Source organism: Myotis yumanensis, unplaced genomic scaffold (assembly GCF_028538775.1).
Source record: "Myotis yumanensis isolate MYYU_CA2020_CCGP unplaced genomic scaffold, mMyoYum1.0.hap1 SCAF_2, whole genome shotgun sequence".
NCBI classification, from domain to species: domain Eukaryota; kingdom Metazoa; phylum Chordata; class Mammalia; order Chiroptera; family Vespertilionidae; genus Myotis; species Myotis yumanensis.
Window position 1 is genome coordinate 169158985 of NW_027223753.1, and position 72089 is coordinate 169231073.

A 72089-nucleotide genomic window follows, 5' to 3' on the forward strand; every position below is an offset into this window, starting at 1 on the left:
TCCGACCAGTAGCTATGACGCACAATGACCACCAGGGGACAGATGCTCAATGCAGGAGCTGCAGAGTGACAGAAACTTTGCAGAGTGTCCTCTCACACTCCAGGACCCCTCGGGGGTTGTCAGACTGCAGTTTTCGACCCGATCCCCACAGGCCAGGCCAAGGGACCCTACCTGCCGGAGGGACCCCACTCACTCTGTAGACGCCTTTCGAGCCCCGGTGCTACCCCAGGTGTGGCTGGCCAGGGAGGGACCACAGGAGGTTGGCTCCAGGGCGTGTCCAGTCCGTCTCGCCTAGTCCCGCCCTGCTGGCTACCTTCTAATTAATTTCCTTTCAATGTGCATGAATTCGTGGACCGGGCCTCTAGTAAATATAATAATCAGCATACAAGTATGACTTCACAGGAGTACAGATGGATGGGCTTGCAGGTGACCTAGGACAAACTGAGTCATAGGACGTTATGAATAGGAAAGTCCCTAAAGTACATTTATTTCAGCCTCTGCCTGCATTTCATTTAGTCAGAATGAGTAACCAGAAGCCCAGGGGTGTGAAGCATTTACTCAAAGTTGAACAGCCATCAATGGTCAAACTGCAACCAGAATTCCTTTTCCTCTTCAGAGTCATTCAACAACATTATGTGGCATACACTAAAGAGAAGTGGAGCCTGGACCTGTAATAAATAAATAAATAAGCCATGTCTGTGTATCTCAGTAGGTTGGAATGTCGTCCTGTACACCAAAAGGTTTTTGGTTACATTCCTGGTCAGGGCACATGCCTAGGTTGCAGGTTTGATCTCTGGTTGGGAGAGTGCAGGAAGCAATTGAACTGTTTCTCTCTCTCCCTTCCCCTCTTCCTAAAATCAATACATACAAACACATCCTCCAGTGAAGATTTAAAATAAAATAAAATAAAAATAAATGAATAAGAGATAGATACAGCTGAAGGAGTAAACCTGGGTAAACACCAGCTTTATTCACAGAGGACAAAAATAATAATGAGATGAGAGTATGTTTAAATGACTCCAGGATTGCCAAATATGGTGATTCAGAACTGATAGGAAGTAACTCAAATTCCTTAAGTGCAGTGAGAGAATGTGTAACTAAGGGAGGAGAAATTAAATTCCTGAAGTGCAGTGAGAGTGTGATCGGGGAGGAGAAGAGAAATTCCCTAAATTGAGATAAAGCTCAGAAGGAACAAAGAACATTATGAAAGACCTGTTATCTGGTAGTATCCATCCGAGCCAAAATCCTGCCCACCTACTTGCTCCTAAAAACTTGCCTGCTATCTCCCTGGTTGCCATCAGAGTTGGTACGGTAACAAGAACCAGGAACTAACAATGCAGTTTAACACAGATAACATGGCAGTACTGTGTTATCAGGGTTGGGCAGGTGTCTTTATTCAGATTCCTTTACCCCCTAAATCCACAAATTCCAATGACAACACTGATGTTAGGTTAACTCTTCCATTGTCCCAGAATTCTGCCTATTTGTCCTGTACATTTTTGCTTTTAGTAAAAGCCCAGCCTTCCTATTACCTCTACTTACACTTCTGAGTATGGGCATACCTCGCTTTATTGTACTTCTCTTTATTGTGCTTCACAGAGGTTGTGCTGTTTACAAATTGAAGGTAAGACATTCCACCAGAGAAAAGACTATGACTTGCTTTATTGCGACACTTGCTTTATTATGGTAGTCTGAAATGGAGCCTGGAATACCTTAGATGTATGCCTATAAATAGAATTATCCATTCTATCAATCAATCTCACCCTCCTCTGTCAATACCCAATCAGTCCCTAAATCCCAACCATTCTGAGCATGGACAAGAAGACCCTTCACAATTTGGCTTCTGCTAACTTTTACAACACTCTTTCCAGACATATATACCCTATATTTTAGCCACCCTGTTCTCTGAAATCTTTAGGTATTTTTTACATTTTCATTTTTTTGCTTATTATTATTATTTTATTCATTTCTGGAATAGTGAGTGATAACTTAGTAATTTAATTCTGAATGTTTTCACCAAAAGAAAAACTTGGGTTATAATTATATATTCATGTACTATTATTTTAATATATTTAATATGTATAAATATTAATATGTAATAAAGTATGCAGCATATACAATTATAAAGCCTACATAAAAACATACACACTATTTATTACTCCACTATACTTTTATAAATTTTAGAGTTAGCAATTTATATGCACATTGAAACCATCAAATGTTAATTATTGTTTAAATAATATTTAATAATAACTTCTTTGTAACTTCTAATAACAGTAGCAAATATGATTAAACGTAATTAAACATAGCCCCTGGGAGATGAATGCCTAAAAATCCATGTATGACTTTTTGGGGGGAATTTTTAGTAGTTACTCAGGATGTTTGTGTAATATAGCAATTTCATTGAAGACATGTGTTTGGTCATAAAAAACGGGCAATTCTGTGCTTTATAACTATAGAGTTATGACATTATTATGTACTTTCACTGTCTTTTGCTTATAACTCTAGTATAACATTTACTTTGTTTTGCCCTTTAAAACAACTATCCAAATAAGCATGGTGATCCATTAAGACTACAGTTTGTAGAGCGTAAGTGTAAATTTATTATGTATAAATATGTAATGGGAACATAATCATTGTTTAATGGAGTCATAAGATAATATTTGTGGTTCTCTCAGAAACATAGGACACTTTAACCCTTAAATCAATGATGCTGCATACCTCGCTCTCAAATTTACCCCCAAAAGGCTGTCTCCATGGGTTTTGAAGTTGCGACTATTCCATTATTTTCTGGATTATTGCAATAAGGTATTAAATGATCTCTTTGCAGCTGGACTTGTCTTTCTTACAATCGCTCCTTTACACTGATGTCAAATTGATCATTCTAATGTAAATCTGATCAGATCATTCCCTGCTTGTTCCTACTTCATTAGCCAGGATTGTGACAGAAAATCAATGTCACACAAAAAATGGAGAGTTGAGAAGAGGTAAATAAAGGGGCTGTTTTCAAAAAACAGCAAGACTCAAGGAATGGTAACCTAGCACCATCAACAGGAGAAAGCCACCACCACAAGGTGTCCTGAAAGGGAAAGGGGAGAGAGCCTTTACAGAGCTGTAGCTACAGAACATGACCACCAGAGGAGACTATGGTCCTCAGTAGAGGAATGCCCAATTGACTTAGATCTGGTGACCTAGAAGCAGAGCAGACAAGAAAGTCTTGCGCCACATGAGTAATGAAGGAGTACTCAACTGCTATCTGTAAGAGAGAAAAAGAGTGAAAAAGGCAAAGGATGGAGTTAGACAAAAATATGATTTCAGGAGAGGTTTAGACTCAGTCTAATTCCCTAGAATGCTCTAGAACATAAACAGTCGCCAGAGATTTTTCTACTCAGAGAAAAGAGGGCTGGAGTGTCATGTCTGTACATTAGTTAGTCATTGGCTATTGGCTTACTTCTGGGGAGAAGACAGCTTAAGTTCTCAGAAATCTCTGGTTGTGGCAGCTTCAATCAGCCTAGAGCAGGTGTGGGCAAACTTTTTGACTCGAGGGCCACAATGGGTTCTTAAACTGGACTGGAGGGCCAGTGCTGGGAGCCGGTCCATCCTTGCTGCTTGACACAGTCGCTGCAGAGAAGAAACGTCTGCACAGCATATGTTTCAAGGGACCTGGCATATATAGCATATTGTTCTTAATATGTTTGCTCTCCTTAGTGCCATGTGTTTTAACCAAGGTCACCTCTCCGAGAAAGGTTGTTTCCCCAGTTGGGGATTTTTCCCTGAGGTTAGGGAGGGGATACAACCCCTTAATTAAGTGCCAGGCGGGTAGTTAAGCTACATAATCTTTACTCCCTGGAATGGAGATAAGAAACGCCCTAACCTTTGTAATAGAAATTGACAGGATTAAAATCGGCTGGTATAAATACGGATGTAACAAGACAATAATCATCAGATCCTAACCAGAACCTAGCCAGAGAACATGGCAAAAGATCCTGGACAGAACCTGGCTACAGAACTTCACTGGAGAACCTAGACAGAACATGGCAAAAGAACCTGGATAGAACCTGGCTAAAGAACCTGGTGACTGAACCTGGCTGGAGAACCTGGAGAAGCTGGATGGAGAACCTAGCAAGAGAACATGGCTACAGAACCTGGCTGGAGATCCTGACCAGAACTTGGCTGGATTCTAACCAGAACTTCGCTGGAGACCAGAACTTTGCTGGAGATCCTGACCAGAACTCGGCTGGAGTTCCTGGCTTGAGATCCTGGAGGGAGAACCTCGCTATGCTGATCAACTGAACGCTGACCCCATGCCATTCCTTCTTCGCCGACTCCGTCCACACCTTTGGGGACCCCTGGACCCACTGGGGTTGGACCCCAGCAGGCCAGAACAAAAGCATGGATGGAGTGTTTGTGTGAACTAATACAAATTCAAAGTAAACATCATTACATAAAAGGGTATGGTCTTTTTTTTTTTTTTTTTTTTTTTTAGTTTTATTCATTTCAAACGGGCCGGATCCAGCCATGGGCCGTAGTTTGCCCACGGCTGGCCTAGAGCAATCTACCAGGGAAATATGTCTGTTTGAATAGTTATCAGCCTTGTCCTGCAGCCAGCAGGGATGGGTACACCAGTCCAGCAAAGGGGATCTGGAGAGGTCCCCATAGCTTTTGCCACAGTCCACCACTTGCATTTCTCAGATCCATTTGCTTTCATAATAAGTTCTTCCCATCTGTTCTCAGCTTATTCTGAATGTGGGTTGATCTCAATTTCTGGGAAAACTTGTAAGAGGAGCATTAGCAGGATAAATTAAAGTCTTCTTTGCTGCAATTGATTTTAAGTTTGTAAGTGATACTCATCATCTCCTTCTCCTACCCTTCAACATTCCCTTTATTCTTACCTAGAACTTCAGATGGCCTAGGTAGCTTGTTTGGTGAGATGACTCAGACTATCACTCCTGAGAAACTTGATACTCTGATTACCATATCCTTCCAGGCAATGATTACTGTACTTGTTCATTTATAAAGTAGGGCATGAAAGTACCAAGAGATACCTATAGTTCATTTGAACTATGTTTCAATATAAAACTATTTAGTATTTTTTCTCCATGTTCCTATTTAGCAACCCTACTTCCTTAGGATAATCAGGTTAAAATACCCCAGTGTATATAGTTGTGTCAGTATGGTAACTCCTTTCTTTATATGCTTGCTGAAGAACTGTAAGTGATCAGATGTCAGCCATGGTTTAAGTTTAGTGGGACTCTTGCTGTGTCTCTGAATGGAGGCATCCCTTGTCCGGCAAATAGGAGCTCTAGACATATAGGGTTTCCTTAAAGGAGGTATCATATCAGGGGCTCAGCATTAAAATTTGTTTCTGTGTAGTTTGGACATTTAGCTGTGGAATTAGCTAGATCAGTTTCAGTGAGAGGGAGCCTATGCTATTGGGTCCATAGCTAGTCTCCACCTCTGTCACCATGGCTACTCCATTCATGAGTCCATTGAGCAAGCACAGAGGTTGACTGATCCTCTGCTGGATTATCACCCACACCTGGTTGTTTTGCATGTCTTGACAGTGGGTGCTCTCTGATGAGAGCCAGTATTAGATGGTAAATTCCTCTTATTTTGTTCCCATTAACATATGTCCATCCACATTCTTATTCCCTGGACCTCCTTGTCCTGAGTCTATCAATTTTGCTCTTTGCAGGGCTCTAACCAATGAACCAAGACATTCACCACTACCTACACCTTCATGTATATCCTTATTTTGAGTCAAAATTAAGTAATGAGTAATATTGACCAAAGCCCTATCTACTGTTTAGATTTTCTCATTACTACTGTCTTTCAAGGCTGCCCCTGAATGGAGCTGTATTAACAGCCCATTTTTAGCCCCTGAATCAAGAATGAGTTGTTTTTGTCCTCTAGTAAGCTAGTCATAAGGAGTTTCCCAAGAGCCTACAGTGTGAGATGTTGAGACTGTATTGTGTGACATGGAAGTCTGGAATCATTCATTCAGCTTACATATGACCTTAGGACCTACTTAAGGTTGATTGGCATGTAACCCTTCCATTTTATAAATAATTGCTGCTGGTACTGCTAACATTTATGACTTGGTGAGTTTGATAGTAACCAGTTCACAATAAGCAGCTCTGGTCTCATGGTTGCTTGATGTCACTTGATCAGATGTTTACCCTTTCTGTGATCCTGGCTACAAAGGGGAAATTAGACTACTACTCCACAATGAATATAAGGAAGAATATGTCTGAAATACAGGAGATCTTTTAGGACACCTCTTAGTATCACCATGCCCTGTAATTAAGGTCAATGAAAAATTACAGCCCAATCCAAACAGGACCACTCATGGACCAGCCCCTTTAGGACTGAAGGTGTGTGTCATCCAACCGGGTGAAGAACCATGGCCAGCTGAGGTGTTTGCTGAAGGCAAAGGGGAAAGAGAGTGGGTAGTGGCAGGTAGTTATAGATATCACTTATGATCATGTAATCAGTTATAAACACAAGGACTGTAATTGTCATGAGTTTTTCCTCCTAATTTTGTTGGGAATAAGTTTGTGTGTATATACACATATGGTAAGCATATATATTTGTTTTCTTTACTCTCTTATTCCTTATCATATAACATAAGATATAGTGACTTTATATCAGTATTTAAGTGTTAATTTTGCATCATAGTATTTAAGTTATGGAATATTAGGAGAAGCGTAAACATCATTCAAAAACATTATGCTTCTTTAGTCGTACACCAGGATAGTTGATTCATGTAAGGTGGAATTATGACCTTGTTATTGTCTTTATTTGGAGGTTAAGAATGGGTTAAGAAGATGCATATAGATGCCAAGTTGACAAGGGATGGAATTTGATGGTTGACTTTATGTTTAATTTAACTGAGCTAAGAGATATCCAGAGAACTGTACATATGGGTGTGCCTGTGAGGATGTCTTATGAAGAAACTAGAGGCCCAGTGCACAAAATTCGTGCATGGGAGGGAGGATCCCTCAGCCTGGCCTGCACCCTCTCCAATCCGGGTCCTCTTGGGGGATGTTTGACTGAATTAGGTCCGATCCCGCAGGGGACCTCTAGATGGACATCCGGCAGATGGACATCCCTCTCGCAATCCGGGACCACTGGCTCCAAACTGCTCACCTGCCTGCCTGCCTGATCTCCCCTAACCACTCTGCCTGCCTGCCTGCCTGATTGCCCCTAACCACTCTGCCTGCCTGCCTGATTCCCCTAACTGCTCTCCCCTGCCGGCCTGATCACCTCTAACTGCTCTCCCTTGCTGACCTGATCACTCCCTAACTGCTCCCCTGCCTGCCTGATCACCCCTAACCACCTCTGCCTCAGCCCCTGCCACCATGGCTTTGTCTGGAAGGATGTCTGGAAGGACGTCCAGAAGATGTCCAGTGTAATTAGCATATTACCCTTTTATTAGTATAGATTAGTGTTTGAATCAGTGAACTGAGTAAAGAAGAGCTCTTTTACCAATTCAGGTGAGTATCATCAAATCCATTGAGGGCTTAACTAAACAAAAAGGCAGGAGAAGAGTGAATTTGCTCTCTGCCTCAGTTGAGACATTCATTTTCCCTTGCCCTCAGACATTGATGCTCCTGGTTCTCCAGCCCTTGGATATGAACTGAATTCTACCAATGATTTTCCTGGATCTCCAGCTTGCAGACAGCAGATCATGGAACTTCTTAGCCTCCATAACTGTGCGAGTCAATTCCCATAATAAATAACTTGATATATATTTATAGTTTATATATTAAATACATTTTACATTATGTATATTTATGTACATTAATATAACATTATGATTTACTTGTATTTATATTTTATATAATGTATACACCTATATACTTATATTACATATATATAATTATTTCTGTTCCTCTGGAGAGCCCTGACCAATAGAATATACCATGCCAGGTGGCATTCCAGCAGCTGCATTTTGAATGGTGTTCTCTACTATAGGTGTCAAGATCCTGCTCCAGAACCTCAGTTGTCTGCTTTGAAACTCTTCTGTTGGGACTTGTCAGAGACTCCACATGTATCTTTATCTCCTACAGATAACTCTTGCACCATTAACTCAAGTTGTAGGACTGTTTGTACTAAAGCCTGGACGTGCCCTCTCTTGCTCAAGGCCCTCACTGAAAACTGGCAGCTTCCCACATAACTTGCTAAATCACTCAGTGTAGTATTTGCAAGTGTGATATGTGCTGTACTTTGCTTCTTTTTTAGTGATAGGATACACAAGGTGCAATACTTTCCACTTTACTTTGGAGGGAATAGCCCAGTATGCCTCAGACCACTGAGTCCCTAAAAGTATCACAGATATAATAAGCCAATGAACTTTTGTATGGCTTCTTTTCTATTCTCTGAAGCACATATCTTATTATGGCATCCGAATTGTACCTGGGCTGTAAATTCAGCCTTCTCTGAAGTTCTGCTTTTTTAACTAATGACTGTTCAGCAGCTCAGTATGCCCTATAGCTACAGGTGACAAAGATCTCTCTAAAACCTCAAGGAGGGCCTCTGACTTTCACACACAGCTTTAAATTGATGATCAATCATTTTCTCTTCTGAATGCTTTAACAGGCACACATATCTGGCCACCCAATTCCACATTCCTTACTTTTATTATTTACCCTGTTTCTCTCAAATGTCAGAGATACTTTAGGAGGTTATGTATCACCATTGCCTTAGCAACTGTACTGCTATGACATACAAGAAACTATCAACACTCTACTTAGCACAAGAAACCGGGTCTTCATTGTTATCCAGCTGGTATATGATTCAATTCCAGAATTAAATCTTCAGAGTTTACTTTACAGGACCATTTCTAGTACCAACTATCTTAAATCAGCTTCCCTAGAAGATAAGTCTGGGCATAGAATCTTATGCAAATGATTTACTCAGGGAGTGCTATTAGGATAGACCTTTAAAGGGCTAGAGGAAGCAGGATAGGACTAGGGGAGAAGCTAAACAAAGATGTGGTTTCAGAAGAATTTCATCCTCAGCCCAAACACATGAGGAGCTCTGGAGTCTCAATTGTTTTCAGAGGTTGTATTGTCTAGATTCAAGAGGCCAAGAGGACTGGCCAGTTACACCCTTGCATTGGTCAACCACTGATAAATTGGAGGGTTGAATAACTTCCTGGGCATCTCCTGGTAAGATGGCTCTCATGAGCCAAGGGTTCTTGTTGCTGCTAGAATATAACTAGTTAGAAACAACCTGCAGCTCCTGTACAATGAGTGTACCATCTTGACAAAAAAGATAGGGTAGAACACAAATAGCACCTGCCACATTGCTCTCCTCCAGCCCTCTGATTTCCTGAAGGTGCTTCTCTTTGGTCAAAGTCAGAGGGCAAGAGAGACCCCAGATGCAACTATAAAGATTCACCTCCTGGAACACAGAGCAGATTGGGGAATATTGCAGAATGGATGTAGAGGGGCACACAGAAAATATCCAGTGCTCCTACATAAAAGCATTCAGGGCTTCCAAATCTTACCCAAAAGATAAAGCCCACAGTCCTCAACATGGAGGGCTCTTCAGAGCCTCTCTTCCTTGTGTGCCTTGAGGCTTCATATTTCATGGCTCCCTAACAGATATAACATATACTCACACTAAAATTTCTCAGACTTTCATTTTAGAAATACTTTTCTTCCTCTCAGGTGTTGCCCTTACCACTCTCAGTACCTCCTTCTGCCACCTTACCACAACTTCTCCCTAGTGTGCTCAGCATGCACAGTTTTATCCTAACAACAACCACTCTGTACTCCAGTTCTTTACAGGTCTATTGCTCAAATAGATTTTTAATTACTTGAGAAAAGGGATGGCTTTGTTCTTGCATTGCTTTGGCACAGAGTAGCAATAAGTGAATGAATGGATGAAAAAATAATAATTTATTCATATTCTTCAAGATTCAATTTTAAGTAACATCTTTTTATACCAGTTCTGGCTTTTCCTTCCTGTCTCAAAATGTAGGTGCTCCTCCCTCTGTTTCCTTAACCCTTTACCTACATTCTTCATAGAACTTACCCTAAGCATTACAATGGTGTGTTCAGGTACCTGTCACCCCCAGTGGAATATGTAACTTTCATTATTGTATATCCAGTGCCTGGGAAATAATAGGTCTTTTAAGAATATGAAAGATGAATAAATGATTGACTGAACTACTGTGAGTAATAGACAGTGAAAACCCATATAATCTCCAGGAGAGAGAGCATACTTTTCATTCACAGAATAAGAAGAAGAATTTGAAATTAGAATGGAATTTTAATGTGTGGCATGTTCAGTGTGCAGCAAAATAGTTAACAGCATATTATAAACAAGCAGATGATAGATAGGTAAGTAGATAGGTAATACAGATAGAGATCTAGTAGTTTTATCTAATTAATTCTCAATCTCTATATAGGAAAATATATGTAATTTTATCTATAGTTTTTGTGTAAGCATACATTTAAGTTATGGTGTTTTAAGGCACTCATCACTGATAATCTGTTAATGTATTTAGAATATCATTGGCACAAAGAGTTCTAAGAATCTCTGATTTCTAGAATAATGCCCTTTAGACAAAATAATTTTAAGACACCTTGATCTGAAAGCTTTGGCTTTTTAGAGTTCTCATATCTAAGGGTTATTTCATTCAAAAAGCTCCTGCTTGCAGAATTTAAGGAGAAAAAGCCTTGATTTTATTCCTTGGGATGAGCTTTCAGTGAGCTCCTGCATGACACACACATTGATGCCACAGCAAAAAGTCTTGGTTATTTATGAACTTTGTTGAGTATAAAGGTTTATATGCAAAAAGTCAAATAGTTTTTGAAAAAAAAATTGTAGCCCTTCTAATGGCAATAATAATCCTGTGTTTTTCTAAGTACCTGGTTAAAATAAATCAGGGAGATGAAAAGTTGTTTAAACATGTTTTTTACTAATAATTACTCTCAGTCTAACCCAACTGGAAATACAAGTGTTCTCTGGGCATTCCTCCTCCTCTACTCTTGATTCTTAATAAAGCAATGGTATGTAATCATAGTTGCCAGGCTATTTTTACCCTTCCCCTCCCCCCCCCCTTTTTTTTTTTACCTCTTCAGTCATAGTGTCTCTTAATTTGTAACAAAAATAAAACCATGCTTTTCCATCTCTGATTAGGTCATCTCTCTTTGGTCTTCCTGTACCTACTGTTTTGTTTCATTTGGATGTAATATGGAATAATGCTATCCTGCTCAATATTGGGCTTTAAAAGAATCTTATCTCTTCTTCTACCTCAATTCATTAAATAAATAAATAAATAAATAAATAAATAAATAAATAAATAAATAAGAGTGTGAAGGGACCATGGAGATAATTTTATCTGCTCTCCTTTTATCTATGTAAAAAAAAAAAAAAATACCAAAAAACACGTAATTTAGAGAAATTTCATAGGTGAGTAGATGTCTATATTAGAAAGAGAACCCCACTTTTCTAATTAATATTCCCTACATACCCTTCATTTATTCCACACTACTACTTACTTAAAGTGCTGTTAATGTCTCTAGTCACTCACTCATTTGTGATTTCAGACATGGAAACTCTTAGAATCTTAGACCTCAGTGTCTGGTGCATATTAAGTATGAGCTATTATTATCTTTCTATTGGCCCAGTGCACATATTTGTGCACATTAAAAGGAAATTAATTAGAAGAAATATTTTAATATCGCTATTTGCCCTTTCTCTATAATAGAAGTGTCAGAGATGAAAGAAAATTAGTAAAATGTATATGAAAATAATATATAAATTGATTGATAAATAATAACAACATGATATAAAAACAACATTGATAAAAACAATCACTGATAAATTGATTAAACTTATTCTAATATCTCCCTATATGCCACATTAAGAGTAAAAACACTTTCAGAGTGCTTGACTAATTTCCCTTGTGATGAAGTATTTACAACTTTAACATTAATGTCACATGCTCTTCAAACTCGAGAGAAAGCAACATATAACTGACCATGTCCAAAAACAGGTTCAGGTAGGAATATTCCTACTCTGTCTAGAGTTTGTCCTTGTGATTTATTAATATTCATCGCAAATGCTGGCATCACGGGAAACTGCCTCAATCTGGCCCTGGGAGGCTGGGCAACTGCCATCTGAGGCTTACCTGCGCCTTAGTCCAGCCCTGGGTGACTGGGGTGCTGAGGAGACTGGGGGACTCCGGAGGCAGGCACGCCACAAGGCTAGGCCCACCCGGGGCAGGCCCGGCCTTGCCGCATGCCTGCTGCCACAGCAGGGCTGAGGTGACTGGGTGCCACCATCTTGTGGCTGTGGGCGCCATCATCTTTGAAGGCATGGCAGTTAATTAGCATATTCCCTACTTATTGGCTGTGGGTGCCACCATTTTTGAGGGCGGGGCAGTCAATTAGCATATTCCCTCTTTATTGGCTGTGGGCACCACCATCTTTGAGGGTGGGGCAGTCAATTAGCATATTCCCTCCTTATTGGCTGTAGGTGCTGCCATATTTGTGATGGTGTGAGGGTCAATTAGCATATTCCCTCTTTATTGGATAGAATATAGATTTCCAGTACGCATCATATGTACCATCCAGTTGATCGGTTGGATGGTCGGATGGATGGTCCACTTAGCCTTTTATATATATAGATTGTCCTTATAATTAGCTGATTTAAATTACTTCATAATGTGTAGTCAAATTTTTTTGTTAAATCAGAAACATACGAGTAATTATCTGTAATATACTTCTTGGCATCCCTTTTTAAGGAAAATCATTGTCCTTTATAAAACATTTACTTATTAAGGTAGGTAGGATAATAGCTCCACCACCCAAAAACATCTGTGTCTTAGTTCCACAACCCTAGGAATATGTTACATTTTGTGATAAAGGAAGAACAAAGTTACAGATGGAATTGACATTGCTAATCAACTGACCTTGAGATGTGGAGACTATTTTGGATTATCCCAGTAGGCCAAATAGTATTACAAGGGTCCTTATAAGTGGAAGAGGGAGGCAGAACAGAGAGAACCAAAGAGATGGAAAGAAGAAAAGGACTTAGCCCAAAGTTGTTGACTGAAAGTGGAGGAAGAGACTCAATACTAGTGGCCTGTAGAATCTGCAAGGACAAGGAACAGAGCCTCCAGATAGGTACTGAGTTCTGCTAATAACCTAATATTAGCCTAGTAAAACCCATTTTGTTCTTCCAAACTACAGAACTGTAAGATAATAAATTTGATGTTTTAAGTCACTAAATTTGTAGTAATTTGTTATTGTATGGATAGGAAAATAATACACTCATTTTTAGAAAGATAGAAAAGTTCAAAAGATATAGAACCTGCGTATTTTGTCAAATCTATTGTAGAACCATGACCAGGACATTCTCAGACAGTGCTGACCACAGGGAGAATTTGAGACGCTAGGGGCTGTACATCTGCATTGTCCAGAATGAAGCCCTCACACTATGGGTCCCTTGAAATGTGGCAAGAACAATGGAGGAACTGAATTTGTAATTTTATTTAATTAAAATTTAAATAGTCGCATGTGATGAGGGGCTACCAAATTGGACAGCACAGTTAACATTTGGATTATAATTAAATGCTTCTCCCCCATATCCTACTTAGGAATTGAAAGACAATTCTCATAAAATGATAATGTAGCAAATTAGAAACAAGTGTTTGCATGTTCTAAGTACTAGCGTCATGTTTAGTAAACTGCATACTTAGTAAATATTTAATGAAGCTTGTGGGAATGTGGTGATAGCCACCACTAACATGAAAGAGGTAGAGTAAGACAGTTACTGGGGGGAGATAACTTTGTGCAGCCAAATGGGAGCTGGCTTGACCTCTGCCCTGGTGAAGCCAGAGGTATCCAACCAGCAAATCGCTGGCATCTAGTGTCCCTGACTCACAAATGTGTGGTATTACAGGTCAGAGTAATAGAAAATCAGTTTTAACTTCACTCCTAACTGTGGGAATTTTGCAATGTTGTGTTCTTTGTCCTTTCTAATTTCCCATGTTTACTAATTGATTCTGATTCTACCTGCTATAACCTCTATCTTATGCAACTTTCATAGAAAAGTAGTCTTTTCTAAGATTTTCTCAAGAAGGTGAGATAGGATGGAAGAGAGGCAGATCTTATTCTGAGACTTCAGTTTTTAATTTGAAGGTAAAAAGTACATATGCACACATGCCTTTGGAAAGTTCATTTTAATTAGTTTTGATTAGTTTTCTATGGGTTATGGGATTTAACTTGTTTTCTTATATTCCATTTTACACCATGATAAGATAGCTTCTCCCAACACAAAATCTCTTACCTCCACCCCATTTTCCATCCTTACTGTTACATACTAATTTGATCCTCACTGTCTTCCCCCTACACCAGTTATTGTAAGAGATAGGACTTTTTGAGCAGTTAATATGTGCTAGGCCTTCTTCTAAATGATTTATGCAATAGCTCTCTCCTTACCACCACCCAAAGATGGTAGGAATATTAGTGTCCCTGTTTTGTAGAGGAAGAAATGAGGGATTGGAAGGATAATTAGTAACTAATGCTGCCTACTGTTATACAGCCAACAATCGGCCAAACCAAGACTGCAGTGCAAGAAACCTGGGGCTACAACCTCTGCTGTTAGCCATTTTGCCACAGTGACTTCAGCAGCTTCTTTATGACACACAGACAGTGAACATTAGTTAGATGAATCATAATTAATTTGTTAATATTATAAAATAGTGTAGTTAATCTAGTAGTTTAACAGCTAGTTTATTCCTTAGAGCCAACATTTGGCAATGAAATAATACTTTTTCAGTAAAATAGAGGGAAATTGAGTTTATGTTTCTAATAGTCTCAGGCTGAGGACCTAAAAGAGTGAGCATACAGTTAGAACTCAAATACGATTCAGTATCATATTCTTGAATTGGAAAATATTTGTGGCTAGTACAGCTGGAACTGCATATAATTAGGCAGTTGACTGATGGGATCGGGCCTAAACCAGCCCGATCCTTGTGGGATCGGGCCTAAACCGGCAGTCAGACATCCCTTTCACAATCCGGGACTGCTGGTTCCCAACTGCTCGCCTGCTTGCCTGCCTGATTGCCCCTAACTGCTTCTGCCTGCCAGCCTGATCACCCCCTAACCACTCCCCTGCCAGCCTGATCAATGCCTAACTGCTCCCCTGCTGGTCCAATTGACCCCAATTGCCCTCCCTTGCCAGCTCGATCACCCTCAACTAACCTCCCCTGCCTACCCAGTTGCCCCAGACTGCCCTCCCCTGCCAGCCTGGTCTCCCCCAACTGCCCTCCCCTGCCGGCCATCTTGTGGCGGCCATCTTTTACCACATGGGGGCGGCTATCTTGTGTGAAGGTGTGATGGTCAATTTGCATATTACCTCTTTATTTTATAGGATATTTTTTATTGATTTCAGAGAGGAAAGGAGAAAGAGAAAGAGAGAGAGAAAGAGAGAGAGAGAGAGAGAGAGAGAGAGAGAAACATCAATGATGAGAGAGAATCATTGTCATTGATCGGTTGCCTCCAGCATACCCCACACTGGGGATCGAGCCCACAACCTGGGCATATGCCTTGACCAGGAATCAAACCGTGACCTCCTGGTTCAGCAGTCAATGCTAAAATGGCATTAAAGCAGACAAAATTCATCTTCACTATCTCAGACAGGTGCACTCTTCTTTGTGTTCTAATGCCTCTGCCTTCAATATCAGTCAAAACCACTCACCTACCCATTTCTGCATGATTTCCACAGCCTTTCCATTAAACTGACTTCTGTCTCTGCCTCCTGCAGCCCCCAAAATCTTTCTAAAACACAAGTCTGCTCAATTTTCTGTTAAAAATCCTGTGATCCACTCCTTATTGCCAAGTTCATGATAAATTTCACACTCCTGATCATGGCATACAAATCTGGTCAACTCAACTACTAACTACATGCACTTTCTATGCACAGGCTGACACCAAAAAGCCTATAGGATCCAGAGAAGTGACATCAATGAATAAAGTAGAAACACGCAGACACTGGGAAAATGGGAAACAAGAGAATCCATCTAGAGATGCACAGTGTGGCCACCTCTTCTTTTTTTTTTATCAGAATCTACATTTTCAGGTGGAATCACATAGTTTTATAAAGTTAAAGGTAATTTACTTTTTGAAAATTACTGGGAAGTTAAAATTTGCATATTCAGGTCATTTCTAAGTACAGTTCACTCATCTGTAACTACCCCACATTTTAGTATAAAGTTTTTCCTTTACCTGGGTGTTTAGTTCAAATATTTACAGAACTTCAACATGATGAAATCACAGCCTGCCTAACACCCTTTGCTCTATGGCCTTGGGACACTCACCCATTCCTTACAGTACAGCTATCATTTATCAAGCACTCTCCATGTCCCCTGTACAGGGCTCAGCATTTTATCCATGTGTTTACTTCTCACAGCACTGTGAGTTACATATATTTATTTTATTTTACAGATGGGGAAAAGAGACATGGATAGATTAATTAACTTGTCTAGCATAATTTCTAATGCTGAGAGAAAGCATTGCCATATCTTTAATTCTGTCTTATCCCAAAGACCAAGTATTAAAAATTGTAATCTTTGTTACATTGCCACCTCTTTTTGTTTTTATCTCCCCCAACTCACTACCACCTAAAACAGGATCTCTTCAGCAATGTGTTTGAATGTCTCAGATTCCTCACCTCAAAGACTGGAGATCCATTCTCCACTGGTCCATCCATCTGTTCATTCATCCACTTAATTACCCAGCACTTTCTGAGCACCAACTACTCAAGCTGATATGACTCTGATCTGGGGACTTGTTGAGGCTCAGCTTGTGGATATTACTGTTCTGGGTGGTTTGGAGAGTCAGAAAGGAGGAGGAACATGGGCCTGGGCTTCAGATTAGTACAAGGCCCTCCTTAAAGTTCTCTGCCTCAAGAGTCAGATCTACTCAATTTGGACGCCAACTCTGTCCTTTACCCATTATGTACCTTGGAGCAAACTACTTATTTGGTCCTCGGTTTCCTCATCTGTACTAATTGTTGTTAACTCAATGGCTTTTTTGAGAATTGAGTTCATTTAAATAAATCCCTTAGGCTCTAAATAACCGTAAGCATTAGTTAGTTTGATGATTAATTTTATGTCTCCACATGGCTAGACTATGGTGGCCAGTTGTTTGGTCAGGCACCAGTCTAGATGTTGTTGTGAGGATATTTTTTATATACAATTAACATTTAAATCAGCAGACTTTAGTATGCAGATTAACCTCCATAATATGGGTGGGCATTATCCAATCAGTTGAAGGCTTTATGAGCAAAGACTTCTGGGGTGGGGAGAAAAAGAAATTCTCCTTAAAGCTAAAAGATTTGTGGTTCAAGACAGCAACATTAACTCTCACCTGAGAATCCAGCCTGCTGACCTGCTCTACAAATTTCAGACTTGGTAGCTCCCACATTACTTGAGCCAGTTCCTTAAAATCTCTCTCTCTCTCTCTCTCTCTCTCTCTCTCTCTCTCTTCATATAACATCATGTCTAGTGCATGGGTCTATCTATTATATATCATCTATCTATTTAATCTCCTATTAGTTCTGTTTCTCTGGAGAATACTGACTAATACAGTTAGTGTTCCATTAAAAAGATCAAAAGTAAAATATCTTAGTAATTTGACCTTGATTCTTGATAATCAAATTAGTGGGGTGTTTCTAGCATCCTAATAATTAAAAAGAAAACCTGTCCCCAAATAGAACACAGGCAAAGATATAAGGTAAGGAAGAGTATTAAAAATTGTGATCTTCATCAGCTTATTTCAAAGTAGATTTTTATAACTTAAAAAGTAGATTTTTTATGGTTGAAATTATGCTACTTTTCCCCCTTTGTTTCTAAAGAGATAGATCTGCTAGGCTAGGAGTTGAGGGTGAGTGTCCAAGGGCCTTTACAAAGTCCACCTGATTATAAGGCAAATACTTAACAAAAATCTTACACTAAGGCCTAGCCAGGATGGCTCAGTGTTGAGCATTGACCTATGAACCAAGAGGTCACAGTTTGATTCCTGGTTAGGGCACATGCCCAGGATACAGGATTGATCCCAAGTGTGGGGTGTGTGGGAGGCAGCCGATCAATGATTCTCTCTTATTCTCTCTCTCTCACTCTCTCGCTCTCTCTCTCTCCCTTCCTTCCTCCCTCCCTCTCCTTTACTCTCTGAACCATATATATTATTTTAAATCTTACACTAAGGATTTTTCCCCTTGACCCTCTGAAGAGCATCACTGATATGCAGAGAGGATAATTTGGTACCATATCTCCATCCTTCCTATGTTCTTGGTCCACCCCATCTCAAAAAGAGCCTTAAATCCTAGCCATGGAAACTACACAGGACTTGAAGGAGACACCTATTTAGGATCTGGAGAAGGGGCCTAGAAATCTCATCTAAATTCCCTATCCCTTTCATCGATGCCTTTTATATTTCTGAACACAAAATTGTACCTCCTTGTTAGAAATTCTGCATATTCTGCCACCCTGAATTAACTATGACATTCAGTGGGATTGTAATAGAATCAAGGCAAGGAAGAGTCTTTCTGAACAAACGGGAGGATCATTTGTAAATGGCAAGGTTAGAAAGCTAAATGCATATGTTTTGCTTGAAACAATAACTATCATTCCATGTGCTTGCAAGCTAACTACTGTTCTAAGTTATATACAGGTATCAACTTGCTTAATGATCACAATACTATGAAGTAGAGTTTTACTCACCTGAAATAGGAACAGTCAAAGGCACAGGACATTGTATAAATTTTGCAAAGTTATTCTACTAGCAAGTGATAGGACTAGGTTTCAAAATGTTTGTACTTGTAACTACTTATACCTCACTCCCCTCTCAAAAACTCCAAAGAATCAAAGGACTGTTCAAGTAGGTATGACCAATGGTTTTGAGTATTAGTAACCCTCACATTAGTAACCCTGAAATCCATCTTAAATTTTCACATTTGCACTTTCATCCCTCTTTCAAGCCCTAAATAATTACATGGCAGATTGCAGACAGTTTACTAGGAAATGTGCCCATCCATTCTGCTTTTAACACCTGAGAAGCCCTGAAAAGTCAGTGCTAACATGCATTGTCACTAAGTGAACAATTGACATCCCAAAGGCTTTCTTACTATTTAACCATACCTGAGAATCTGCCAAGCTGGCTCTTGGGATTGTATTTCTTTGTCCACACTCTCTTCTAGCACCCTGAGTCTCACCTGTACTTTCATGTATTTGGGTGTCTCTTCTACTTTTTCCTGGTTCTCAGGATCATAGCTGAGCCCAAGCATCAGTCACATATGGACATAGGGTAAGCCAGTGGCAATGTGCTGTTCTCACCCAGACTTCTCTCCTGGGCAGCAGCACTCCCTCATGTGATCTGGATCCTCCTGGTGTAGAGTCGTAGTGGGCAGCAGCAGACATTGAGAAGTGACTGGAAGGAGCAGAAGGACAGTTACAGAGTGGACCATCTCACCACTGTCTGGAGGAAGAAACACATGATACAGTTGGCTAAACCCTAAAAGTCAATGGTTCTTCGATTTGGTTCACACAGGAAACTAATGTAGGGCAGTACTTAAAAGCATGGGCACCAGGATCAATGGCTGCAGTTTGGAATCCCAGGGTTGCCAATTGCCAAATATGACCCTGGGTATGTGATCTGACTTCTAGGTGTCCCTGTCACCTTCACACAGGAGATAGTGCATATAAAACTCATAGCTCAACACTGGGTGAGGACAGCAGGTTACTCACAAGTGTCAGCTATTACTACTTAGAGTCATAAAGCTTTACCAGGGGTGGGCAAACTTTTTGACTCGAGGGCCACAATGGGTTCTTAAACTGGACCGGAGGGCCGGAACAAAAGCATGGATGGAGTGTTTGTGTGAACTAATATAAATTCAAAGTAAACATCATTACATAAAAGGGTACGGTCTTTTTTTTTTTTTTTTTAGTTTTATTCATTTCAAACGGGCCGGATCCGGCACGCGGGCCATAGTTTGCCCACGGCTGCTTTAGACTCAAGTGACCTTTTAGAAGTCAATTTCTAATTTTTATTAATAGGGAAACTGAGAAAGAAAAAGGAAGTAATTTGTCTGAGGGTGCATAGCAGATTTTCCTATTCCACAGGCCAGGACATTTACTATACCAGTGATGGCAAACCTTTTGAGCTCGGCGTGTCAGCATTTTGAAAAACCCTAACTTAACTCTGGTGCCATGTCACATATAGAAATTTTTTGATATTTGCAACCATAGTAAAGCAAAGATTTATATTTTTGATATTTATTTTATATATTTAAATGCCATTTAACAAAGAAAAATCAACCAAAAAAAATGAGTTTGTGTGTCACCTCTGACACGAGTGTCATAGGTTCGCCATCACTGTGCTATACCATAGTCAGCCTTTCTAGAAACTTCTTGGTCACAGAGCTGCCTCTATTGTTTATGCTTCCTATATGAAAGGCCAATGTTTATAAGTTGTTTTCCTCTTCAGTTGATAGATTTATGCTGAGCCATTCTCTCACCTACCAGTTCTTAGGAAAACACAGAAAACTAGACAGGATTAGGGATGCCAGAGATGGGCATGGGTCACAGCAGGGTAAACAGCATCCACCGCAGCCTCACAAACACGGCTGTGGGTGATGAAGTAATCAGCCTCAGAGAGATCTGGAGTAAAAAAACAAAAACACGGGGCCATACTGACCACAGAATTCATCCCTCCAAATCCCTGCCAACCATCGATTGTAGATTAAAAAGGCCTGTGCACAAGTACATTTATTAAACTCAACTCTTGTCTTCATTCATCCAATCTGGACAACAAATAAAATGTTTTTAAAATATTTTTTAAGTCTGAATTGATTGGAACAACAACAACAAAAAGATTATATGATTCACATGGTAAGGCTCTAGCCAGACTGCAAATTCCGAGCACCTCCTCTGAGCTCAGTAATCTTGGGGAATAAGTAAATCAAATGTTATTGATACTTTTTCATCCATACACACACGGATGGCCACTGGACATCCATGAGGGACCTAAAAAGAATTACTGACCTCAGGCCTAGACTCAGGGGACTCGCGCTGGATGCAACCTTGCCCTGCAGAGCTGACTTAGAGCCTGCCTTGAGTTCTGGGGAGGCTTTCAGAAGGACAGCGCTTGCTTGTTTTAATCTTTCTCACCCCTCAATAAGTGTCTTCATTCAGCTCATGTGTTTCCCCTCTTCATTGCTAGTCACCAAATCTCTCTGCAGACCTTTCCTTTGGACTTAAAACTTCAAAAGTTACCTGGAGCTAGACAGGTGAAGTGAAGGCGTGGGGCTTTGGGTTTTTGTTTTTTCACTTTTATTTATGGACTCTTTAACATATTTTTATTGATTTCAGAGAGAAAGGGAGGAAGAGAGAGAGACAGACACATCAATGATGAGAGAGAATCATTGGTTGGCTGCCTCCTGTACACCCCCTACTGGGGATGGAGCCTGCAACCCAGGCATGTGCCGTGACCTCCTGGTTCATAGATTGATACTCAACCCCTGAACCATACGGCCAGGCTATTTATAAACTTTTTAAAATACCTTTTTAAGGGCAGTCTTAGGATCACAGCCAATTGAGAAGAAGGTACAGAGATTCCTATGTAGTCTGGGCCCCCACACATGCATAGCCTCCCTTATTATCAACATCCCCCAAGTGGTAGAGTTTTTTCATTCTCCTTATTCACACTCTGAACTTCTTTACTGCTCCCTCCTTGTCACAAACTGGCAGCTCCCACAGTTTACATTGGGGCATATCTTGTTTTCTACTTCCATGTTTGCCTCTGCCTCCAAGGTGCTCCTGTTTTTCATAAAACCATAGAAGCATCTCCTCCCACCATACTCACACCACACACAAAAAAACAATTGGGAAAACATTTTAATTACTCCAGACCACAACACCACTTAACTACAGAGAAGGGAGCTTTAGAAACCCATTGAAGGAAACAAAAGGCTCACCTAAAACCTGAGGGGGTGGCCATAGTCAGTCACTGCAAACCCTGAGCCAGAACCCAGACTCCAGGCCTCCCAGCCCAGTCCTCTTTCTCCTGGGGAGACACTCTTTAGATGCTCTTGCCTTCAATGAATAACATCTGATAATTCAGTAATGAAACACCTATGGAGGTGTGCATTGAAGGGGCGGGGGGGGGGCATTGTCCTGGTCCCTCCTATAATGAATTGCTCCTCTAAGACAAACTGCCCTGTGTGTGTGTGTGTGTGTGTGTAGGAGTGGGGGGACCGGGCTGGTGTGTGTGTGTGTAGGAGTGGGGGGACCAGGCTGGTGTGTGTGTGTGTGTGTGTGTGTGTGTATATGTAGGAATGGGGAGACCAGGCTGGTGTGTGTGTAAGAGTGGGGGAAACAGGCTGGTGTGTCTATGTGTGTAAATGGGGGGACCAGGCTGGTGTGTGTGTGTGTGTGTGTGTGTAGGAATGGGGGGAACCAGGGTGGGGTGTGTGTGTGTGTGTGTGTGTGTGTAAATGGGGGAACCAGGCTGGTGTGTGTGTGTGTGTGGATGTGTGGGTATGTGGATGTGTGTGTGTGTGTGTGTGTGTAGATGGGGGGACCAGGCTGGTGTGTGGGTGTGGGTGTGTGTAGGAATGGGGGGACCAGGCTGGTGTGTGTGGGTGTGGGTGTGTGTAGGAATGGGGGGACCAGCCTGGTGTGTGTGTGTGTGTGTGTGTGTGTGGATGTGTGTGTGTGCAGGAGTGGGGGAGGGTAGACTGCATTTTCATAGCTATGATAATAAATTAAAGGACAGATACCAATAGAGATGTAGTAGAAAGCAGAGTGGGCTGAGAACCAAGAACTGGACATGCTGGTAACTTGCTGTGTGATTTTATAGAAATCATGTTTCCTTTCAAGGTCTCAGTTTCCTACTCTATGAAGTGCTATAGCGATGCAGAAATACAGGGTTCTGGGAGAGTCCTTGAAGGCAAGAGTGGGACAGAGGGAGGGAAGGAGAAGGGGGAGGAAGCTGAACAAAGGGAGAGACAGGTGAGGGAGGCGAAGGGAGGGGAGTAGAGATAGAGAATGCCTTTTAGTAAGACAGTGAAAAGAAGCTGCAAATTGAAACTGTGAGTCTCATGAGGGCTTCCCTCCCCCCCCCCCCCCCATCTTTTGCATTTTTTCTGTTTACACATACTTTGTAATTTGGGAAGAATACAAATTGAATGAATGGAGAACCTGAGACGCCTAACTAGAGAAAAAAGAGCCAGGGGAGAAAGGAGAGGGAGCAAGCACAGCTCGGGAGCACTTGGCGTTCCCAATCCCACTCAGGTAGTCCCCACACCGCTCTGGACCTTTCAGCCCAGAGCACCTTGGCCAACCGGGCTGAGCGCGGCCTCCTGCTTCCCCAGAGAGCCGCCCTGAAACCGCCAGGGGGCGCTGCGCCGCGGCCCGGCTGGGCGGGGGGCGGAGCTGCTTTAAATTGTGGTGCCGCGGGTTGGTGTCTCATTCCCTGAGCCTGGGAGCAGCCACAGCCTCTCGCACCCCGACTCCAGCGCTAACCCAGACTTGGACCCGGACCTAGAATCTCTCCAGTAGCGACCTAAGGAACAGGACTCCCCGCAAAAACTTCCCCCGCGCTGCTCCGCCACCCCACCGGGAGCCCCGACGGAGCCTCTGCAAACTCCACCTGCTGCACCTGCGATTCCGGAGCCAGCCAGGGCGCCCGAGCGAACCATGGCCAACGCGGGGCTGCAACTGCTGGGCTTCATCCTGGCCTTCGTGGGCTGGATTGGAGCCATCGCCAGCACTGCGATGCCCCAGTGGAAGGTTCACTCCTATGCGGGCGACAACATCGTGACAGCCCAGTCCATCTACGAGGGGCTGTGGATGTCCTGCGTGTCGCAGAGTACCGGGCAGATCCAGTGCAAAGTCTACGACTCCTTGCTGAACCTGAACAGTGAGTGCACTCCCCTCCCCCACATCCGGGATCTAAGCCCCCAGCCCCCAGAGCTTCCTTTCGGGGTAGAGGCTATCAGCTGATTCTGTTATGTGATTCCAAGGTTATCAGTCTTCAGTTTATCAAGTCATTCGATCATGAGAGGAAGTAGAAAGAGCTGCGCTTTGGGAAAAGAACTGCGCTTTAGTCCAGGACTAAGCTCTAGTTTTGCCCCTAATTCCCTGGGTAACACTTTTTCTCCTCCTCTAGGTGTGGTTTCATCTAAATTCCAGTGAGAGTGGGGTGGAGATTGAGAGGTGAGGGCCCAACTCCGACCTGAGGTCTTAGGCCTCCCCTGGACGTTCGGAGATTCTGTGTGAATTGCAGAATGGTAGGGTATGGACAAGAAAACATGCCTTGAAAAGTTTGGAGGCTGGTAGTTTCTCATATTACTACATGGAGTGCCTCAGCTTAGTGCTTCTACTTACATTAAAGTTGGAATCTTTTGTTTCTTTTGATACTTAAGATGCAATAAGTGTGGGGGCTCCCTGTGCACCCCGTTTCATGACTTTTTGAAGAAGCCCTTTGAGATTCCCCTGAAGGTTGGTGATCTTCAGAGGAAGCAGCATTTGTAGGTTATTTTGGAAAGTGAAGGTTACTCATGGCAGGTAGGAAAAGGAAGACTAACAAGAAAAGTTCTGAATAACCTCCCATCATAATCTGAAGGGAAGAATGAAGATACTGAAGCAAAATGCCATTAAGGAGATACAGCAGAAATCAGCTGGGGGAAGAAAAATATAGCAAAAAGCAGGGGTGGCTCTTCTCTCCAAGTTTCCACCTTCCACAAAGGATGTTCTCTGTAATGGGTGTTTGTTTCTTATTTCTGTCAAGGTGGAAAGGAATATGTAGAGAGAAATATTCCTAAGAATAGCAGGGAGAAAAGATGACAAGATGGCTTCCCCCCCACCATTTTATTATTTTTTAAATAAAGGCCTTTGAGTGCCTCGTCTAAAACTCATTAGATTCCCACTTACCTAGGTAACACCAATTAATGCCTGGAGTAACTTCCTTGAGATATTACATTAGTTGTCATGTAGCATGTGTCTGTTATGCCCTTGAACTAACTTGAAGAAAAGCTTCCTTAGTCTTTGCCTAGATCAGCGGTTCTCAACCTGTGGGTCGTGACCCTTTGGAGGTCAAACGACCCTTTCACAGGGGTTGCCTAAATACATCCTGCATATCAGATATTTACATTATGATTCATAACAGTAGCAAAATTACAGTATGAAGTAGCAACGAAAATAATGTTATGGTTTGGGGTCACCACAACATGAGGAAGGTTGAGAACCACTGGCCTAGATAAACAAGTATACCCACTGGCCCCTTTATGGGCTGAGGGTGAGCAGTGTTGTCATCGCTCAAGTTCACTTCAGTTGCTTTGTTCACCTCCCTCATGTGGTTTTGTAAGAAGCCATATACTTGAGGGTTATTGAATTTGTTTAAATGCCTTGAACACCTGTGGAATCTGGTTAGTCACTGTGTATGGTGGTTTTCAGTGTTGTCATTTTAGCTTTCCAAAGTTCCCATTCTAGGACTTCTTTATGCCAGATGTAACAAGTATATTAGATATGCTCCTTTGTATAATCACTGAATCTCTCCGTGGAAAGATAAATACATGTAAGGAAGCAGTGTCAGGAATTTGGGGTGTTGTGTTGAGGCATTGGCAGCTGGAGAAGGATCGAAGGGTAACTTTAGAGAGGTCTCTGATTCTTCTGGTCAAAATAGTTCATTTTCAACATGTTTAAATAGGTCTCTTTAACTTCCTTAAATGACCAATGGAAGCAGATTGATTCACATTGCAAATACTCAACCAGGCCATCCCTACCGATGATAACATGACAAAATGATTTATTTTCTTTTATTCTTAGTTACTAAAGCTATTACAGTTTTTGAAGTTGTGGTGGAAGAATTAAACAATGTCCTCCTCATCTCCCCACTACACATTTTGGAGATTTCTGGATCAGAAATATATATTCCAGATCAGATTCCTCTTTTCGTTTTGGTTAAAGCCAGAGATTATTCAAGGTGGGGCTGAGGCCTTTCTCTCAAAACCAATTCCCAGAAGAGGGAAGTTTGACTCACAGGCATTCTCCTCAACCTGCAAATGACTCATAGGATGTCTTTGGATGGAGTCCAGAGAACCTGTCTCCATTCCTCCACCTGGGCAGTGGTGCTCACGCCCACCTGATGTAGAGACCTGGGTGGTGATTCATTGACTGGTTTTGGTAGAGTTCTGTCACCTCTGAATGTGAACAGGATTATCTGTATGTATAAGTAGTCTTCCTTGTAAAAAGTGGCATTCCTCGAAGTGCTTTTAGGTGAAAAGCTTGGCTAGAAGTTTCCTGAAATTGAATGTTGTTCTCTTTGTCAGTGGAGCCTACTTGGCATCTTAGTGTCAAGATACAAGGATGTATCAAGGCCGAAGCACAAGACACGTTAAGATCCCTTGTTCTTCTGCTCTAAATAGTGTAAGCTATATAAAGAATATTTCCATAAGTGTCTAAAGAGATATAGTGTGCTCAAAACAATGTAGGAAATGAGACACAGGGTGTGTTTTTTATTTAAGTGGTTCTTGCAAAGCAGTTTATGAAAATGTACCTGAGACACGCCCTGGGGAAACAAATGTTGCACTGTGCATTGTGATTTTGCACTGGCAATTCCATATGCAGTACGTGACATTTATTGACATTGATGACTCCTGCAGCTGAAAGTTGGAATATACAAAAGAGAGTGGCAGATGCAGTTAGAGTCGGTTTTTCTGGGGTATGCTGTACATCTTGTCTTGTTTTAACCCAATTTTCAAACTTTTAGCAAGCTAGTGTCTAGTTTGTGTGCTTAGTTAACTGCTGGTTCTTGCTTGGCTTTAATAGCTAGGGCTTTCCAAAGACTGGGCTTCCCCAGGAGGCTGTATGGTAGGAGGTGTCTAAGCAGAGAAATAAGTAAGCATTTTGTAGGAATGTTGTAGGCAAAATACAAGCACCAGACAAATGGGAGGTTAGACTAGACTCTCTTAAGTCACATCCAACTGTTGGATTCTGTAATTTGTTTATAAGCTCTTCTAACCTGCTCAACTTGCTTTGCATGAATCCACATGTGTGTAGGAGTGCTTAATGAGTATTGGTTGTCAGTGAGGTTGCCCAGTACTCTCACCATGATGTCAGGCTCGATCAAAGAGACAAAATCACTGACTTGGACAGACTTTGAAGCATAGGCAGAGAGGAGGGCACCCTTCACACTTCCTCAGAGTATGCCTGCTGAACCAAGGGTGTTCAAGGAGCCATTGGTGTTCAGATTTGTTCAAGAATTTGATCGGACCCCTGGAATGATAGATGTCAAAACAAAAATCCAGGCTTGAGATCAGAAGTTCTTAATTCTTTACTGTGGTTTTGCACTAACCAGTCATGTGTGTAATGGCGAACCACTTGGTCTCTCTGGGCTATAATCTCCCCAGTTATAAAATAGGGCAGCGTGGGGTGGGGTGGGGGAAATGGTGAGCTGAATCCATGATTCATTCCTCTCTTCAACAAATGTGAGCTGTCTTGCTCCTGGGAATGCAGCTAAGATGATATATAAGGTGCTAAACTTGATTTCTTCCAGTGCCAACATTCTTTATAACTAACTGTTGTGATTGAGGGAAAAAGTTAAGTGGCACAGTTAAGGTTTCCTTGTTTGGGATGGTAAGTGGCATAGAGGAGATGTAGAAACATAAATGTAATTGTGAGGCAAGTACTCAATAGAAGAGAACAAGAAAAGGAAGAGGAAGAGAGGAAGGGGTGAAGGGAGGGAGGGAGAGAGGGAGGGAGGGAGGGAGGGAGAAAGGAAAGAAAAGGAAGAAGGAAGGCAAACTAAAACTGGTTAGGACATTCCAAAAAGTGGTAAGTCCTGCCTCATTCCAGATCACTTCAGTTTCTGACAGTGCTGGTGTCCTGAGGTCACACCCAATGGCCTTCAGCTCATGCAACAATAAAATGGAAATGCTAACAATAAGGACTCTTTGAGAAACTTTGAACTTGAGTAAAAGGGAGATTTAACAAGTGAAAAGGCCAGGGTAGTATAGTTCTGTGATGGTCTGTGATGAGCTCATTTAACTGCAGAGGAGACTAGAACAGTTTTGCTCTAGTGACCCAATGTTCAGTTCATTGATTTCCCTATTACTTATTAAGCAACCACTGATGCAAAGAGGGACTATGTGAGAATGCAAATATACTTAAAATCTATGTTGTTTATGAAGTACACAGAGTAGCAATTTAATAATATGGCCAGTAAGTAGCATGAACAATGCCAGACATTTAAGGAAGATTCTGCTCCTTGTATAGTAAAACTTTAGAAAATCTTTAGAAAAAAAAATCCCACTTGCCTGTGCTTGTCTTTCTACACTTAATGTTGATCAGCTTATGTAGTGGATCAGTAATGTCTAACTCATTTTTTGTCTTGTAAGTAGAGATCTTTTTAAATATTTTTTCAGACTATACTTTCAAGTTGCAAGTGGTAAGAACTTCATAGAGTCTTTAATCTCAAGATTATCAGTCTAGCTAAGTATAATTAAAAGACTGCCTTCTCCGTGTATTGCTGAATAATGATGAGAAACAATAGTTTAGCTTCTCAAATGTTTGCTAACATTTTCTCTGCAGATAACTTTATTCCATGATAATAGTATTATAGAGGTATCTACCAATTTAAAGGGCCAAGAAAAGAACATATTTGCTTTTAGATTTGATTTAATCAAACCAGATCAGAGTTAGTAGTCCAACCCTATACTGTACCTCCCTAGTCCAAAATTTTATTTTGTACCTTTTAAATATTTTTCAACTTCTCTGCTCTGCTGATCATCATTCCACTAGGAAAAAACTTCCTTGGAAGCTCAGAAAATTATAAATATTTTAGAAAAAAATAAAAGTAAATCAGATTAAGCAAAAAGTACGAATTTTCCTCCCTGTATTAGTTATTAGCTTTTAATGTTCTAAACTAAGTCTGGTTTTATGTAGTAAGACTTTAGCATCCCTGGGCTCTCTAGGGAGGCATTTCTCAGTATTTTTTCCCAAAGGTTAAGCTTAACACAAGATAGTATTTTTTACTGATCTTATTAGTAGAATTTTAAAGGATAAAGACATGTTCTAATTTAAATTCATTGAACACAGATAGCATAATCTATAAAGCTTGTCAGGTACCATTTTTAGTGCTTTGGGTGGGAATATGAACAAATATCTGACCCAAGTCTTCAAGGAGCTCACAATTATATATTTTAGATATCTGACTTAGAAGACTACCATAGACATTAATTTGAAGGATTCATCTGGTTCCAGCTTAAAACTGTGCAATTTAGATTCTATCTGCACATAAAACCCTCGTAACTTCTAACACACTTGCTTACTTTGATATTTAAACCACTATTATATACACTCAAATAGTGAGTGTCTTGCTGTTATGATTCTCAGTCTTTTTTCTTTGTATTTTTACATCCCTCCCCCCGCCACCATCATGATAGTTAAGAATTAACCCAAATGTCTACAATGAAGCAAAATGAGATTTTGTGGTAGATGCCCATCTAGTATTGCAAAGTATAAAGAAATGTCCTAAGTCAATGGATGCCAAGGACATAAATGAAAAAAAAAAATACTGCTTCACAAAATAGCACTATTGATTCATCAGATTTGTAAAAGAAGTGGAAGAGTAAAATGGGTACGGCATGAATCAAGTGTGAATTTGTGGGGGGAGCGGGGGAGAATTTAAAGGGGACAAAATCTAGCAATGAAAACTGTGAATCTTAGATCATTCCAGGTGAGTGCAAAGGGAGATTTGAAGTAGTCCATCCATGTGTGCTCCCTGCCTGCATGGCTTTATCCAGACCTGACTCATGAGACTGAGGCCCATAGACTCCTCATGAAGAACATCTTGTGATCCAAGTGCTCAGACCTGCCAGACTGGTGGCCTGCTATTTTTACGTGAAACACACACCAGAATGATTATTATGGAAGCTGGGTTTGGTTTGAGGCCCTCCAGCTCCAACAAAGTGGAAAGCTTGGAGAGAGATCAGAGAAAGAAACAAAACTGATGAATAAAGAGTCAGGAAGAAACGGAGTATTCACGAGAAAACAAAGTGGAGGTGGCTGAGAAGTGTAGGAGCCTATGCCTATTTGAAGGGCTAGCATAGGAAAAATGTTGACTGTGCCCTCTATACCAAGAGTAAACATCCCATCACCCCTTCTTTAAGACCCTCCAGTGACTTCTTATTACACTTAGAATAAACTCTGAACGCTTTACCCTACCTTGCAAAGCCCTGCCTGATTTACACCTCTGTGCACTTTGCTAAACCCTCCTCAGTTTACTTTCCACATCCTATCATCTGCCAGGAGAGTGACCAGCTGTCCCTGTTGGTGCAGGATTGAGGGTCTTCCCTGGATATAGGACAGGTAGTTTTATTTTTATTTATTTATTTATTTTATTGTTGACAGTATTAGAGATGTCCCCCATTTCTCCCCTTTGGTCCCCTCCACCCAGTCCCTGCCCCACACAGGCCTTCACCAAACTATTGTCTGTGTAGCACAAGTAGTTTTAAAACCAAGATAGTCCCAAGTATCCTGCCACGTGGATCATCTCCTCTGCCAGTATTCCTTCGCTTTAAATGATTGCCTTCTGAGTGGAATTTGAAATCTGTGTTGTGTATAAGAGCTTAGATATTTTATTTTCACTTTCCTTCTTAGTAATGATTGCCTTTGCAAAAACGTTTGGTAAATCAGAAGGAAAGACACACCTAATGGTGGAGTCCTTGGTACTTTCCTCTTCACACCACAGTGGAATATGTGTTTTGATTCAGCAGCTCTTATGCCACACTGGAATCTTAAGATAAGTGTGTAGGTAGGGTGCATGTATACCCACACACACTTATAAGGAGGGGTGAAAGGGAGTGTCTCTGATTTGCCTTTTAATTAAATCAAGTAAAAATGTATTTTGGCTTCCAAAATATCTCTCAAATACAGAAAAAAAAAATACCCCTCAAAAAAATCAAAACATTTGCTACTTCTTAGCTAGAGGTTACTGTGATTTTATCAGAGATTGGTTATGACTGGAATGGAAATATTTAAAAAAATAAAAATTGAATGATGTTTTAGATCTTAGTGTTAATTAGGATTGGTAATTCAAGGTCTCAGCTCTGAAAAATACTAAGACTGAGCCTAGGTCTCAATTAGACACCGAGATATAAAACCTTTCTATCATGTCAGCCACTTTTGAAGAGCTTCAAGAAGTCAACTAGCCAGTTTTTCTTGGTGGATAGAGCATTAGCCTATAGACTGAAGAGTCCTGGGTTCGATTCTGGCCAAGGGTACATGCCCAGGTTGTGGGCTTGATCCCCAGAGAGAGGCATGTAGGAGGCAGCCGATCAATGATTTTCTCTCATCATTGATGTTTCTATCTCTCCCTCTCCCTTCCTCTCTGAAATAAAAATATATTTTTTTAAAAAAAGAAGTCAATTGTTCCAACTCCCTGATAAGAGATACCATCATTCACACTTTACATGATAGAATCATGGTCCCAAAGAATAATAAGTAGCTTACTGAAGATAGCATGGTTTGGTTTGATGTAAATAGTATTTATATATGCAGAAATACTTGTCACATGTGAGCACTGCCAGTGAGATAATGATCTTTATGTGGAGGAAGTAAATCTAGAATTAATCAAACTCATCTTGCCAGCATAGTTTCAATTTATTTTCTTTAAGTCTGTGCCTTTATGCCACAATGATGGTGCCATGGTTTTACCCTTTAGGAAACATACTGGCATAACCTTTGCCCCCTGCCCTCATCTGTGTGATCATGACTTAGTTTGCAATGACAATAACAGGAAATCAGAAAATGAATGGAACCCTGAGAAATGCTCTATTGAATTATTGCCTGCTATTTGACAACATGACAATGAAAATAGTCATGGTGATAGCTCTGAATATGAATCCACTATGTTCTAAAGTAACATGGGAAAGGTTATTTAGTTTTGTTCTAAGAAAATGACACTCATATTCCCCAAACTCACCTCAGTCACTTGAGATACAAATGCTGTTTATTCAGCCATGATAATCAATGAGAAATTCATTTCTTATCTTCCCAATTCACCTCTGTCTTTTCTGAAGCCTGATGGCTGGGGTATAAAGCTGTTGACTATTACCAAGATATATTAATATTATAAATGGTTTAACATTAAGGATAAAACGTATGATTATATTTCAGAATTAAAATACTCCATTGGTAAGGATTAAAGATGTATTAGATCAGCTAACCATATTCAACCAGATCATTATTTTTCCAGAGGAATTTGACTTTAACATTGAAAACATAAGATGTTAGAGCCTAAGGGCTTCTTATCCATTATCCAGCCAGTTGTTGGGTTTTCTAGAGAAGAAACTAAGCTGCTTACCTACAGAAACATCACTAGAACTGGGGTCTCCTGACTCCCAGTTTAATTTTCTTTCTTTCATACAACATTGAAATATACTTGGTCTTCTACCACTCTTCTCTTATTGGTCTATATATGATTAATTTCACATGTTCTAAAATATTTTCTGCCAGGCACTTTGCAAGCAACCCGTGCCTTGATGGTGGTTTGCATCCTGCTGGGACTAATAGCTATCTTTGTGGCCACTGTTGGCATGAAGTGTATGAAGTGTCTGGAGGATGATGAGGTCCAGAAGATGCGGATGGCTGTCATTGGAGGCGTGATATTTCTTATTGCAGGTAAGACAGGCCCTGCCCCTCTTTCTAAACTGTCTCTGGCATGGTTTTATCTTACTAAACTATCTCTGGCACGGTTTGAGATTTAGCTTTCCATTTCCTTAGACAATGTTGGATTTCTTGCACGTGAATTGATTTATTTCAGTCCTTTTTAAATCTGAAGACATGGAAACCTTAAGTCCAGCTGACTTTCACATTCTCAAAGAGGAACCAAATGAAAATTTGAGATCTGTGCTCACAGTGAACAGGTCTATTATTCTTTCTGGTTTCAGTTGCCAACCGGTTTATTAGAACCAGTTTCCCCAGGTGAAGAGCAAGATCTCCTATCTAGCAAGCCCTAAGGAACAACTCTATTTACATAGAAAGTTTTCATGGCATCCCCACAGACAACATATGGCAAGGATGGGGAGTAGTAAGAGAAAATATCAAGAATGTGTGAATCAAGTAGGTGTGTGAGGAATGGATGGGGTTGGGATTATTAGAGGAAAATGAGAACATCATTTCAGTTGGGTAGATCTAATTCCAAAATAAACAGGATGTACCCATAGGTCAGTGAAGAGAAAGGCCGATTGGAGTGGAGGTAGAAGGTGGCATGGAGTGGAGGTAGGAAATTGGGTTAAATGAATTAAGAATGAAAACAATACAGAGAGGCCTTGAAAAAGACTGATATAGATTTGTTGACTTACTGAAGTATTGCTTAATGAGTTAGATATGTGACCTTTAAGAAAATGAGAACCAGAGAAAGGCATGGCAGTTCCATTTTAGTGTTATAATAAGCTTATTTTAAATAAGATTGCATATGTGTGTATAAAATAGTATTTAATATATAGTCTATTTTGAAATAAACTATTATATGCTGTACATAATATAGTAGTCTATTGGTTTGAAATGACACCAATGACATAATCTATCACTAGGAGAAACTAGAATTAGACTTTCTTTTCTCATTTCCTCTTTGACAAAAAACCTTGTAAGGGCCTTTGCCCCAGCATGATGTTGGATTTAACCAATAATGAAGAGTGACTGTGGCTTTGTTAAAGATTTGGCTAGTAGAAAGTCACCAGTTTTTCAGTTTTCCAAATTGCCCTCCCACCCCTTTGCAGAAAAACCACACACACCCCCATGGATGGTGCTTTAATTCCCAAAAGTTTAATTTTACATCAAAGGCTAGGAATAAATTTACTGCATAGCACCCTTCCGTTGCTTATCTTTTTGTAATTTCCCTGAATGATTGCATCACTCCCAGTTCAGTTTAGTAAGGGATTTCCTAGGTAGTGAGGGTCAAAAGTTCCAAAGTATTCTCATGATGTATCTGAACAGCCAAAAGCACTCATGTTTTCTGTCAAGTATTAGAGGAAATTAACTTGGACACATTTTTTTTTTGAGGTGGAGGAAAATGGAGCATTGAAAAATTTAATCTGTCTCTATTGATGGTTTCTTAGAATTATTATGAAAGAAAGTTATTTAATTTATTTGGATTAGAAACATCAAGATATTTTATACTTGTTTCAAATGATAGAATGAATTATTTTGATTAGGTAGATTCTTTGGTATTACTAAAATATGAAATAAATGGAAAACTGGGAGTGTGCTGTATACATTTATCTGTTGTGGCACATCTCAAGGCAATATCTGGCAGGTCTGGCCAGTGGAACAGTAGGAATTTGGGTGGTCTGGACCATTCTGAGACAGTTTCTGCTCTTCCCTGCTATCTAGCCACTTACTAGCCTTTGATCCTATAGAAATGTAAATTTTGCTCTTTGGTCAAGAAGAATATAGAAGGGTTTTCATCTCCCCTTTTTCAAGTGACTCATCTATAGTAATAAGAATATTGGTTTTATAAAAGTAGTTTATTGTTACACTAATGTGTAACAATATCTTTGAAGATCATAAATGATATGAACCTCCTGAATTGTTTCCAAAAATGCTTTATTGGTGCCAGTGACCTTGAACTATAAATGAGTAAGATGACAGAGTATAACCTGTGCCTAACTCTGACCTAATGTTTTGGTCTGTCTTAACAGAATACTTGGAATAAAACAGGTCTTAACTTCTAATCTCTCTAAATTAAAATTGTCTAAAATTGACTAAATTAAAAATGTCAGCATTATTGGTGAGATTTAATTCTTATAAAATCTTTATCAATGTAATGGGCTGTATATTTATGCTCAGTGTTCCATAATGATTAACACTCTTTTGTTTTTAATTTCTCTAGGTCTAGCTGCTTTAGTTGCCACAGCATGGTATGGCCACAGAATTGTTCAAGAATTCTATGACCCCATGACACCAGTCAATGCCAGGTAATGCTATTCGTGTGTAAAATAGCTTGTTTTCTGAGAAAATACTCTTTTTTATATTCTGCAAAGTTCAGCTAGTGCCACGGCTTCCCAGATTTGCTTTCTGGAATTTTATGTCAAACTTAAAAATAATTTGAATGGCCTGTGACTCATGTTAAAATGAGTTTGATAATTGCTTTAACAGCCCATATGAATGATAGAACATATTTGAGGTAGAAAAGTTGCAAGCTTTATATTTTGCAACTGTGTGTTGGGCCTTTTCTCTTGTTTGTTTTTTTTTAATATTAATAAAGATATCAATAAATTTGAAATGTACTTTTTGAAGTATATTGCGATGTTTACAACACTTAATTGTGATTATTTGTAGCTAACACACAGCTTATGATTGAAAAAATAGTACTTACTACTCTATACCTTCATGAACAAAACTTCATTCTCAATATTTTAACTTTATTTATAAAAAGATGTTTAATTTATTTATGAAAAAATAAGTTATGATACTATTTTGAAATTTTCTGTTCCACCACAACAATAAAATTGACTTTCCAAAGGTCAACTTTCTTAATATCGCAAGTTGTGGAAGTTCAAGGGCTGATTCCTGGCTCTCATGTAACAGCACTCTTTGATCAGGGACAAGGCTCTTTGTCTCACTGAGTTCATGTCTTTAAAGCCTAATAACTACATTCAGAGTCAGGATGTTAAGATGTAATTATTGTTTGTGAGTGTCAGGATGAATAGATGAAAAATCCCAGTGGTTGAATAGATAAGATGTGATTCTTTTTATATAATCACCCACATACAGGAGGATACACACTGCAATGATTGTGTTGGAGCCCTTCCCATAAGATTTACAATGTAGGGACAGAGACTGCTGGAGGTCAATAGGCTAACATTTTATTAGTAATGGATGTGAGAACAGTTTATAAATTGCTAGGCACGGTGCACATGTTATTTTCATGTCTCAGATGATCCTGAAAGGAGTCCAGTAAGGAAGATTGGATTATCCCCCTTTAAGAGAAGCAGAAACTGAGGTCGAGAAGTGAAATTACTAGCACATAATTGCAGCAGTTGAGAGTTTGCATTTGGATCCGAACCCAGACCTCATAATTCTACACATAGCTTTCTCTACTTTTGTTGTCTACCATCAGACACAGATCCTCTCCCCAAGAGTCTGGCTTAATACATCCACTTAGATCAGATTAATCTAGAATGCTCCATGAATTGCTTAGAAGTCTTTTTTCTAAACCATAAATTTCAGATTTCAGTGTCTATAGGTACCTGGGATAAACTATTAAAAACTCTAATGGATGCCCTGGCCAGTTTGGCTCAATGGATAGAATGTTGGCCCATGGATTGAAGGGTTCTGGGTTTGATTCCGGTCAAGGGCACATTCCTTGGTTGCAGGCTCAATCAAGGGCGTGTACTCCAGTTGCACTGGAGGCAACCAATTGATGTCTCTCTCTCACAACGATGTTTCTCTGTCTCCTCCTCCTCCCTTCCACTCTCTCTAAAAATAAATGGAAAAATATCCTCATGTGAAGATTAACAACAAGTGCTAATGGTCTAGCTCTTTAGGAGTTTCTTTATACTAGTAGAATATGGTTGCTATGTGTTGATAGCATGACTTGTTAAGCTTGAGCCTAGGAATCATAGTTCAAACCTGACTCCTAAAGTATATACAGATGCTTTACAAGTCTCCTACATATGGAAAAGTCTTTGGAAATATTTGTGCAATTGACCTGGTGTTGCATGCTGTATTGCCTGATCTACTATTGCAAATTGTCAACAGCTGCAATGTAAACATTCTTGTGTGTGCAAGCACAAACCTGAAAGTACTTCCCCCAGGGATCATGGGGGATTGTTTTCAGTGGGAAAAAAATATAATGAGATTTCTAATTACATTAGAAAACTTTCCAGTGATTCATTGATTAAGCAAATGCGTTATCTTTTCCTCTCAGGTATGAATTTGGTGCGGCTCTCTTCACTGGCTGGGCTGCTGCTTCTCTCTGCCTTCTGGGAGGTGCCCTACTTTGCTGCTCCTGCCCCCGAAAAACATCTTACCCAACACCACGGCCCTATCCCAAGCCTGCACCTTCCAGTGGGAAAGACTACGTGTGACACAGAAGCAAAACGAGACAACCCTGGAACAAATAGAAAATGGACATTGAAATACTATGATTGACTTTAAGACCTTGAACTTTGACTATTGTCATCTGAACTGTGGTGTTATTAAAAAAGAAAACCACACATTTTTTTTAAAATACCCATTGCTAAAAATGACTAAGTCTTATCTCCTTTCCTTAATACAGGAGGGAAGCCTTTTCCACGTGTATTACTGCTTCCCACTGAGTAATCATCTCAAATGTGGGGAGGGGTGCTCCTTAATTATAGATATGTATATAGACATGTTTTTCTATAAAAAATTAGTTAGTAAAATCTCTTATTATGTTGGCATCAACATAGTTAAAACATATCTGAAATATATATATTTAAGTCTATATTGATTAAATAAGCAGTTTCTTTGGTTTTTGCCTCTTCTTTCTATATGTACACATATATAATAGGTCAGATATCATTTACCCTCCTTAATCAGCTTTTAGTGTCTTTGACATAAGACCTAAACTACTAAGCAAGTAGAAATTCTTTCCATTCCTCACAGGTGCCCTTTTCACGTAATTATTTTCCTTTTTTTTTTTTCCATGATCTTACAACACTTGCTTTGTCATCAGTCAGTCATTCTTCATGCCTTTATTTGTTTTTGTTTTTTTTTACTAGTTTGGGCTTAAACTTTTAAATCTAGCAACATATTTCCTAAGCATATTATTTAATTTCTAAAATCAATAAGTTTATCTTATAACTCAGAGCTTTGGGGGCAAGTCTTTCTGCATGGCCAGATGATATACTCCCGTTGACCTTCCCACCTCATCTCTGTATTCTGACCTGTTACACTCTTGTTTGCTTTGAAAATATTTGCCTTTTTGAGCAAGTGTGTGATGCTTTCCCAGTGTTGTAACACAATTTCATTGATTGAATTTTTAAGGTATTTATTTACCGTTGTATCCCTCCAAACTACCTTTTCTGCCTCCTCTTTCCTCAGCTATATGCTTTCTCATACACAATTATCATAGAGTTACCTGTACCCAGAGAAATATGGTCTGTTTTTCTGCATGAAGTGCTAGATTTTCTGTAGTGATAATCTGGTGACAAATATTCTCTCTGTAGCTGTCAGCAAGTCACTTATTCTTTCTCCTCTTTTCCCATCTGTTAAATTGAGATAATGATACTTAACTATCTGGTGGAGGTGGTGTGACTATTAATTAGTTGGTGTTATGCTCATTCTTTAAATATGAAATATGTCTGAGTAGTGTTTTTATTTGCTCAATTGGTGGTTAGAACTCATTGAACCAAACCTGCACACGCCTTCACACTGTTTGCATCTTCCTTTCCACTCCAGTCCATTTCCTTTCTCTAAGCTGCACCAATCATGTTGGTGGCACTCTGTTCCATTTTAACAATTGCTCTTAGTTTTCCAGTCAGTGGAAAATGCTCCTTTACTGAGCAAGATGATGTAATGAAAAGGGAGTTGGTGTTGGTGTCTGGAGACCTGATTTGAGTCTTGGTGCTATCAGTTACTGTCTGAGTTGGCCTAGATTTATTGTTTCATCTGTAAAAAAGGGATTGTGATTCCTGGCCTGCCTACCTCACAGGGCTTTTGTGGGAATCTAGTAAGATAGAATATGTGCAAATGTGGTTTGTAAGGTGAAAAGTGCTATAATAAAGGAAAGAAGTAAGGATTTTAAGTGCATAAATTTGGGATTACTTTTCAAATGACTGAAAAGAGAATTTTTAAGGAATGGGTTTCTTGCCATAACCAATCTCTCAAGTAATGAGACACTATAGTGAAATTCAGCTTTCTACATGAAGTGGATTCTAAGGAAGTCGGGTTCTTCAGTGTGGCCTGATGCTTTTTTTGTGGCTAAGCTTTTTTCCTCTTAAGAATGCAGACTTGACCTAGGACAAGTCTGCAGTTGTAGTGGGTAAAACAGAAGTGTAAGTATTGGCAAAGCCAAAGTATGGAAGGTTTTTTGAATTATAATTACTTGCAAGGATATTCAAGGTGAATATCCGTTAAGTGATGCCTTCTGACTTAGTGCTGTTAGGTATTGCTAACACTGATAGGTTCGTTTGGGAATGGTCATTCATAGTGAAACCACATAGGAAAGTTATCCAGAGGATTGTATCATTATCATATGAGGATTTGAACCTAGTAACTTTCAGTCTTCCAGCCTGAGTCTATGCTTCTACGGTATAACTCAGAGAGCCTTTGCAACATACATAAATCCTAACAATGTGCGAGTGTAAATGCATGTGGTTTACTAGTTGCTAAATTCTCCAAAAACAATCTATAATCCAAAATCACCACCAGGATTGTTACACCAGAAGTTAGTCAATTTTGATATTTTTGTATTCTGTTACTGTACCTTAAACAAACCCAATGAATATTTTGGGATTTTGTAATGGAAATTTGTATAAAGCATTATTCTTTTTCAATAATTGTTGGGTGTTTTTTTTAATAAAAACATAGATCCTTGGCTTGTTTTTCTAATTATTATTTCAAGATTGCCAAGCTTGGAAGAGAAGAGGACTTGGGATAGGATCTGCCTCAATCTAAGAGCTTTGGGGCTCTGGGACATCTTTCACATATTTGAGTGACTCCCTCTGTTAGAATGCCCTGTTTCTCTCAAACTAAGTCCCTTCACCATCAAAGCTGGTGATAAGGGAGGATGCCAAAAGAAGTTAATTAATGTTCCTCAACCAAAAAAAGGGGCCATACTGTAATGAAAGGCTGAATAACATAACCAACTGTGAAGCACCCTGCAAGATTCAGGGGGTTGTGTTCCTCACAAGGTGGAAGAGTGAAAGATTTATTATAGTTTTTGTAACAATTACAGTCAAAACTACCTCTTAAGAAAGCAAGTGATGAAATGAATTCACTGGTAATCCAAAAATATCAGTAATTGATAGAGCCTTAATTATAGGCTCTCCCTGGGCAATTTTCACAGTAAAGAGATGGGTCTGTAAACAAAGGATTGTAGCTCTCTGTGGACTCTCCAGCATTAGCATGATAGGTTAAAGACTAAGATGATTGTCAGCTTGATTTGAACCCTCCTTAAGTTAAGCAAACTCACCAGAATCCTACTCTCTACCAATTTAAATATCTGGGGGTGGGGCCTGGGCCAAGGAGGCCAGTGTAGCTGAAATGGATTAAGCTAGAAAGAGGGTATCAGAGATAAAGACATGAAAGGAAGAGGAATTCAAACTGTATAGGTCATGGTGAACCGTTGTAAGGACTTCATTTTTCTCTCAGTAAAAATATAAAGATATTGTTATATGTATTTTGAGCAGGGGAGACACAAGATCTAAACTATGATGTAATAGGATCACTTTATGTGTTGTGTTTCGAATAGACTTAAAGAGGGCAAGGAGAGCAGAGCATTCCAATAGAAGTCATTACAATAATGACAAACAATGGGTAGTAATAAGTTGTTAAATCTGGATATTATTTTAAAGTAGAGCAAACAGTTTTTACTAACTAACTGGTTATGAAGTGTGAGCTTTAAAAAGGAATAGTCAAAGATGATTCCAAGATTTTTGGCCTCAGCAATTGATGGGAGAGAGCTACCAAAAACCAAGAAAGGGAAGACTATAGGGGAGCAGGTCTGAGGAGAAAATTAGCAGTTTTACTTTGGATATGTTAGGTTTAAGATGCCAAATGCATATCCAAATAAGAGATGTTCAGTAGGCAGTAGAAAGAGAAAAAGAAAACAGGAGTGTAGAGAACTGTAATGAAGAAAGAGTTTGCAGTAAAAGAGAGTAATTAAACATCAGTTTCATATGGTTTATCAAGTTGAAAAATATATCACAGTCTTTGGACATTTAAGTTGATGGCTAGGCTAAAAGGTCAATAATGGACTAATAGGTTTGGGAAACCTAAACCTATTCGGCCATTATTGAATCTTTTATCATCTTCCAAATTATGTATTACATTATTCTCCTTAAAACTATTCTCAAAGAAGTATGGTATAGTAGAGTCATAGACCTGCCTTGGATTTTAGAGCCAACTGACTAGCACTACCTTTTAATTATTACATTTTAATAATTTAATGTAGCTGAAACAAAATGTGTCAGTTTAGGTATTCTGGGAAGCAGGGCTCCAGAACAGAATTAGAATTGAAAAATATGGAATGCTAATGTCTATGACAGAGCAAAGAAATATGTTATGAAACAAATTCTCAGCCAACTTCCATTTTTATGTCTCATTGGATAAAATGGTTTCCCATGGTTGCACTCAGCAGCAAATGAAGTTGGGATATTTAGTTTCAGAGATGGGCACACTACTGCCCATTAAAATCAGATTTTGCCTGCCTCATTAGCTCTGTGGCCTTGACCAAATTACTATATCTCTCTGGCTCAGTAATAATATGTGTTCAACTTAACTCCCAAAGTTTTGGTGGAAGCCAAATGACATAATATGTGTGACTATCCTTTGCAAACCAAAAATACTGCACAAATATAAGGGATTGGGTTTCACAATAATAATTCTTTTTGTGAAATGAAAGACTTTATCTTGACCACTTCAAGTGCACAGTTAATTGGGTAGGATCCTTTCCCTGATTTCAACTATCACCTACCTCAACGTACATCTTCCACTATAATATATGGACTCAGCATTGAGAGTCCCATGTTACAGAATTAAGAAGCTAGAGGTCATAATACATCATCATATAGACGAGCACATTTCCTGATGGTGTAATGTCTCTAGGTTCTGTCTCTAGGTTCTTCAGCCAGGTTCTCTCGCTAGGTTCTGTCTCTAGGTTCTGTAGTCAGGTTCTGTTGCAAGGTTCTCTAGCCAGGCTCTCCTGCCAAAGTTCTGGTCGGGATCTCCAGCCAAGTTCTGGTTAGGATCTGATGTTTATTGTCTTGTTACATCTGTATTTATACCAGTTGATTTTAATCCTGTCAATTTCTATTGCAAAGGTTAGGGCATTTCTTATCTCCATTCCAGGGAGTAAAGATTATGTAGCTTAAGCGTGATTGTTTGTAGTTATAGTGATTAACTACCTGCCTGGCACTTAGTTAAGGGGTTGTATCCCCTCCCTAACTTCAGGGAAAAATCCCCACCTGGGGAAACAACCTTTCTCGGAGAGGTGACCTTAGTTAAAACACATGGCGCCAAGAAGGGGAGCAAACATATTAAGAACAGTATGCCATATACGCCAAGTCCTTTGAAACATATGCTGTGCAGATGTTTCTTCTCTGCAGCGACTGTGTCAAGCAGCAAGGATGGACCGGCTCCCGGCAGTGTAACTTTCAGAAAAGAATAAAACTGAAAAAAAATAGATACAATAAAAATAATGTCTAGTGAAACCATTTTACTATTTTACTTCCTCATGAGAAGTTGGAAGCAAAGCAATGTCACTGAAATATCAGTAAAACTACCACCTTTTCAGTTCAGCATTTATTTAGGGCTTATGATATGCCAAATCCTGATCTAAAGACAGGGTTGTATAGAGAGTTGGGTAAGACAGTCTCTTTCTCAGAGCCACCCTGTTGCAGCACCCCAGTGGCACCATTCTCATTGTGGTCTATATGAACAATGCCCCCTAGAGGCTTTGTAGGGTATAGCCAAAAATACTACACACAGGGGCCTTGAAAACAGAAATTCTGAGAAAAATATAAATATGTACATATTCAACATGAGAAAAACCTTGAATGACCACCAATAACCAGTGAAAAAGAATTGATTTTACATTCTTCATATTGGTAAAAATTGTAAAATCCAAAAATATCAAGGATTGGCTAAGATATGAAGAAATGGGTTCCCATCCTTATTTAGAAGCAGAAGTTGGTAAACTGCTATAGAGAGTCCATTTCAAAATATCTAGTAAAATTGCTCCTTTCAATGTGGTCCAGTAACTTGAGATACATAACTTGAGATATATAGCCTGGAGAAACTAATGCAAGTGCTTATTGTGTTGGTGTTATAATAAAGGATAAATTATTGATATTAGGTGATAAGGGAGCCCAGAGGCAGAAAGCAGTTAATAGCCTCAAGGGTTCTGTGAAGTCTAGTAGTAAGGGAATCATTGCGGGATGGTCGAAAATCTACCATCTCATCATTTCACTACACCAGCTACTATAATCCAAACTACCATCAGCTTGAACTTAGATCAATGGAATAACCTCCCAATAGATACCTTGCTTCCAGTCCTGTGTTCTACCATCTCTACTACCAATAGCAACAGCAGTGATCCTTTGAAGACATAAAATAATTCTCCAGTCTCCCTACTGTTCTAAATATTCCTACAACAAACTTAAAATAAAAAGTAATACCCTGGTCTTTGGCTCAGTGGTTTGGTTAGAGTGTTGGCCCATGGGCCAAAGGGTCTCAAGTTTGATTCCTGATCAAGGACACACACCTGCGTTGCAGGTTTGATCCCAAGCTTCAGTTGGGGCATATGGGGGAGGCAACTAATTGATGTCTCTCTCTCACATTGATCTCTGTCCTCCCCCACTCCTTTACCCTCCCTTCCACTCTCTCTAATAATCAATGGGGGAAAAAATATCCTCAGGTGAGAATTAAAAAAAAAGTTATACTGGTTACCTTCCCATCCTCATCCCTCATACTGTCTTCCTAAATCATTCTGCTCCAACCCGTCTGGTCTCCTTGCTTTTCCTGTGATTCCCGTAAGCTTCTTAAATTTGTTTTTCTCCCAGAAAAATCACAAATATCACCCTGTCAAAAAAGACTTGTCTGCTCACCCTATATAAAATAGAACTCTATCACTCTTTATTCACTTCTCCTGCTTTATTTTTTCTTATAATATGACAAGAATGGAAAAAGAATATATACATATTTATGTGCTAGTATCTTGTCAGATTGTCCCATAGAATAAATGCTCTCTGAAGGCTGGGTATTTATTTATTTATATGCATTCTTTATGTCATTTCATCATTGTATCACATATGCCTAAATCAGTGCCTATTCCATAGTCAAGCTTAAATAATAATTAGTAAATAAATTAATAACTAATAAATAGTGATTAATTTAATGAAGAACACATAAGACAAATTGAACCAAAGAGACTTGATTCTTTTATTATAATTATTAAGAAAGAAAATGCTCTTTAAAAGTTTCTAGATAAAAAGATAAGAGCCCAGATAGAGCAAATAATGCTAATCTATAATAATAAAAGTATAATATGCTAATTAGACCAGACATCTTTCTGTACGTCCTTCCAGACTACCTTCTGGATGAAGCCAGGACTGCGAGGGAAGCCCAGGTCCCAAATGCTGGAGAGAAGCTGGTGCCGGCAGCCAGGGGAAAGAAGGCTTACTCTTGCACGAATTTCGTGCATCAAGCCTCTAGTAATAATAATAATAATAATAATAATAATAATAATAATAATAAAGCCATTTCTGAGGAAAGCAGAAATGCAGGATGAGGAGGAACAGAGCCAGATAACAATTCAAGCCCTCGGTCCAGCCATGCTTAGAGCTAGCTGTGACTCTGGACTTTTCAGTTATGGGCACCAACACATTTCTTGTTTTCTTAATTCATTTTAACTTGAATTTCTGAAATTTTCTTCTGAAAGAGTCCTGACTAATATAATTATCAATCTCTTCATATACAAAAAAGCAAACTGAGATCTGGAAAGAGGAAGAATTTTGATCAAACTCACAAAATTAATGACAGAGCTAAGATTTAAGTTGGATCTTCTGAGTCCAAATCCTGTTTTGTTTTTTCACTCTATTGCTTAGTTGGCTGCACACATTGATTCAAACCCTCCTATGGTCACAGGTTGTTGTACATTTACAAAGCAGCCTAGTATTAGGGCCAGGAATCCTAGGAAATTAAGTAGGTTAAGATGAAGTCCCCTGTGTTATTTAATCTTTTTAAATTTAAACTGCTACTTCACTGTGCAGGAGTCTGCTCAGGGAAAAAAAAAAAACACAACAAAAAACAAGGAAAAATACCCACAAAAACATAATTCCTCTAAAGAAAATATTAGGGTTAATCCTCTCAGTCAAACTTAAGCTATAGATTTGCTAGAAAAGGAAAATTCCTTTTATAAAGACTTGTTTTTCTCAAAAACTTGTAACATTCATGCTTTTTTCTCTTGCTTATTACACATCATAAATCTTTTAATTCCCTGCATCCTGATGAATGTAACCCAAGCATTGTTTCTGTTCACTTAGTGCGGACGTGACAACCCTCACAAGCTCAGTCTCAGGACTATCAGAATTATAAGGAAATGTCTAGCACAGTACCTGGCACAAAGTGGGTATTTGAAGATTTCTGTTTAAATACGAGCACAAATGTGTCTCGTCTATGGTATCACAAAAGTTTGTAGGGAGTTTTTTTTTTTTAGCTTTTACAGTTTTCCAGGTCTTAGACAATCACCTCAATTGGATTTCATGTTTTTAATATTTACTAGAAGATGATTAAAACAAAGCTACAAAAGGGCAGTCCATGATATTTTTATTTTACTGGAGAAACATAAAATTTGTGATAGACTTTATGTTTTAATCTTTGTATTTATTGCTTTCTTACTGAGTTTTTAAGACATTGTCAAAAAATCAATTTAATCCAATTTTTATAAGCAATTTAGTTTATGGTTTATATTAATCTAATACAGTAGGAATAATGGAAGTAAAGCCTAAATCTGTAAGAACCAGTTACTTGGTTGTTGGGATAAAATTACCTTAAAGAATGATGTTAATTTTTTTAATTAAGAGATAAAACTGTTTATTAAATATGTAATTTATATGAAAATGGCATTTTTAAACTCTTGAAGGAGCTTATTTATTCATGCATTTTCAACAGGGTTTGTGGAAACTATTTTATTATTAATAGCTTTTTAAATTCTCTCTATAAAAAAGTAAATTAAAAGCAAGCATTACCCAGAAAATCAAAAGTATTGAATTAGTTTACGTTCTATATTTAAATATTGTAGTATACATATTTACCTATTAAAACATTGTTTTTTATACCAATCAGACTTTTATTCAAACAAAATTATTAATTATCATAACAAACTATATATAGTGTGCTCTGAACACTAACCTAATACTAGCAACATTATTTTTGAAATTGACTAATTTGACACAGTCATCATGATGAGACATGGTTTAAACTTGCAAGTAGCTTGGAGAGTAGTATTTTCAGTTAAAAAACTGCCCTACCTGAAAAATCCCCCAGATTGGTGTAAATCCTAACAGAATACCACTCTTACATGTTTTTTTTTCTTCATGATTTGCTCTTAATTTCATCTCAAATAAAACCATCTCAAATTTAAAACTCAAGACTTCATTTATTCCAAGAGCTCCAGACTTGATATACAGCTACTTATTCAACATCTCCATTAGGATGTCTAAATAAGAATCTCAAACTAGACAAGGGCAAAACAAATTCTTGATACCAAAGAAAACGAAACAAAACCGGATAAGGTCCTTCTCTTCTCAGTTTAACTGTGACTCTGTTTCCTCAGTGCTCTGGGCCAAAGTCTTTGACAATATCCTTGACTACCTTTTTACTCTCACACACTAAATCCAGCTCAATATAAAATTCTTTCAGCTATAGTTCAACAGTTATCGCAAATCTAAACACTTCTCATCACCTTACTCCAAGTCACACAGTCTCTCATTTGATCATTGATATTTCATTGGGCCTTCCCATTGGACCTTCCCATTGGGTTTCAATCTTTGTCCATTCATCAACTAATTGCCAGAGAGCAGCCTGATTATCTTAAAGCCCATTTTCTATCATGTCACCTTCTACTCAAAATCATCTAAGCTTTTATATTTTACTCAGAATAAAATTCAAATCTCATACCTTGATCCATTGCCTATAAGTCCCTATATATTATATGATACTTGGTTAAATATCTGATATCATCTCCTCTCCCGGCTCATTCTTTGCCAACCACAATGATCTCCATGCTATTCCTCAGACACAAAAAGCATACTCCCAACTCAGGACATTTGCATTTGCCTTATCATCTGACTACAGAGCTTCTCCCCCAGATATTCACATGGTTTATTCTCTCATTGCACTCAGGTTTTGCTCTGTTTCCTTACCCAAAAAGCCTTCTTGGCCAACCTAAATTAAATAACATAACCCAGCCCCTCATCACTCTCTAACATCTTACCTGCTTTGTATTCATAATTCTTATTACAACATACATATTATATACTTGTTTATATGCTTATTTTTCATATCCCCAAAATAATGTAAGCTTCATAAAAGTGAGAATTCTTCTGTTTTGTTCACTGCTACATTCAGGTTTCTACAATTGTGCTGGCCCCAAGCAGACATTCAGTAAATTCTTGATTATTTGGTAATTAACTTTTATTCTTTTCCTATAATACTCTCATATAGTTTGTTTCACATATTCCTAATAAAGAACTGTAATAATTATATATCTATTATTTCCCCATATTCTTTGTATAAGATGAAGTATTACATTTCTGTTTTAAGATACTCGTCATGAGGTGTCATGGGTGTAGCATAAAAGATGGAATGCCCTGCTTTGTTACATCTTTTCAGAATCCCAGGGAGGAACTGACTACCAGGAAGGGAGCTCATGGAAGTGAAAATGGAGAAAAGAAAGACAGTCTTTTTTCTTTGCTCAAAATTCTCTTCCATGTAGTACTGAGTGAGATCCCAGAGGTCAAGTGGTGCAATTTAGACTAAACTGAATCATTTTTCTAGCACCTTAGACAAGTGGTCATCCCTACTACCCACAAAGGCAAGAAACTCACTGAAAGGCAGGGCTGCAGATATCCTACATCAGAAACACCTCCCAGGGAAGCTTCCCCCTCTGGAGTACCATTCAGCATATGATGAGGTGATATTCCATTTATCACTAGAGAATGTTTTCTCTTAAGTCCCCAAAGAACTACTTTCCAGAGTCTCTGTCAGTCTTGTTCCTAACCAAGTGTAAAAACTGTCATAATTTCTGAAGCGCAACATCAGGCCCTGCTCTCTCCGCCCAGTCTCAAGGCCTTGGGGCAATGTTGTCAGGCATTCTGTAACCATGACTCAACTCACAGATCACAGCGAAGAGACACTGGTATCTGAGAACCTCCCAGGAGAGACTCTTTTGTCATGAACAACTTATACCAGGGCGAGATTATGTGAGAGGCCTCTCAGTGCTGATGAAGATGAATAGTAATGCCAGTTACAGTTCCAAGAATGTGGAGCCACTACTTTGACATGAGCTTTCTTGACTCTCTAACCAGTTCTGGAATTCACAATGAGACTAAAGGGCTTCATGCTTAAGTTCTCTTCCACTTACCACCTCTGTGACCCTGATGAGGTCATTAATCCTCTCTAAGCCTCAATTTTCTCAGCTTTAATTAAGAACTATACCAAATTTATTGTGTTGTTGTTAGTATTAAATAAATAATTATACTTCTTGGACATACGAGTCATTCAGTAAACATTACCTACTATTGTTCTTTTCTTGATAATGACATGGAAAAATAGAATATATGTTTATCTTCCAGTATTCTTTGCTATTGATTCAGTGAGAGTTCTCACTTAGCAGTAACTAAAAGGTAAGTCTTCTCAGAATTAGCAAAAATTTTTGAATTATTAACCATTCAAATTGACTTTATTTTAAATATGTTTTGTATTGATTTTAGAGAGAAAGGAAGGGAGATGGAGAGAGATAGAAACATTGATGTGAGAGAGAAGCACTCCAACTGGTAATCAAACCCGTGAACTGGGTGTGTGCCCTGAATGGGAATTGAACCTGTAACCTTCTGGTACACAAGGCAACACTTGACTGACTGAGCCACTTTGGCCAGGGCTCAAATAGAATTTTATTAAATATTTTTCAAATATATTATTCTAGTAAAAGGTAATCAGGTACTTGAAGACATTTCACATAGCAAATAATATTGTCATAATCAAATAAAAATTTTTATTCAAATTATCTAGACAATTTGATAACTTCAATTCATTTCCTTTTTATTTTTTAGAGTTGAGTCAGTGTAGTAAGTTGAAATTAGTGTTTGGTATAAAGTTAGGATAGATTTAGCATCAAGATCATTAAGTAGTCACTTGCAAATAGAATTCACCACTGTGTTATTCAGTGAGTGCATGTATATAATGAATACTTTCTAAAAGAGCTACTTGATAACTATAATTGCCACCACCATGCTTCCTCAGTAAATGGCACTATATTATATTTCAATGAAGCTACCAGCATTCCACACATGAAAGTCAACAGAGTATTTCAAAGAATAGAACATATTCCCACTAGTGAACGACCGTTGTAGTATACGACATAACATATAATCAATACTTTTCTAAATGCTATGAGCAAAATGTGTCGAGAACATTCTACTTTTAGTATTCCACTTGATTTGCTTTGTGTAAAATCTGTAGGGAGGTGTTAGAACACATTTAAAATTAATTCATACCAAACGAGATTTCTGCAAACTGTTTCCAACACAGAACATAATCACTAAATGAAACTTCTACTAATTATGTAATTAATGTTTATGACTTCAGATGTAATAAAAACTTTGGTTAAGGCCAGGGGTGGGAGGGCTAGGTGGAAGTGGGCAAAGGGGGTTGAGGGTGGAGGAATAGGGTACCTTTGCAATAGTGTCAACAATAAAAGAAAGATATAACCCTAAACAAATTCTATAACATATAGGTAATTCTATCTCTTGCCCTAAGCTTGAACCTAACCACAACACTGACTCTAACTTTAATGTTAATCTGTAAACTAATCTCAATTCTAAAACTAATTTCAAGTGTAACCTCAACCAAAACCCTTTTTTAAAACAAAAGGTAACCCTAACTCTAAATCTTAAATGCAAACATAACCCGACTATATTTTAAGAAGATACTAGCAAACTACAACACTACATTCAGCATAATAGTCCTTGGTAAATGCAACTTAGATATCCTAAATTTAGTGAAACACTAAATTTAATACTAGTTGAGTTTTTTTAGTGGAAAGATATTACAAAGAGGAATTTAACACAAGAATCTCAAACACTCGTATTTTCTAAGAAATATCATGATAATAGTTCATGCAGATAACCTAGTAGATGAATTATTGTGTAAGTTCCATGAATTGACAAACAGGGCAAAACATCCTGAAATGCCTTTTTAAAATAATAGATTTTCATTACATTCATTTTTTATAGTATTATCACTGCTTACTGTTTATAGTAACCTTGGGTTCTCAGATATAATGAGATTGATTTTTTGGACAAATGGGTTGGTCTTGTCAATGTGATAAAAAGAATCATAAAATTAAAAAGTCTTTCTCAGTTCCAGGGCATAACCATTTAAATTTTGTTTTCAGATTTGATGCTCAATCTTCTGGGGGACCCTGAGACTTATTCAGGGTTTTTTTGAAGTCAAATTTTTTTTTAATACTGCTCAAATGTTATGTGCTTTTCTACCAATAGTAAGTACAAAGGTACCTGGTGGCTGAAACTTCTGGTATCTAAATATAAATCAAGACTTTGACACCAAATTGTATTTGTAGTCACTGTATTCTTCTCTGCCACATCAGTTTCTTTTTTCTTTTTTTCACTTCCATGGCTGAAAATATTTTTAGTTAGTTAGTTATCAGATTTTCAAAATGTATTGTTTTATACATTTTTTAATTTTTAATTTTCAGTATATTTTATTTAATAGCTATTTTTCATCACCATTTATCTCCCCTATACCCTTCTGTACTTCCATGCACCCTCCTCCCCCCACAATCACCACAATCTGCCACATTAGTTTCATTCATTCATCAAAGCATGTCCTTCTAGAAAGCACTAAAAATATTGATTTTATCAACTCTTAGCCCTTGCCTACATGCCTTATTAAATTATAACAAATGAGAAGTATGCATAACACACTTCTGAAGTATGATAGCTGTCTCAAGGAAAAGCACTAGTATGATTACAGTATTTGGGTTGCAAACTGAGCCACCTGCTTTTTTCATGGAACGCCATTTTAACTTGAAAGAATGATTGAAAGGCAAACTATGGTTATTCAAACGTGGGTGTTAGGTAAGCATTTTTTTAAATAAGTAAAGTGAGGTTATCACTTCAAGGAAAACAACTGGGTATTTGTTGCCAATAATGTGTACTTTAAAAGAAAACTGTATATTCATTTGTGATTTGGAAAATGTGTCTGTCACCATGAGCTTGACAGCTTCCAACTTAAAGACCTTTCTGATGAGGTTGGTGATATTAGCAAAGCTGATTTGTTAATATTGTGGAATGAAATGTACCATCTGTTTGGAAGATCTGCATGACTTAGTGAACTGATGAAAGACCAATGCAGACCCAGCCAGGGGTTGGAGCATCATCCCATACACCAAAAACGTTGAGGTTTGATTCCCTGTCAGAGCACATAACTCGGTTTTTGTCTGGTCAGGGCATGTATAGGAGGGAACAAATCAATATTTTTCTCTCACATCAATGTCTCTCTCTCTCTCTCATTCTCTCTCTTTAAAATTAAAAAAATATATATTTTTGGGTGAGGATTAAAAAACACCACTCATAATGCTACAAAATCATGCATGGGTAAAATGTACATTCAAAATGCAAAATATTCCATTTATATATTAAAACATATTCTGAATATGCTCTTATCTATTCATCCATCTATGGACATTAAGGTAATTCCTGTATCTTCCCTATGATGAATATTGTTACAATAAACATGGTAGTGTGGCTATTTCTTTGAGATCCTGATTTTAATTTCTTGAGTAAATACCCAAAAGTAGGATTGCTGAATCATATGGTAGTGCCATTTTAAATATTTTGATTCATCTCTATAGTATTTCCCATAATAACTTTGCCAATTTACATTTCCACCTAAGGATGCACTTTTCTCCACATCCTCATTAGTAACTGTTATATTTTTTGTTTGTTTAAGTAATAGCCTTTCTAACATCTGTTAGGTGACATCTCATTTTGATTTTTATTTGCTTCCCTAATGATCGGTAATATTGAATACCTATTAATATACCTGTTGGCTATTTGTATGTCTACTTTAGAAAAATGTCTATACAGGTCTTTGCTCATTTTTTAATTTGATTATCGGTTGTTCCTTTTTGTTTTTTATTGTTTTGCTTTGAGTTGTAGGAGTTTCTTATATATATTGGATATTAACTGCTTATCAGATATATGGTTTACATATTTTCTGCCCTTCTGTGTGTTACCTTTTCATTTTGTTGATTGTATCTTTGTTGAACCATCCTTGCATCCCACAGATAAATCCCATTCGGTCATGGTGATGATCATTTTAATGTGCTGTTGAATTCAGTTTGCTACTATTTTGTTAATTATATTTTTGTATATATGTTTATTCCACTTTTGTGACTTTTTTAAGGTGGTGATTATATTCTCATTCCACCCAGATAGAACAAATTGAGTAATAACTCTAGTCTTCTCATAAAACTTATAAAAATATAAATATCAGCTTTATGTTATAAAGCTTGTTGAGAAAGTGCCCAATAGGGGATATTTTAAGCCCCCAAACACCTTCTATTCTTACCCCCATGGAATTGATATGTGTAACTAGTCATAGGCAGTGGAGTTAGCAATGGCAGGAGTTCCCTTCAAAGGAAGGCTTATCCCAGGATGCTTACCCACTGGAGGATGCTGGAGCAAAGAAAAGAATTCCTGCAGCCTGAGCCTGGACCAGGACCCAGAAAAGAAAAGACTAGATTAAAAGTGGGCAATGGCCTCTTTTCCAAACTCACCAATCAGATAAGTCACCCTTGCTCTTATGGGTTGGAATGAGTGAGGGAAATTAAAAGATGGTAGACTCCCTGCCCCTGCTTCAAAAATTGTAGTTGTTTTGTTTTATATGGGCTCCTTTAGAAAAGCAAGACAACAAAAATAAGGATGCTTACCCTAATATCTCCCAGTGTTTGTCCATGGACAGATCATTTTTTTATTGCTATAACCAGAATATACCCTTAATTTAATGTTCTGTTTACCTCATTAAACATTTATTGTTTTAAAATATTTCATGATTCTGTCTAGACTCTATAATTATTATTTTAACACCTAATATTAATCCATTAAATAGATGAAACATATTTTACTTAACTATTTTCTAACAATTATATATTTGTTTCCCATTTTCAATTTGATAATGATCTTGCATATATATATATAGCCCTTTTCCTTTTTTCAAATGTTCTCTGATACATTTTTATGAATGAGACTACTGGATATTTTATAGCATTTTACATGTTGCCAAACTGCTATCCAAAAGATGATGAACAACTACACTGCCACAACAATTGAGTTTGCAATCGTTAATATTATCAGTTCCAGTATTATAGCCTATGGGTTTATCTTTGTCTTGTTAATTTAATCAGTGTAAATTTTCCTATGTAAAATTCCACATTTTTTATTCATAATTAGTTTCATCTGCCAAAAATGGTGCCAATGTGTCCCTCTGGAATATATGTATTTTCTAGGAATCTGACTCTTTTGCAATTCAGAAACTTAAGAACCAATAAATTATACTTTCCTTCAAAATTTTGAGCTTTAACTTAATAGTGCAGTCATTGAGTAGCTGACACATAATGAAAGTGATAGTCCACATGGTAAGAGATAGAGAGCTTAGTAAGAGAGGGAAGACACACCGGGCACCCATAGTAACTATGTGTCCAGTACTCTCAGTGCAAACACATTTGTGTGTTTGTTTGTTTTTAATTTATTGATTTCAGAGAGGAAGAGAGAGGGAGAGACAGACAGAAACATCAATGATGAGAGAGAATCATTGATCGGCTGCCTCCTGCATGCCCCCTACTGGGGATTGAGCCCACAACCTGGACACGTGCCCTTGGCCCAAATTGAACCTGGGACCCTTTAGTCCGCAGGCTGATGCTCTATCCATGAGCCAAACCAGCTAGGGCCAAACACATTTATTTTGTTCTGATACTTTTCCAGGGGTCAAGATACTACTCATTTGTGACTACAACTTATTTCTGGATGCAAGAAACTCTTAAAAAGTTACTCTTTTGAAATCAAAATCCTAGCAAGTTACTTATTAATATCAACAAACTTATTCTAAACTTTATTTGGAGAGACAAAAAGAAAACCCCAACAAACAGAATAGACTTCACAATATTGAAGGTGGACTAAATTGGAGGTCTAATATAAAGTTACAATTATCAATACAGTGTAGTATTGGTGAAATAATAGAAAATAAATCAATGAAACAGAAGAGAGATCATAAATAGGGCTTCTATAAATATAGTCAACTCATCTTTGACAAGGAGGCAAGGCAATACAGTGAAGCAAAGGTAGTCTCTTCAATAGATAGTGCTGAAACAACTGGACATCAACCTGAAAAAAAACAAACATGAATCTAGGCACAGAATTTACATCTTTCACAAAAATAAACTTAAAATGGATCATTAACCTAAATGTAGAACACAAAACTGCAAAACTCCTAGAAGAGACCATATGAGAAAGCATAGGTACAATTGGGTATGGGGACTCCTATCTATATCCAACCTCAAGGACAAGATCTATAAGAGAAAATTGGATAATCTTTATTAAAATTAAATATTTCTGCTCTGTGAAGGACAATGTCAAGAAAATTAGAAAAAAGGCCATAGATAGGGAAAAAATATTTGCAAAAGATACAACTGACAAAGGATTGTTATCCAAAATATACCAAAAATGAACACGTTAAAACTTTGCAATAAGAAAAATAGCATAGCAATAAAAATAATTAGGCAAAAACATTAATAGACATTTTATCAAAGAAGATAGGTCAATGACAAACTAACATGTGAAAATTGTTTTGCATTATGTCACCAGGGAAATTCAAATGAAAACAACAAAAAGATACCACTACGCACCTATTAGAATGGTCAATTTCTGGACCATTGACAGCACCAAATGCTGAGAATGATTAGGAGCAACAGGGTTCTCATACAATGCCAGTTGAAATGCAAAATGGTACCATTACTTTGGATGACAGTTTGGTGGTTTCTTGGAAAACTAAACATACTCTTACCACACAATCCAGCAGTCATACACTTTGGTATTCATCCAAAGTTGAAAACTTATGTCCACACAAAAACCTGCATGAGGATGTTTATAGCAACTTTATTCGAGATTACCAAAAGTTGGCAACAACCAAGATATCCTTCAGTAGGTGAATGAATAAATAATCTGATATATTCAGAACATAAAATATTATTTAATACTAAAAAGAAATGATTATCAGGCCATGAAAAGACATTGAGGAAACTTAAATATATCATTAAGTGAAAGAAGCCAATCTGAAAGGGCTAATTACTGTGTGACTCCAACTATATGACATTCTGAAAAAGGGGAAACTGTGTTAAAAAATATAAATATACCATTCTGGTGAATGATGTTGGGGAGGTTATGCACATGTGCAGACAGAGGGTATGTGGGAAATGTATGTATGCCTCTCTCAATTGTGTTTTAACCTCAAACTTCTCTAAAAAGAATAAAACTTTTATTTAAAAAAAAAACAACCACTCTTCAATACAAAGTGAACAGGGCATTAAATACTACTGGACTTGCCAGACTTTGAGCTAAACACCGGAAGTTAGAGGACTCCAACTTTCAAAACAATGATTATATTGCATTAAGAAAATAAAGGTGTAGAAAAAGTCCAATTAGTTTACAGAGTGTAGACATTTTAAGTCCCCTCCCTACCTATTAAATACTCTCCACTTTCCCTTTTGTTATCCTCATCCCCGTGGTCAGCTTGCCAAAGCTTCAAAACAAACCACTTCTCTTGGCTATTTATGAAGTTGAATGGAGCTGGAAACTCAAGGTCAAAGTCAGGGAACTCTCCTGTGAAGGACAATTTACAGTGCTCAGAATGCATTCTTCCCTGCCCTACCTTCTGCCACTCCCTCCTTCCCTCTCCTGCCTCACTACCCAGTAAAACTTCTGATTTTAGGACCTGCTTCTTGCTTCTTTCGAATGTCAAAATTCCTGATCGGACTCTAAAAGTAGGAATTAAGTATCTTAGGCAAATCTTTTAATTGTCTTCCAATGTGACTGTTTCCATACATGTAGAATGAAAGTTTTAGATGTGGCTATCCCCACAAAATCAAAGATCTCAATATCAATAGTTTAATCAATTTGCCTTTCATATATTTTCTATCAAAATTTGCATCTTGCTCTTCAAGGCCCCAGCTCTGGCAAGTCACCTGTTTCCTAACTGGTGTTCAATTGTTTTCCTATGTAGAACATCTGATCATTTTCTTATTCCTGCTACAAGAATGTATCTCCTATAATGATCTTGTTAGTCTTCAGAAATTGTGTGCAGGTCAGGATGGCATCTTGGGGCTTTTCTGACAAAACCTGTTTAATAACTCTTTTGTCTATCTCATACCCCTCATTCCAATTTAGGTTGATAATACCCACATTATAATTATCTCTTCAGATCCTGTGACTCATATAACAATATATTAATTTCTTCTGATTCATAAAATAGATATAGGTAGGGTTTAGTACATGTGAAATGTCAATATGTACAAAATTAAGAATAAAATTATGTAATTGTGCTGAAGTTTGTCATCTATTTCTTTGTAATCCTTTCAGGAACTACAACAAAGCAATGGATATGGAATGCATTTAAATGATGTCTCCTTATTGGGTCATAGAGAAACTTATCATTATATGGTTGGATTATAATGAATAGAACTGGTTTAGCTCTCTTTTCCCCACATGGTTACTAAAGTTAAAATTTTATAAAATAATAACAGAAGCATCTGCTGTCAAGGTTCAGGCTCTCAGCTGAGGACTGACCAAGCAACAAGTTGTCAAGGGCAGGTCTGGTGACTACTGAGCTCTCCTGTCCACTCCACAACATCCCCTTTATTGCAGTGGCAACAGCATGGAACAAATCTGCAGTCATTCATTTTGGCTCATGAATCCTCTACACCACGCATTAGTCTCCACCTTTGTTCTGACATTTGGAATTTAAAAACTTAAGTTTGGACTGGCTAATTGGCTCTTTGCAGAAATTCCCAAAGTACTTTTCAAGTATTTAACAAGACACACACACACACACACACACACACACACACACACACACACCCTGGCAATTAATAACTGCTTGATGTGGTAGCTTTCTCACTTCTCTAATGAGTTGATCTTTGTAACCAGTGAAACGACACTGCTTTTTAGCCTAAAGAGATAGTCAGGAGATGTCGTATTCCTTAAGTCCTCTGTTCCTTGGTTATATAACTTGCTGTTCTCTCCTGTACCTCCTAATGACAATAACCCAAAACAGTAACCATGGTAACCCCCAGCAACAGCCAAGCTCCTTCCTTCTTTGTTGTAGCCAATTGCTGGCCACCTTTTCTAACTTATTAATAATCAGAGAAACAATTTGATTAAACACACAGAGATTATTTTGAGTGGCATCTTTATAATTCTGCAGAAACTACAAAACTAACCTAATCAATGAAAATGGTTGAAGTTTCTCACAATAGCTTGTTTTCTCTTAATTCTTAAATATAATCTGTCACTAAGTCATACTGATTTTTTTCTCCTAAATATAGCTCAAATCATTTATTTCTTTCCATTTTCTCTGCCGCTGCCTTGGTCTAAGCCACTGAACTATTTCAATACCTCCAAATATGTTCCTGCCCTCCATTCATTCCCACTTCCCTTGCCAGTAGAGGCTCTCAGATCCTTCCCATGCACTGCTTGACATTGTAGGGGAGGCTAAGCCTTGTAGCTTTGAGAATCAGGTTATGTGTCAGTTGACTTCCTGCTGGTTCTACTGATGGAAAATAGTGGCAGGAGACTGGAGGATGTAAGAAGGGAAAAGCCAGCTATTTTCCTCTTCTTTTTCTACCCCTGGCAGAATCTCTGGCACTCTCTGATCTGATTCCCATCTTCCATGGTTCTAGTTTCTCCTAGGAAACCCTGGACTCCTTCCTATCTCCCTCCAGCATTGGTGTGTTAGAGACTTCCAGCTGTTGCTGACTCTGGGTTACCTTGCTCTGACCTATTGACTTATAATTTACTTCATCAAATATCAATTGTCAACTGACTCTTCCCAGATTACAACTGTCATAGGGAGAAATCAGACAACTACAGGGTTGGGCAAAAGTAGATTTACAGATGGAAATATGCCAAACAGAGTTTATTATTGTATTATTATTTATTAATTATTATATTATTTTCTATATGAACAACTGTAAATATTTTTTTAAATATATTTTATTGATTTTTTACAGAGAGGAAGGGAGAGAAATAGAGAGTTAGAAACATCAATGAGAGAGAAACATCGATCAGCTGCCTCCTGCACATCTCCCACTGGGGATGTGCCCGCAACCCAGGTACATGCCCTTGACCGGAATCGAACCCAGGACCCTTCAGTCCGCAGGCCGACGCTCCATCCACTGAGCTAAACTGGTTTTGGCAATATATGAACAACTGTAAACTGCTTTTGCCCCACCTTGTATAACCAAGAAATTTTAGGATCCAGCACCGTTCTCCTAGTTCTCAAGGCCAGGACTAACTCCAGGAGCACAAAATAGCAAACCTATTATTATGGACAAGAGGCCCGGTGCATGAAATTCGAGCACTGGGGGGGGAGGTGTCCCTCAGCCCAGCCTGCATTCTCTTCAATCTGTGACCCCTCAGGGGATTTCTGACTGCCTGTTTAGGCCTGATTTTAGGGCCTAAACAGGCAGTCAGACATCCCTCTCACAATCTGGAACCGCTGGCTTCCAACCACTCACCTTCCTGCCTGCCTGATTGCCCCTAACCACTTCTGCCCGCCAGCCTGATCACCCCCTAACCACTCCCCTGCCAGCCCAATCGCCCCCACCTGCCCTTCCGCTACCGGCCCAATCGCCACCAACTGCCCTCCCCTGCAAGCCTGGTCTCCCACAATTCCCCTTCCTCCCCTGCTGGCCTGGTCCCCCCCAACTGCCCTCCCCTGCAGGCCTGGTCCTCCACAACTGCCCTCCCCCCTGCAGGCCTGGTTGCTCCCAACTGCCCTCCGCTGCTGGCCTGGTCTCCCCCAACTGCCCTGCCCTACTGGCCATCTTGTGGTGGCCATCTTGTGACCACATTGGGGCAGCCATCTTGTGTGAGGGTGTGACAGTCAATTTGCATATTACCTCTTTATTCTATAGGATTAGTTGATGGATGTTCTGTACAAGAACTAAAACTATAAGCCCACCATTGAAACTGAATAAGGACAGCATTTAACAAAGAAAAGTCATCAACAACATTAAAAAACAAACAAACAAAAAACATACTTTGACTATGAATTGTTTACTCCCCACATAGACTACTAATGATTATTTATCATGTGGATTCTCTCTGGCTTTTTAACTCTTTCTTCTTGATTATGATGATGGGTGGGAGCCTCTGTATCTGGCTAGACAGACTACATAAGGGTAGCTGCAGACACAGCAATACACTAATGGTGTTAAGATGAAAGTCTCCACTGAGGAGGGTCTTTTTTGTTTTGTTGTTTGTACAGTTACTGAGCAAAGAGTACTAGTATGTGCCTCCTCCTAAATTGCCAGGTTTCTCTGCAGAGTACACAATTCCCTTTCTGCAGTCTTAGCAGTTTCTCAGCAATGCTGGTGGCCAAAAGTCCCTGTATAGTCCAAATGCTTTGGACCATTAAATATTTTTAAATATATAGTCTTTTATATTTATATCCCATGGAAATCATACTTTGGGCTAGGTCTCCTTTCCTTACAGACTTAATTTTCTATAAACTCATTGCAACTAAACTGGAAAAATAAAGGTCCCAAATTATATTTAATTATTATACAACATAATGTTTAGAATTTGATACTTATGAGAGGAAAACACCATCTCTTATGATTGGGGCTCTGACTCTAGTACTATCTACATTTCAAGGTGAGTATTTCAGAAAAAGAAACAATTATTCCAAGAGGTTCTTTTCTTGTTACTTTTCTAGGTAAAAGTAGGTTCATCTCAGTATTTGCCTCTTGTGTGGTAATGTAGCATAGTGGCTGAGAGCATGGACTCTGTTCGTACATAGGAAAACAGTGGATTTTTGTACATTGATTTTGTTACCTGCAATTTTACTGTATTTGCTTAGTGCTTCCAATCATATTTTGATGGGGTCTTTAGGATTTTTTATGTACAGAATCATTTCATCTGCAAATAGTGACACTTTTACTTCTTTCTTCCTAATTTGGATGCCTTTTATTTTGTTCTCTTGCCTGGTTGCTATAGCTAGGACATCCAGAACTAGGTTGAATAAGAGTAATAAGAGTGGGCAACCTTGTCTTGTCCCTGATTTTAGAGAAAAACATTCAGTTTTTCATCATTGAGTATGATAGTGGCTGAGGGATTTTCATATATGGCCTTTATTACGTTGATAATTTCCTTCTATACCTATGTTATTGAGTGGTTTAATCAGAAATGGATGTTCTATCTTATCAAATGTTTTTACTTCATCTATTGACAAGGTCATGTGAATTTTAACTTTTCTTTTGTTAATATGGTGTAAAAATTTTGATCAAAACTCATGGACACAGACAACAGTATGGTGGTTACTAGAGAAAAGGAGTGGTGGGTTGTTGGGGGTTGGAGGGCCCTAATATATGGTGATGGAAGATGGTTTGACTTTGAGTGGTGGGCACACAATGCAATTTACAGATTTTGTACCATAGAAATGCACATTTGAAACCTATAGATCCTATTAACCAATGTCATCGCAATAAATTTAATTTTAAAAAATACCATCATAGACTCTGAGTTGAGAGACCAGGGTTTGAGTCCCAGCTCCAACACTCACCAGCAGGATCAGCAGAGGTAAATTGAACTCCCAGTACCTCAGCTTCCTCATGTCTACAGTAGGAGTAATAATAGCATTATTATGAGGATTAATGGCTTATTTGTATAAAATGCTTACCAGGATGCTTAACACCTAAAGAGTTGGATATATATTGCCTATTCTCATTGTTACTTTTATTCTTAATATGTGTACTTATTTTGTATGGATTTTTTTAAGAAAAGTCTCTCCCTATTCCAAATAAATTTCTCCTTCACTTACTAAGCATAAAATCAAAATTAAGCTTTTTATAATAATTATCTCAACATCTGTATATAATTATTTCATTAAAGTTATATACACCGAATCTAATAAAGAAAAAAATTATTACTCCTTTTTTGTAAATATGTGGTTCAAACCAAGGACTTTTGCCATCAAAATTCAGTTCTTTCCACTCCCCTGTGTGGTTTAATATACAGAAGAGCAGCCAAAACACAATGTAACTCTTTTCTTTCTTACTCTCTCTCTTCCACTCCAGGCAAAGTCCTCCACCCTCCCCTCAACCAGTCTCATGTTTTCACCCCTTGCCTCTCTACCTTCATCAGTTCCCATCTTCTTACTCCTCATTTACTAACTCCTTAATTCCAAATAACTTTATTCAACTTAATTGATGTCAGATAATGAGGATATAATATTTTGAAGACATAGTTCAGCTCTTTAGAAATTCAAAATTAGAAAATTTCAAAAGTAATGATGCCCAATTGTTAAAATAAACACACAGTTAACAAGAAGTAGGTTATGAAGTTGCAAAAAATTGAAAGAGATTACATTTTGTTGAGGGGGGAGGGAATTTAGAAAATACTTTATGGAGGAGCTTTGAAAGATGATTATGGTTTCATCATGAAAAGATAAGAACAGCATGAGCCAAGATAACCCAGGAATGTCAGAGATGTTTGTGGGGATCATGAAATAGTCCAATTGCCTTAGGATTCTCATAAATAGAGGTGTAGCTAAGAGTGAGAAAGGATTAGGAACATTTAGTGAAATGTTCAGAACATTAGAATAAACAATATATGCATGTGATTAATAGTAAATAATAAAATGAAAATTTTAAGGCAAGATAGCAGTGTTTACATTTGTATTTTTATATGTTAACATTCATTTTGCTGCCCAAATTCTAGAAAACTTAGGCATGAAATATAACACTACACAAAATCCAAAATTTTGTGTTTTTATATGTTGACATTTATTTTGTTGCCCAAATTCTAGAAAACTTAGACATGAAATATAACACCACACAAAATACAAGCGTAAGATCTAGCCAAATTCCTCTACTTAAAAACAAACATTTGCATTATTACTTAAAGATTTCAGCAAACAGTGCTTATTATGCTTTAAATTCTTTAGGCATGAAAATAAATATATTCATACCTGTGCATTGCTATTTGCTTAGTCTCATTACAAGCCATAAGACATGTCAGAACAAATAACTCAAATTGTATTATCTTGCCTATTGTAAAGGTAGAGATAAATCCAAGCATTTGGGTTTAATTCACTTGATAAATAGCTGGGGAATTTGTCTTTTTATGAAACTTCAAGAAGAATAAAAAAGACTTTGTTCTAATTCTGTGTTAGAATGTGAAGAAAAAATACCTATTTTTATCAGCAATTGAGAATTAATAAACAGTCTCATAAGAAAAATCCAGTTGGTGTAGAAAATCCCTGCAGCAAAAAGTGGATCATTTATATAAACAACTGTTTTGCAAAAACTTATACACTTGCTAAGCCACTTTTGAAGAGACGCTGCCACGATAATTTTTTTTTCATTCCACCTGCACTACCTCTTTACAATCATTAAAGTGAAACAAACCTACTTTCCTTCTTGCTTTTTCCTTCCCTTGATACTCTTATCAAGAATTAGCAATGTTATTATTCTGTTCAAACAATCAACATTTGACTTTTTGTGATTCTCTCTACAGTATATTTGTTTCTTATTTCTTTGATGTCCATATTCTCTATGGTGTTTGTTTTATTTTATTTGGATTTAACTTGCTATTCTTTCAAAAAAATTTTCTCAAGATAGCTGAGCTAATTCATTTCTTTTCTAATGCATGCATTTAAAGATAAAAATTTTCCTTTAAACAGAATTTCTCTAGGTATACTTTTGTTATCATTCAGTTAAGCCTATGTTCTAATTTTCATTATAATTTCATTGATCTAGGGTTCATTTTAAAGCTCATTTCTTAATTTTAAAAGATTACAATTTTTGTTCTAGCTTTAAAAAATAATTAACTTCTATTTTTATTGCATTTTTTCGAAGGACAGACTGTGACATCAGTCTATTGAAATTTGCAGAGATTTGCCTTATGGTATAGAATATGGTCAATTGTTGCAAATATTCAGTGATTGACAAGAACGTATATTTTGAAGTTTGGAATATAGTTTTATGTATGTTAATTAGATGAAATTTTATTTATATTTTTCAAATATTCATAGAGGAGTTGGTCTTTATTGTTTTGTTAAAAAGCTTTTATTTTATCTTACAGTTTGAGTCTGTGTTGTTAGTTGCCTATTATTATACGCATACAAATTTAGAATTATTATATCTTCTTTTTGAATTAAATCTTTAATCATTTTTAAGTAACCCATTTTATCTTTAGAGATGCTTTTTGCCTTAGAAATATACGTGTCTCATACCATAACAACTACATTGGCATTTTTTTGGTTAATATTTACATGGTGTATCTTTTACCATCCTTCTGATTTCATTATTTCTATATTCTTATGTATTAAATGTCTTTTGAAAACAGTATAAAACTTTTATTTTTCTGCTCTGGCTGGTTTGGCTCAGTGGATAGAGTGTGGGCCTATGGACTAGAGGGTCCAGGTTTGATTACAGCTAATGGCTCATACCTCGATAGGGGATGCATTCTGAGGTGCATTGGGAGGCAACCAATCAATGTGTCTCTCTCCATCCCTTTAAAAATCCTCAGGTGAGGATTAGCATTAAAAAAAAACACAAAAAACTTTTGGTTTTTCCATATGATAGTCTTTGTCTTTTTGTTGGAATATTTAGGCTTCAATGAGATTTATATGTAGAGGGCCGCCTGGGAGGCACCTAGGCATTTTCCTATTATTGTCAGCTGAACTCAGTGCATAGGCAGCCACGCCCTGGGAACATGCTTCCCCAATAAGGCTGGACATGTTAATCAGGCAGGGGTGGAACTAGATATGTAAATCTAGGCCTTTAAAATAAACCTGCTGTGTGTCTTGGGCCTTTGCCGCCTCTCCATCAGAGAGGATGGCGCACACCTGGCCCCAGCTTAAAATCTATTTCTGCATCTTGGTCTTTCTTTAATTTCTTAATCCCCAGCTCCTCCACTCAAGAACCTGTCGTTTTCCCGTGCGGGTCGCGGGAAACAGAAACAGCCCACCTCATTTATAGGTAAATTTAAATTTAATATCATTACTGATATATTTTGTTTAAATCTATGGCTGACTCCTTTGCTAGCAAGCTATCAGTAAATGGATTTAGTTTCTCTCATTCAGATCATCTTACTTATTTCCACAAAAACTAATTAAAAATGGGATTTAAGAAATTATTAAATGTGAGCAATAGGCTACATATACAAGAATATTCCTTGTAATACAGTATATGACAGACAAATGTCCATCAATATAAGAATAGTGGAATAGTTACACAATGGAAAACCTTGCAACAATAAAAAAAAAATGAATAATTTATAGCTATAGACGACAATGTAGAGGCATCTTTCTTTCAAGGAGAGCATATCTGTGATCATTACAAAGGGTCATACAAGGGGAGTGTAGCACAGCAGCCTCTGGTATTTATCAACTTGGCTGAGATTACATGAGTCTCCCTTGATTCTCAATCCAGACCCCTTTGCTATCATATATCCCTTTCCCAGGATAAAGGTGACAATTTTTTACTGAATTTAAAGTTTGAGTGCAAAAATGTATGGGCACTTCCAACTTCTGTGGGATTGTTTTATGCTGAGAAGAAAAAAAAAAAATTCTCTCCTGGGAGCATGAGTTCTCTTTAAAATCCACTCCTAAATTCTTGCCTCAAGCCAGATTTGTGTGTTTTCTACAGGTATAGCCATATTTCTGCTGCACAGCTGCTGGGAAAGAATGACCACTTAGCATACATCCTGGGATTTTACTGGATTCCTAATGGAATTGTTGCCCATGAATGCAGTAAGGAAGGAGTGAGGAGTTGTTCCTCTGTGACCAGATTTCTCTTTCCTATCTAGCCTCTTTCTTAACTGAGTAGGAATCTGGAAAAGATCCCTGAAATTATATCATAGAGGCCCAGGCATCTATGATATCGTAAAGACTTATGGAGAAAGGACAGATGACTTCTGGTGTGGTGCTGGTGACAGTTTCATGGAGAGCTCACAAGAGGTCTTGAATCATAGCAAGTTTTTTTTTTTGTTCATTTAAACATTTTAACATGTCAAATGGCCTCTTCCAGCCTTTCACTTTTTCTTTTATACTTTATACTAGAGGCCCGGTGCACAAAAATTTGTGCACTTGACAGGGAGGGGGGGTCCCTCAGCCTGGCCTGTGCCCTCTTGCAGTTTGGGACCCCTCAGGAGATAATTACCTGCTGACTTAGGCCTGCTCCCGGGTGGCAGAGGGCAGGCCCAATCCCTAGGTGCAGCCCCTGGTCGGGCTCAGAGCAGGGCCAATTGGGGATTTGGGGCGCTGCCCCCTGTCATGCACAGAGCAGGGCGGATCAGGAGGTTGCGATGCCACCCCTAGTCATGCTCAGGGTAGAGCTGATTGGGTGGTTGGGGCACTGCCCTCTGTCACACTCATGGCAGGGTCGATGGGGAGGTTGCTGCGCCACCCCCTGTCATGCACAGAGCAGGGCCCATCAGGGGGGTTGGGGAGCTTCCCCCTGTGACTCATAGAGTAGGGCCCATAGGGGAGTTGGTGCACCGCCCGCTGTCACACACAGAGCAGGGCCGATCAGGGGGTTGGGGTGCCTTCCCCTGTCACGAACAGAGCAGAGCGGATAGGGAGGTTGTGGCCCTGCCCCATCACACACAGAGCCGCAGGGCGATCAGGGGGTTTGGGCGCTGCCCTCTGTCACGCTGATCCTAGTGCCAGGAGGCCTCGCAGCTCCGCTGATCCTGGTGCTGGGAGGCATATTACCCTTTTACTATATAGAATAGAGGCCTGGTGCACGGGTGGGAGCCGGCTGGTTTGCCCTGAAGGGTGTCCTGGATCAGGGTAGGGGTCCCCACTGGGGTGCCTGGCCAGCCTGGATGAGGGGATGATGGCTGTTTGCATCTGGTCACACCCCCTTCAGGGTGGGGGTCCCCACTGGGGTGCTTGGCCAGTCTGGGTGAGGGGCTGAGGGCTGTTTTCAGGCTGGGGGGTGACTGAAGCTCCCAACCGCTCCTTTTTTTCTTTTCTTTTTTTTTATTCTGGGCCAGCTTTAGCTCTGAGGCTTGGCTCCAGCTCTTAGGCCTCAGCTGCTGAAAGCAGGTATCTGGTTTGTTTGGGTTCTATAATTGATACACTGTTTCAACTCCAGCTCTGAGATCCTGGCTGGCTGAAAGCAGGCTTCTGGGGTTTTGTTTAGCTTCTATATTTGTTACAATGTTTCAAACTGCAAGCTCAGAGGCCGGCAGCGGCAGGCGGGGAACATTGGCTTCCTCTGTCACTGAAGCAAGCAAGCCTCATGTTCGCTTGAAGCTGCCTGGCTGCCGGCCGCCATCTTGGCTGGCAGTTAATTTGCATATCGCCCTGATTAACCAATGGGAAGGGTAGCGGAGGTATGGCTAATTACCATGTTTCTCTTTTATTAGCGTAGATGTTGAAATAATTTTAGACTTACAGGAAAGTTGCAAAAATATTATAGAGTTTTTCTATAGAGCTTCATTCAGAGATTCTTATGTTAACATCTTGGAAATATATGTATATACTAGAGGCCTGGTGCACAAGATTTGTGCACTGGGGTGGTGGGTGGAGGTCCCTCAGCCCAGCCTGTGCCCCCTTGGAGTCCAGAACCCCTCGGGGGATGTCCGCCTGCTAGCTTAGGCCCGATCCAGGGGGATTGGGCCTAAGCTGGCAGTCAGACATCCCTCTCGCAGTCCAGGGTTCTCACAGTTCAGGACCTCTTGCTCCTTACTGCTTGCCTACAGTGGAGGCAAGAGAGGCTCCTGCTACCACCGCTGCACTCACCATCTGTGAGACCTGCTTCTGGCTGAGCAGTGCTCCCCCTGTGGGAGCGCACTGACCAACAGGGGGCAGCTTCTGGGTTGAGTATCTGTCCCCTCGTGGTCAGTGCACATCATAGCAACCCATCGTTCCACTGTTCAGTAGATTTGCATATTACAATTTTATTATATAGGAGGATACCGACTAAAAATATTACATGTCTATATTTACATTTCTGTATCTATCTGTGTGTGTGTGTGTGTGTGTGTGAGAGAGAGAGAGAGAGAGAGAGAGAGAGAGAGAGAGAGAGAGAGAGAACCAGGAGCTCATATTGATAACTCTGATTCTAATCCAACACCACAATATTAATACTAACTTTTCTAAAAAAAAATAAAAAAGGTAAGATTCTGATGTTAGAGGAGCACTTTACATTAAAGCGAACAAAAACATACAGGTTCAGCCCAGCCAGTGTTGAACAGTGGTTGAGCATATACCTATGAACTAGGAGGTCACAGTTTGATTCCTGGTCAGGGAACATGCCCAGGTTACAGACTTGTTTCCCTGTGAGGGGTATGTAGGAGGCTGTTGATCAATGATTCTCTCTCATCATTGATGTTTCTATCTTGCTATATCTCTCCCTTCTTCTCTGAAATCAATAAAAATATATTTTTTAAAGAAACATAGAGGTTCGAAAGCTTAGCTCTACTGAAGGAAATGTTCAGATTTTGCATGACAAGGTGGCAAGAGGAGAGTGATACTGTGAAAAATGCCTCCAATAGAAAGGGAAGGTAAGACCTGAGACAGATAAATGTACTAATATATAAAGCAGAATGACACAATTAAGCCCATGTGACATATTTATTTACTTTATTATCAAACATAGGACTGTAACTTAAGCTATATTCTAACAATGAGTACTTATTGCCTTATAGGAATTTAGTCTCAATCATGAAGAAATTTTCTCTCCTCACCCATTATTCTCACCTCCCAATTCCATGTTCCCAGAACACTCAGAAATGTACAATCTTTCTTCCTAAAAGTTGGAATGGAATCAGCTAGATTATGATCCATTTCCTCTCTCATGACCTTGGCAGCATCTGGGATTTTCTCTGCCAAAATTCCAGTCAGTTGTGTAAAACCTGGTGCTTGGAAACGAGCAGACAGGTGAATTACGTGTGTGGGTGCTATTGTTTGCTGGAAATTTATAGGTTTCCCTTTTGAGTTTCAGATTTATAAACAGCATGAATAATAACCTGTTTGGTATAAGGTTGTAATTTTATTCAAGAATGCATATCTAACACTGAAAAATGTTATTTTGCTTTGGCATTGTAGAAGTCTCTGCTATGATTTATGCAATTATTATTCTTAGGAATATTAACTGATTCTGCTGATTAACTTAAGTGTACCAGTTTCAGGATGTGTGGGACAGCTTGTTCCCTTCTTTTGACTCAGCGCTAATACTTTACACTGTGTCAAGCTTCTATTCTGCTTGGCATAAAGCTGAATGCAAAGATGAATAAGGTACAGCACATATGTGTCTCTTTCCTATAGCATTCCACATCAAACAACTTCTGGCTTCAATAATAAAAAGAGCTTAGAAGTTATCACTCTTGTCCTGACAATGAGAAAAACGTGGACAACTTGAAAATCAATTATTGTTTTTTTGGACCCATCAGAGAAGTGAGATTACAGTACAAACCACCACCCTGAAGAGACATACTGGAAAAAGAGTACCAGAGCCTTATTCCACTTGGGGGAAAGGCATTCCCTCTACTCTATCCCTTTCTATGTCACCTGAGGGGGAGTGGGGAGAGCTATATCATTAAAGAAACCCTTGTGAGGGTCATAGCCAGAGACAAAGACCCACTAAAAGACTGAGATTTAATAATAAGGTTATCAAATGTCTCCACTCCCCCACACTTTACCACCACACTAATACACCCCAGCATAGAGGACTACATCTGAAATAGATACAAGACACAGACTTTCTCTGAGGAAGCATAATTAATGAAACCCAAAGTCAAGACAGGAGACAAAGCCCTGGCCAGTGCAGCTTGGATGGATGGAGAGTCTCCTGAGCACCAAACAGTAGTGACTCCAGATCAGGGCTCATACCTCATACCTAGTTGTGGGTTCAATCCCTAGGTCAGGGCACAAGTAAGAGGCAACCAACCAATGTTTCTCTCTCATATCAAGCTCCAAACTCCTCTCTCTCTCTCTCTCTCTCTCTCTCTCTCTCTCCTTCTCTAAAATCAATATTTAAAAAAAAATTTAAAGACAGAAGACAAAAACAAGGACAAAACAGGAATCTGAAGCCTCTGTCACTTACAACTATAGCAAATATTGAAAACAGCCCCACTCCAGCCCTGCTCCCAGGCAGACTAACATAAATCCTTACACTAAGGTCTTATTTACCTCAGTTCCTATCATGTGATGCATCATATCCATATTTAAACAGAACATTGTAAGATGTGCCAAAAGGCAAGGAAATACAAAGGCTAAAGAGGCAAAGTAAATATCAGAACCAGATGTTGGAAGTAGCAGACAGAGGATATAAAATAACTATGATTAATATACTAGGGTTTTTTAAACATATTTTATTGATTTCAGAGAGGGAAAAAGAGATAGAAACATCAATAATGAGAGAGAACCACTGATCAGCTGCCTCCTGCATGCCATGCCCCCCAGCTGGGGATTGAGCCCACAAACCTGGCATGTGCCCTGATCAGGAATTGCACTGTGATCTCCTGGTTCTTAAACCAATGCTCAACCAATGAGTCACACCAACTGGGCAATATATAAGGGTTTTAATGGGAAAGAACAGATGGACAATATAAGCACAGATATGGAAATTCTACCAAAGAATAAAAAGTAAATGATAGGAATTGAAAATGCTGTAAACGAAATAAAAAATGTCTTTGATAGACATATCAGTAGATGGACAAGGCTGAAGAAAAAAATCAGCAAACTTGAAGATAGATCAGTAGAAACTTCCCAAACTGAAAAGCAATGAGAAAAAAGAGTAAAACAATTACAATCCCAGAACATCCAAAAACTGTGGAACAATTTCAAAATTGTAACATACTAGTATACGTAATTGTAATACCTGACAGAGAAATAAGAGGGAATGGAGGTGAGGGATTCAAACTGTGATCTGGCAGGGATGGCTTATGCCTGAAAAAGTATGTCAAGATCCACTTTGTGGGCATGGAAGAAGCCAAAGAACCTTAATGAAACAGAAACAAGATTTAACTGATCAGACATGGGATCAAGATACTTAATCAAGTCTGGCCAGTGCAGCTCAGTGGTTGATTATCAACTACGAACCAGGAGGTCACAGTTCGATTCCTGGTCAGGGTACATCCCTGGGTTGCAGGCTCAATCTCCCAGTGTGGGGTGTGCAAGAGGCAGTCAATCAATGATCCTCTCTCATCATTGATATTTCCAGCTCTCTCTCCCTCTCCTTTCCTCTCGGAAATCGATAAAAGTATATTTAAAAAACAAACAAACAAAAAAGAAACTTGAACAGATTTCTTTATCTTTTAAACCACTCCAAAATCCACATTTCCCTGCAGCTGGGTACTGGAGGGGTGTCCTCCAGTAAGGACCAGAGACTCTCATCGTGATATTTAAAGGTCACCCCAGGCAGGTATGGGGCATAATTTTTTTCAGTTCTTTTCTGCTACCATCCTGCCATTTACATCTCTTCTGCTCTTCTTGGTTTTTCTCTATCAAACTAACCTCCTCCAGAGACAGGCTCACAGCAGGGATGAAGTATAAAAAAATCTAGAGCAAACAAATATCTTGTTTGGTCCCTTCTCAAGCACCTCTGATATTCTATCCTTGGTTTACAACACAATCCTGAGTCATACAGTCCAGAAGAAAGCATGAGTTTTCTCAATATTACCACATCCTATATAAAAGTTTTCTGTATCCAAATCCCCATTCTGGCTTTCAAGGCCCACTAGACTACACCCTTTTAACTTTAACTAGGAAGTTAGTATGATTAAGAGGTTTTTTAGTGCATTGTTAAGTGTGGCTTTTAGGAAGACAAGACTGATAACAGAACAATCAGGAAATATAGAAGTAATTCATATGAAGGTGATGAGGGTCTGAACTAAGACTGTGGTGATGAGAAGTAGAGGAAGAGTAATTTGATGAGAGAGGACAAGGGGCCAAAATGAATATTGGGGAGAGAAAGAAAGAAAAGCTTATATTTGAGGAATATGTAATGGAATATGTTGCCTTAATAAGGGCACAATTATTTTTATTGTTTATGGGAAACAAGCTTAAAATTTAATTATGAGTGGAACAATGATGAAATTACCCTAATGGGAACAGAGTCTGTGTTTTCAAGAGGCAGAGATAAGTTTTCAAAAGGTAAGAGAGGCAGATTATGAAAATCCACACAGGTTTGACATATTTGAAAATGATATCACAGACAAGAAGGAGCCAATGGAGATTTTTGAATGACATCATGCAGCAATTTGAAGGATGTGTGGGAAGGGAAGAGGTTTGAGGTACAGATAAGTCTGCAAGATCTCAGGCATGGGGTGAGCAGCACTAGAACCAGGTGGGGACAACAGGGAACTTGGAGAGTTTGCTCAAAGGCACATATCTTATAACTCTACACCTCAGTTTCTCATCTAAAAGGAAGAGTTAGTAATCCTATTGTCACATACCCATTGCAAAGCTCAAAGTAGCAGTCAACTATGAGTATATCCAGACTTTGTGGGTTAAAATCCCAACTCTGCTCCTTACTAGCTGAATATCCTTGTACAAGTTGCTGAGCACTCCGTGCCTCAGTTTCTCCATCTGTAGAATAAAACTTAAGGCAATACCTACTCCATAGGCTTGTGCAAAGGTTTATGAAATATATACACCCAAAGATCTCTATTTGGTGCATAGTAAATGCTATGTAAGTGTTGACTATAATTACATATATAGAGTACCTTGCTCAGTACCCTAACACAATATCAATAAATAACATGACTTGTATTTTTAAAATATAACTGGTTTTTAAAAGTACAATAGGTGTGGCCTTAAAGTCCACTTAATTCTATTCCAT

The 72089-nt window shown here is 38.7% G+C and overlaps 1 protein-coding gene across 1 annotated transcript; it reads left to right on the top strand.

Annotated features, from left to right (window-relative positions):
- The first annotated feature begins 23487 nt into the window (after positions 1-23487).
- CLDN1 (claudin 1) lies at positions 23488-39591 on the top strand. The gene is made up of 4 exons (XM_070406581.1): positions 23488-23942; positions 32540-32704; positions 34917-35001; positions 36957-39591. Exons 1-4 carry the CDS (start codon positions 23720-23722, stop codon positions 37114-37116), a joined length of 633 nt encoding a protein of 210 aa, XP_070262682.1. The 5' UTR covers positions 23488-23719; the 3' UTR covers positions 37117-39591.
- The last annotated feature ends 32498 nt before the right edge of the window (positions 39592-72089 follow it).

Bases quoted from the DNA above. Each gene is read 5' to 3' on its own strand.
- CLDN1 (XM_070406581.1), top strand. From the start codon at position 23,720: ATGGCCAACGCGGGGCTGCAACTGCTGGGCTTCATCCTGGCCTTCGTG. The intron at 23,943-32,539 runs GTGAGTGCACTC...ATTTTCTGCCAG, and splicing joins CTCCTTGCTGAACCTGAACA to GCACTTTGCAAGCAACCCGT. The intron at 32,705-34,916 runs GTAAGACAGGCC...TAATTTCTCTAG, and splicing joins CGTGATATTTCTTATTGCAG to GTCTAGCTGCTTTAGTTGCC.